The 72089-nt window shown below is 40.4% G+C and overlaps 3 protein-coding genes across 4 annotated transcripts; 2 read left to right on the forward strand and 1 right to left on the reverse strand.

Annotated features, from left to right (window-relative positions):
- Positions 1-27411: 27411 nt before the first annotated feature.
- On the forward strand, positions 27412-37812 carry LOC307126678 (uncharacterized protein). 2 transcript variants are annotated; one of them, XM_079817320.1, is made up of 3 exons: positions 27412-27486; positions 28156-28391; positions 35849-37812. In XM_079817320.1, exons 2-3 carry the CDS (start codon positions 28223-28225, stop codon positions 37612-37614), a joined length of 1935 nt encoding a protein of 644 aa, XP_079673446.1. In that variant the 5' UTR covers positions 27412-27486; positions 28156-28222; the 3' UTR covers positions 37615-37812. The 2 variants fall into 2 exon arrangements, with proteins under 2 accessions (XP_079673446.1, XP_079673447.1); XM_079817321.1 differs by lacking the exon at positions 35849-37812 and adding an exon at positions 31211-32827.
- A 10468-nt stretch (positions 37813-48280) lies between these two features.
- On the reverse strand, positions 48281-54237 carry LOC307126294 (uncharacterized protein; the record flags this gene model as incomplete). Its single annotated transcript, XM_079816759.1, has 7 exons — positions 48281-48965; positions 49082-50091; positions 50711-50826; positions 50974-51075; positions 51441-51575; positions 53506-53640; positions 53881-54237. The coding sequence occupies 7 exons, from the start codon at positions 54235-54237 to the stop codon at positions 48718-48720; spliced, it is 2103 nt and encodes a 700-aa protein (XP_079672885.1). The 3' UTR covers positions 48281-48717.
- A 13771-nt stretch (positions 54238-68008) lies between these two features.
- Positions 68009-71477, forward strand: LOC307126139 (uncharacterized protein). The gene is made up of 3 exons (XM_079816534.1): positions 68009-68807; positions 69086-69229; positions 70675-71477. The coding sequence occupies exons 1-3, from the start codon at positions 68193-68195 to the stop codon at positions 70738-70740; spliced, it is 825 nt and encodes a 274-aa protein (XP_079672660.1). The 5' UTR covers positions 68009-68192; the 3' UTR covers positions 70741-71477.
- The last annotated feature ends 612 nt before the right edge of the window (positions 71478-72089 follow it).

Raw genomic sequence — 72089 nt, forward strand, 5'->3', positions numbered from 1 at the left:
TGATAATGTTTGGGGTCAGACTCACTCTCCCAGTCTAGATCAGTGGTTCTCAAACCTGTCCTGGGGACCCCTCACCACTGCACATGTTGTATGTCTCCCTCATCAGACACACACAATTCAAGGGTGCGTTCCGTTCGACCGTAAGTGGACTGCGAAGTGGACTTCAGAGGGTATTCCGCCATCTTAAGTGAGATTCCAATCCAAAGGGAGCGAACATGTTCAGTCCGAAGGGTACTGCGAACGGCGCAGGGAAGAAGGGAACATCGATACATCACTTCACAGGAAGTGGAGAGTGAAAATCACCCAAATGTCTTTGCGCGTCGCATGCATCACCTGTCTGAACGGTCTGAACTATTTAATGATGGAGCAAAGCCGTTGGTTGGAATAGTTTTTAAACAGCTCTGCGATTAAGGAGTTTACATATGCATTTGAATATTCATAGTTATTATACAAAATATTATAGCAATAACTGTTACATTTGTATATTATATTTTATGAATATGTAAACAAATTAAAAGTGTTGAGAAGCACCCTGAGGGCTGTCATGTTTTATATTTTACTTTATTTACCTCAGGAATGTTTACTGTGCAGCTGCACTTGGGAAAGAAAGTGAATGAGATGAGACCGCTACAAAGACCCTTAAGAATAGCCTACAAACATAGTTAACCAAATCAAAGTATTTTCATATTGAATGACAGGTGCAGCTTCAAATCTGTTCATAGTCAATACAGGTTATAAGTAAACTAATAAAACTAATGGACAATGTTTTGATTATATGTTTTAGATAGCCTATAGCCTACGGTGTGTTTTGTAAATGTATATGCTTATTATATGGTTTTCAATTTGAAAGTAAAGTAAATTACAATATTAATTTATGTCATAATCTGCACTCGTCGTTGCCTTTCTTTGATGACGTTGCAGGGCGTTCCAAATGAGCGATTATTGTCAGCGAAGTCCACTTCTGCTGATATACCGTGCTCAGGGAGTAGGGAGCAGTGAACAGTGCGTAGGGACCCTGTCGAATGGAATGTACCCCAAGTCTTGCAGTCTCTACTAATAAGCTGATGATTTTAATCAGGTGTGTTAGATTAGGGAGACACACAACATGTGCAATGGCGAAGGGGTCCCCAGGACAGGTTTGAGAACCACTGCTCTAGATTAAAGACGCATCTCTTTAGCCAGGCATTCACATTAGATTAGATTAGATTTAACTTTATTGTCATTACACAAGTACAGGTACAAGGCAACAAAATGCAGTTTAGGTCTAACCAGAAGTGCAATAGCAACAAGTGCAGGATATACAAAGGTTGAATAAGTGCAGGACATTGATATGTACTGAATATATATAAATATATAGAGAGAGAGATGGTTATTACTATAAACAGAATTTACAGGTGAATATGTACAGTGAATAAATATACAGATGGCTATTACTATAAACAGAATTTACAGGTGAATATGTACTATGAATATAATATACAGATGGCTATTACTATAAACAGAATTTTACAGATAGAGGTATACAATGATATGTTAGGCTAAGATGGGGAATATAGCAGTGGATTAAGGTAGTGCAATGAAGTATGGACAGAAGCTATTAAAAAAAAAGTGTAAAAGTGATTGCATATTACAGTTAGAAGTACGGTGCAAAATGGAAATGTAAACAGTTGTTACTGTAATAAACAGTCGGTAGTGCAAATAACAAAGTGAAGGCAGATGTGAGGTAGGAGAGTTAGCAGTATATGAGGGAAGTGGATCAACGGGGGTTCGAGTTCAATAAAGAGACAAAACTGTTCTTTAGTCTGCTGGTCCGGAGACACCTGAAACGCCTGCCGGAGGGCAAGAGAGAAAACAGTCTGTGGGCTGGGTGAGAGGAGTCCTTAAGGATGCTGCGAGCTCGATGCAGACGGCGTTTCCTCTGGATGTGCTCGATGGCAGGTAGTGGAGTCCCTGTGATACACTGGGCAGTTTTCACCACCCGCTGCAGTGCCTTGCGCTCCGCAACAGAGCAGCTCCCATACCACACTGCCACACAGTTGGTCAGGATGCTTTCTATTGCACAGCGATAGAAGTTCACCAGGATAGCCGAGGAGAGCTGATTCTTCCTCAGTGTCCTCAGGAAGAAGAGGCGCTGGTGAGCCTTCTTGACCAGGCTGGAGGTGTTGGTCGTCCACGACATGTCCGCCGAGATGTGGATCCCCAGGAACTTGAAACTGGAGACATGTTCAACAGCCATTCCATTGATGTGGATGGTGTCGTGTGTGCCTCTTGACTCTTTCCTGAAGTCCACGATGAGCTCCTTCGTTTTGGTGGTGTTGAGGAGCAGGTTATTTTCAGTGCACCATGTGGCCAGGTGCTGGATCTAATAATGCATCTCATAACCTTGCAGGGTTGTCAACTCTCACGCATTTGGCGTGATACTCACGCTTTCAGGCTCTGTCTCACGCTCTCACGCTGCCCAACTTAATCTCACGCCAAATTGCCAAACCTGCTTTCAAGTCTGAAAAGCCCAAAGTCTAAGCGTTTACATTTTTTTAAGTTTTAATGCGAAATTCAAACAATAAATAGGGGAAGAATTGGGGAAGCAGAGGCTGGGGGCTCAGAGGAGGACTCGTCCATCACCCAAGCTGAAGTCACCGAGGTGGTCAAGAAACTCCTCGGTGGCAAGGCACCGGGGGTGGATGAGATCCGCCCTGAGTACCTCAAGTCTCTGGATGTTGTGGGGCTGTCTTGGCTGACACGCCTCTGCATTGGGGAAGCAGAGGCTGGGGGCTCAGAGGAGGACTCGTCCATCACCCAAGCTGAAGTCACCGAGGTGGTCAAGAAACTCCTCGGTGGCAAGGCACCGGGGGTGGATGAGATCCGCCCTGAGTACCTCAAGTCTCTGGATGTTGTGGGGCTGTCTTGGCTGACACGCCTCTGCAGCATCGCGTGGCGGTCAGGGACAGTGCCTCTGGGATGGCAGACCGGGGTGGTGGTCCCTCTTTTTAAGAAGGGGGACCGGAGGGTGTGTTCCAACTACAGGTACTGGAGAGGAGAATTCGGCCGATAGTGGAACCTCGGATTCAGGAGGAACAGTGTGGTTTTCGTCCTGGTCGTGGAACACTGGACCAGCTCTATACCCTCTACAGGGTGCTGGGGGTTCATGGGAGTTTGCCCAACCAGTCCACATTTGTTTTGTGGATTTGGAGAAGGCATTCGACTGTGTCCCTCGCGGCGTCCTGTGGAGGGTGCTGAGGGAATATGGGGTCCGGGGTCCTTTGCTGAGGGCTGTCCGGTCCCTGTATGACCGAAGCAGGAGTTTGGTCCGCATTGCCGGCAGTAAGTCAGACTTGTTCCCGGTGCATGTTGGACTCCGGCAGGGCTGCCCTTTGTCGCCGGTTCTGTTCATAATTTTTATGGACAGAATTTCTAGGCGCAGCCAAGGGCCGGAGGGTGTCAGGTTTGGGGACCACGCGGTTTCGTCTCTGCTCTTTGCGGATGACGTTGTCGTGTTGGCCCCTTCTAACCAGGACCTTCAGCATGCACTGGGACGGTTTGCAGCCGAGTGTGAAGCGGCTGGGATGGGGATCAGCACCTCCAAATCCGAGGCCATGGTCCTCAGTCGGAAAAGGGTGGCTTGCCCACTTCAGGTTGGTGGAGAGTTCCTGCCCCAAGTGGAGGAGTTCAAGTATCTAGGGGTCTTGTTCACGAGTGAGGGGAGGATGGAACGGGAGATTGACAGACGGATCGGTGCAGCTTCTGCAGTAATGCGGTCGATGTACCGGTCTGTCGTGGTGAAGAAAGAGCTAAGCCGCAAGGCGAAGCTCTCGATTTACCGGTCAATCTACGTTCCTACTCTCACCTATGGTCATGAGCTTTGGGTCATGACCGAAAGGACAAGATCCCGGATACAGGCGGCCGAAATGAGCTTTCTCCGCAGGGTGGCTGGGCGCTCCCTTAGAGATAGGGTGAGAAGCTCAGTCACTCGGGAGGAACTCGGAGTAGAGCCGCTGCTCCTCCACATCGAGAGGGGACAGCTGAGGTGGCTCGGGCATCTGTTCCGGATGCCTCCTGAACGCCTTCCCGGGAAGGTGTTTCGGGCATGTCCAACCGGGAGGAGGCCCCGGGGAAGACCGAGGACACGCTGGAGGGACTATGTCTCCCGGCTGGCCTTGGAACGCCTCGGTGTCCCCCCGGAAGAGCTAGAGGAAGTGTCTAGGGAGAGGGAAGTCTGGGCATCTCTGCTTAGACTGCTGCCCCCGCGACCCGGCCCCGGATAAGCGGAAGAAGATGGATGGATGGATGGATGGATAAATAGTGTTTTGGCGCTAATATGGCCAGAGTGTTGAAAAACGGAGTTGCGACATGCTCTCTCATCTCCCGGTGGTGCGCGCGGTCACGTGCTTCACGGAGCTCTCAATACTTCTAGCGCTGAGTCAATGCATTTGAATGGCTTGATGCACAACAGCTCCACTTTATAAATGTTTGCAGCAAGTTTTGGTAAACAGTACAGCATAGTGTGCATTGATTATTACGTCAACCATACAGGATCGTTTTATAATGGAGAGTGATGGAGATGCAACAATGTTAACAATGTTAATGTTATTTTTATTGTATTAAGCCCTCAGGTAGCCTATTCCTCACTAATTGGTCACACTCACACACATTGATGGTCAAATGTGACCATACACCTTAACTATTTTTCAATTGAATAAATGTTCTTTATTTTAGTTCAATAATATTTATTGAATATTTTGAGATATTTTGGTACTAAATATTATTTGTGCAATAATTATGGTCCATTAATGCCCACTTAAAATATTTTTCTTCTAAAATTTGTATTATTTATATTACAATTAGTATAGTAATTAAGGTTAAATTAGAGAATTACTTCTACTTCTACATTTTTAAGTAGTTTTAAAAATCTGTAATTTTACTTTTACTTAAGTATGTTTTGTTTGAAGTATTGTACTTTGCTACATTTTAAACCACATCCGTTACGGAGTAAAATAAATAAATAATACGAAAGTGGGGAAAAAAGCGATCCGGACTATTGAATTGAAGGGCGGGAGAACGCGCAAAAATCACAAAAAGATGGAGACGGACAAGACAGAAGTCAGTGATGCAGATCCAGCTGAAAGCGAACCACGGGATAGTATGGAAATACTTTGGATATTAAAAAAAATGGATTTGGTGTTTTCCTGGAGGATAGGCTATCAAAGTTGTAGAAAATGTTGATGCAAATGAGGAAACACATAGAACATGTTCGGGAACACCATCTCTCTGGGCAGATAAAGGTATGTTTATAACTTAAGGCCGAATGATTTCTGTGATGCAGAGGGAATCCCGGAATCCAGTCACGACAATTTAATTTACAGTATAACGCAGATATCACGTAAAACAAGCAAACTGATGGATGAATGAATACATAGACAGTAGAGCTGTACAATAAATCAAATCACGACATGGTATGTGAATATTAAAGCGCAAAACACTGCTATATAAATATATGATCTGCTTGTTCTGTCTCTGTGTGAATGAGCAGCGCCGTTTCGCCTTCACATACTCAAGTATGCGTGATGCTCGTGGTGTTTTAACGTCTCACAAACCATATTTGGACATGAACACATGAACATTTTAAAAACCAGTCAAATACACTCTGAAACAGCTCTTCACTAAAACCCATCAAAATAAACGTTTGGTTTAACTAGAAGAAATTGTGACAGAAAAATATTACTATTGTAGGCCTACAATTGAATTAACTTGTCAAAATAATAATAATAACAATAATAATAATACATAATAAAAAATAAATATATTTAAGCATATATTTTTAATCCATGGTTTAAATGAATAAATCTCTGTTTTGCAGCACTGCCAAAAAATAAAAGGATAAAAGTTTGTTATATTTTAATTGATTACCACCGTTCTGGTCATATATTTGTATAAAAATCATAAAAAGAAAAATTTCATAGGATTCTTAAACATTTTAATAAATTAATGATAAAAATAAGTTGTTAATCTAATTCATAACCATTTATTGAATTTAGTTCATTAGACATGTTTTATTGAAATTTTAATAAACAAAACAAACAAATATTTCAAGTTTGTTATACAGTTTTTTACGATTGTTTACACACTAAAATTAAAATTTCCACACAATTAGCAAAACTTTACTCCAACGAGCAAAACACCTCCACAGATTTGCAGAACATTACACACAATGTCTGCTTCACCCTTTTTGCAAAACATTACACACAATGTCTGCTTCACCCTTTTTGCAAAACATTACACACAGTGATTTGTAAAACTCTACACACATTTTCACACCTTAGACACAGATAAGGATTGTGAGGTTACTTCCTTGTAATTACAAAGCACCGGATTGACAATTACCACACTAATGAACGAATTGGATAAACACATCTACCAGGTGTGGAAGCACACATGTGCTAATTTGAAAACGCAGCACTCAGGTGTGCTATAAAAGGCAGCAGGTGAGTTCACCTGTCTTCAACAAAAATGGAAGGAGTTAGAAGAAGAAGAAGAGTGAGAATGAGAGGGGGAGCTCAAAGAGGAGATGAAGGAGGTAGAGGTAGAGTTAGAGGTAGAGGAAGAGGAAGAGGAAGAGGAGAAGGAGGTAGAGGAAGAGGCATATGTAGAGGAGAAGAAGGTAGAGGAAGAGGAGAAGGAGGTAGAGGAGGACACCTAGGTAGAGGAAGAGGTAGAGAAGGACTTGAAGAGGTGATAGAACCTGAACAAAGAAGACGAGGACCAAATTTGACTCGAGAAATCCGTGCAACACTTATTGACCACGTTATCAACCATGGACTGACACTGATGGAAGCTGGACAAAGAGTTCAACCAAATCTCAGCAGAAATACTGTTGCGTCAGTAATTCGGACATTTCATCGACAAAACAGGTAAGCTAACCACACAGTATACATTGAAACTGAAGCTTGTATAATCAATATTGTTTACTGTGACATTTGACAGTATATTTGTATATATATATATATATATATATATATATATATATATATATATATATATATATATATATATATATATATATATATATATATATATATATATATATATATATATCTTTTTTTTTTTTTTTTTACATAGGATTGAGGGTCGAGGACACCAAGGTGGAAGGGGCCCTATGTTTAGTCGTGCACAAGAGGCCGCCATTGTGAACATGGTTTTGGCCAATAATTGTATCAGGCTACGAGAAATCCAAGCCAATATCATCAATGATGACAATATTTTCAATAACATCCAACGAGTCTCTCTGTCAACATTAGGTCGAATCCTAAAGAAAAATCAAATAAACATGAAGCAACTGTATCGGGTACCATTTGACAGAAATTCAGAGAGAGTGAAACATCTGCGCAATGAGTATGTGGAGGTATGCATTGTTCATCTGACTATGGTGTGGTATCATGCACTGCTCATGATGTTCTGTCACAAAAAAAATACTGTGCTATAGATATTGAATAGCATCCTATTTTATTTAATGTGTTTCAGAGAGTCTTGCAAATGGATGCTGCTGAAATTCAACATGAATTTATATATGTGGATGAGGCTGGATTTAACCTTGCAAAAACAAGAAGAAGAGGGAGAAGTGTAATTGGGCACAGGGCAATCACCAATGTGCCAGGGCAGCGAGGGGGTAACATCACCCTTTGCGCTGCTATCACACAAAATGGGGTCCTCCACCACCATGCAAATCTGGGACCCTATAATGCAAATCTGATACTTGCATTTCTTGACCGATTGCATGAGATTGTCACAGCATTACACCAAGTGGACCAGATGTGGTACATTGTCGTTTGGGACAATGTCTCATTTCATCGGGCTGCTCTGGTCCAGAACTGGTTCCATGATCACCCTGATTTTGAAGTTTTATACCTTCCCCCATACTCCCCCTTCCTGAATCCTATAGAAGAATTTTTTTCAGCGTGGCTGTGGAAGGTATATGACCTGCGGCCTTATGACCGTTTGCCCCTCATTCAGGCCATGGAACAGGCATGTGATCTTATTGAAGCAGCTTCAGTGCAGGGGTGGATTCGTCACACAAGGCGATTCTTCCAACGGTGCCTTGCCAATGAAGACATAGCCTGTGATGTTGATGAAATCTTATGGCCTGATCCAGCCAGACGGAGAGATGGATAGTTGCAGTATTCTTGTTGCTTTGAGTTTTCTTTCATTTCTGTTTACTTTTACTTTACTTTTCTTCAGAGTCAAAGTGTATGTAATGTATGTAAAGTGTACTGTAATTCATGCAGTAATTTTTATTTGTCTATAGATTTTATTTGTTTACAGTAATTGATATCATTGTTGGTTGATTACTGTAACTTACAATACTGTAAGTATTGAAATAAATACTTGAAATATTCAGTCTGCAGCATCAAGTGTTGTGCAGTGCAGTAAGGTTATAGTAGGCCTACAGTATTTGTCTACATTCTCCTATCTCAAAACAAATCATGAATAATGTTGTGAGTTTCTCACTATTGTTTGTCACCTAAATTATCTCTTACATACAGTAAGAATGTCTGGCTAAAAATCTATTTTTTTTTTTACAAATGTGTTTTTTATTTATCACAGCAGTGTGAAACTGGCTGCAATAGTGTATGATCATTGACGACTGTGTTGGTTAAATGAAAACAAATAGCATTTTCACAAATATGTGTATATGTTTTGACTGCAGTGTGTATGTTTTGACTGAAACTGTGTCATTTTGCAAACAATCTAGGAATTTTGCTAATTGAGTGTGGTGTTTGGATAATTGTGATTATATTTTGACAAAAAGAACTCTGTTTTCAAAATTGCGTGTAAACAATTGAAAAAAACTGTAATAAAGCATTTGTTCAACCAAAAAAAATGTCATTCATTTAACGCCAATTTAACTGGTGATAATAATATTCATAATTTAAAATACAGTTTATTTATTAAAAAAATTTTTAATACCGTGATGCTGTGAAAAAAAAAATTCATATAGTGAAAATCTCACAGGAGAGTCCCTCAACCCCGCTGTTAAAAAAAGTAACTCAGTAACTTTTACTCTGAGTACATTTTAAATGAACTACTTTTTACTTTTACTTGAGTAAAGTTGAGTAGACCGGTACTTTTACTTGTACTTAAAGGATTAGTTCACTTTCAAATAAACTTTTGCTTATAATTTACTCACTCCCTTGTCATCCAAGATATCCATGTCTTTCTGTCTTCAGTCGAAAAGAAATTAAGATTTTTGATGAAAAGATTTCAGGATATTTTTCCATAAAATGGAAGTCAATAGACCCCATATGGTTCAAGGTCCAAATGAGAGGTTCAGTACAGCTTCAAAAGGGCTTTAAACCACATCAAACGGTACCAGACGATCAATAAGGGTCTTATCTAGCGAAACGATCAGTCATTTTTAGGGGCGGCAGTGGCTCAGTGGTTCATGTAGGTTGTCTACAAACCGGAAGGTTGGTGGTTCGATCCCCGGTTCCACCTGACCAAGTGCCGAGGTGTCCATGAGCAAGACACCTAACCCCAGCTGCTCCCGACGAGCTGGATGGCGCCTTGCATGGCTGACACCGCTGTCAGTGTGTGAATGGGTGAATGTGAGGCAAAATGTAAAGCGCTTTGGATGGCCGTAGGTCTGTTAAAAGCGCTATATAAATGCAGTCCATTTACCATTTACCATTTTTTTAAAATAAATAAAGTTTAAGTTTTATAAGCACAAATGCTCACCTTGCTCTGTTCAGAGATGCACGCTCGTGACATCACGTAAAACGCAAATACGTTGAAAAGCTCACGCTAGACGCAGGCGGAAGTACCGAGTCAGTGTTTACAAATGAGCGGAAGGAGGACCGTATCCACATATTCAAACGTCTTTGCGCCTGCATCTAGTGTGACCTTTTCAACGTAATTGCGTTTTACGTGACGTCACGAGCGCGCATCAATGAACAGAGCAAGGTGAGCATTTGTGCTTATAAAACTTAAACTTTATTTATTTTTAAAAAAAATGACCAATCGTTTAGCGTGACCTTTTCAACGTAATTGCGTTTTACGTGACGTCACAAGCGCGCATCAATGAACAGAGCAACAGAGCAGCATCAATGAACATAAACTTTATTTATTTTTTAAAAAATGACAGATCGTTTCGCTAGATAAGACCCTTATTGATCGTCTGGTACCGTTTGATATGGTTTAAAGCCCTTTTGAAGCTGTACTGAACCTCTCATTTGGACCTTGAACCGTATGGGGTCTATTGACTTCCATTTTATGGAGAAATATCCTGAAATCTTTTCATCAAAAATCTTCATTTCTTTTCGACTGAAGACAGAAAGACATGGATATCTTGGATGTCAAGGGGGTGAGTAAATTATAAGCAAAAGTTTATTTGAAAGTGAACTAATCCTTTAAGTAAAATTTGATTGAAGTAATAGTACTTTTACTTGAGTAGAATATTTTGTTACTCTTTCCACCTCTGTCCATCATGTATGCCTGGATTTCAACATCAGCTTTGCAAGATCTTTCTTTTTTTGAGCTTTGGCGACAGGAATTGGCAGTCTCCCTCCTATGATGGCTTCTTCATTGGCACTGCTCTCTGTACTTGTGTCACGGGGTGACCAGGGCCGGAACCTTTTTTGAACGGGAGTTGTTGCCATGGAGGAACACTTCCGGTGCAACACCAGGCCGGTTCCGGGCTCACGAACAGGGCGGAAGTGCAGCGAGAGCTGATCGAGCGAAATCACCGGCACGTGTGAGAGGAAAACCCCAACTGATTATCGGGGCGTGAGAAGCATTAAAGACGCTAACATTAGAGGGAAAAGGAGGACAGGAAGAGGAACAGCGAAGGAGGGTGGGGGGAAAGAGGAAGGAACAGCGGGAGCCGCAGTAAAGGCGCAAAGGAAGGACTGGGGACTGAGGAAGCAGGATTCTTCCAGCTAAGTAGCTAACTTGCTGTGGCATGAATGTTACATGAGGAAGATAAGTGACGTGGAGATAATGGTGCAATAGAGTCCTGTTTTATGCCAGCGTATGAAGATTTCATTTATCAAGGTGTCCATCTGAGCCCGAATACTGCCTTATTCATTGTGAAGTTTGGAGTGATTTGCAGTGCTGAGTTGATATTTTCACGTGTGGAGTTGAGTATGTTTACAGTGTACACACGAGTGTGGGACCTCCGCAGATTGTTCGGGCGACTGAGTGGATAAAAAGCCTTAAGCACATCAGAACTGCTGAATTGAGTTCATCTCCTGCTGAAACCCAGTCCTGTGAGTACGAAATACAGAGTTAATGTTGACATCCTCGTCTGTTCCCTGTCTGTGTTGAGGCACATCAGAGCTGCTGAATGGAGTTCATCTCCTGCTGAAACCCAGTCCTGTGAGTACGAAATACAGAGTTAATGTTGACATCCTCGTCTGTTCCCTGTCTGTGTTGAAGCACATCAGAGCTGCTGAATGGAGTTCATCTCCTGCTGAAACCCAGTCCTGTGAGTACGAAATACAGAGTTAATGCTGACATCCTCGTCTGTTCCCTGTCTGTGTTGAGGCACATCAGAACTGCTGAATTGAGTTCATCTCCTGCTGAAACCCAGTCCTGTGAGTACGAAATACAGAGTTAATGTTGACATCCTCGTCTGTTCCCTGTCTGTGTTGAAGCACATCAGAACTGCTGAATTGAGTCCCCCTCCTCATGAAATCCAGTCCTGTGGATGGGAAGAACAGAGCTGACGTGTGTTGGAGAGACACAGGAAGAGACTGCTTGATTTTAAAAGAGACATTCCTTTAATAAATAAGTTTCAATTGTGCATCCTGTTGTCCGACCTCTTCTGTCTTGCGGGGTAGCTCCTCAGGGTGGTGTGGTGGTTCGGGGGTGTCGGTGGTCTGGCTCTGCGCCATCAGCCCACCCCGGCCTGTGACAATTGGATCTTCAGACACTCCTGCATCAACAACGGTGTTTGTAACATCTACATCACAGGATATGTTGCTTGAATCTCCCACTGTTTATTGAAAAACACAATTTCTTTATGTTACTTATGTCATTTTAATGCAGATAAAAATATATTTTAATGCATATTGCAATGTAAACAATGCAGTGTGTGTGAAACAAAGAATGTCCCAAATATATATATATATATATATATATATATATATATATATATATATATATATATATATATATATATATATATATATATATATATATATATTAGGGGTGTAACAGTACACATATTCATACCGAACCGTTTCGGTACAGGGCTCTCGGTTCGGTGTGCGCGTGTACAGAATGCATTTCGGTTACAGGCTACATTAACATATTAAGTTCGGACCGGGAGTTTATCTGGGCTAAGCGTGCTGCGCGTGTAGTGCGTTCAAAGTGCGAGGCGGAGAGAGGGCGTGATTTGTTTTCCCCAAACCAGTTCAGCGGAAATCCCGCCCGTCACTGAAACCTTAACCAATGAAATTAGCTGTAGGGCGGGATTTCCGCTGAACTGGTTTGGGGAAAACAAATCACGCCCTCTCTCCGCCTCGCACTTTGAGCGCACTACACGCGCAGCCCGCTTAGCCCAGCCTCTGGCTAGTGAATGTAATCATGGCCAATGCTAATGAAAAGCCAGAGCTTGAAGACCCTCCCTTATCATTAAGGTCTCCTGTTTGGGAACACTTCGATTTCGCGGTGAATTACGACAACGGACAACGACATGTGGATAAGATGAAAGCAGTGTGCAGACATTGTTCAGTAGTGATTGGGTATGTTTCTGGAAACACGTCAAATTTGCTAACCCATCTGAAACGGCACCACACAAATGTGAATATCACTGCTACAAGGAAAAAAAGTAGTTCAGATCGGGCCAAAGCAATAACAAATGCCATTGGTGTTTTTATTGCAGCGGATCTACGACCTTATTCAGTAGTTGAAAATGCAGGCTTTAAACATATGCTGAAGGTGATAGAGCCCCGGTATGAAATTCCTTCTCGTCCGCATTTTAGTCAGAAAGTCATACCGGCCATGTATGAACAAGCAAAAGCTGCTGTTGTCCACGACTTGTCCAATGCATCTGCTGTAGCACTCACGACTGATGGGTGGACATCAAGAGCTACTGAGAGCTACTTAACAGTGACTGCCCATCACATCACCCCTGATTGGAACATGGTAAGCCATGTTCTGCAAACTCGCCCCATATACGAACAACATACAAGTACAAATCTGGCAGAGGGACTTAAGAAGGCAGTGTTGGAGTGGAAGTTAGAGAGGCCAGGAACTACAATTCCTGTCACAACAGACAATGCAAGAAATATTGTCAATTCAGTCAGTGAAGCTGGACTGGGGCCCCAAATCTCATGTTTTGCACACACTATTAATTTAGCATCACAGAAAGCAACAGGACTTAACCAGGTATCAAGAGTGCTAGGTAGAGTCAGAAGGGTTGTGTCTTTTTTTCACCGTAGCCCAACAGCGGCACACATATTGGAGAGCAAACAGGAGATGCTTAATATACCAAAACATTCCCTTATTCATGATGTTACCACCCGCTGGAACTCCAGTTATGATATGCTTGAGAGGTACATTGAACAACAAGCAGCTGTGTACTCAGCACTGACAGAAAAGGCCCTCAAGAAGAACAAAGACATAACCACATTGTCTGACCAGGATGTGAGAATGGCAGAGGAGGTAATTGAGGTCCTTAAACCACTAAAAATCCTCACAACACTGATGAGCACTGAATCCACACCTTCAGTATCAATGATCCTACCCCTCAAAACCACAGTGCTCAGTTCTATGGAACCCAAAGAAAAAGACAGTCCAACTGTGAGAGACATCAAGGCTGCCATCAGAGAAAACCTGGAGAACCGATACTCTGCTTGTCATGACTTCCTCCACAAATGCACAGTTCTTGACCCAAGGTTCAAGGCCCTTCCTCATGTGGATGATGCCTGTCGTGACACAATCTACAACAGCCTCATCACAGAGATTGTAACCATGGAAGAACAGGTATTAATTTTCTTCTTGTGCATAAAATGTCTTCATCGCTTAATTTGAAACACTTTCTGCAATAGTGTCAGTAGTAATAATTAATTATATATTAACGTTTTTGTCATTTTATTTTGCAGAGTGAGGAGGCCACTGGGACAACAGCAGCCAGTTCATCTCCAGGGAGAGAAAACCCAGAGGCGTCTGAATCATCTCCTCCTGTAAAGAAGACAGTCATGGCACAACTGTTTGGTGAGCTCTTCAAGACTCAGGTGGTAAAGAAGCCTACTTTGCAGCTGGTGAAGGAAGAGGTTAGCTCATACAAGACAGTGGACTGCATTTCACTTGATTCCAACCCACTTGCATGGTGGAGGACCAATGAGCCCACATATCCACATATTGCCAAGTTAGCAAAGTGCTACCTTGTTGTACCTGCTACGTCTGTACCAAGTGAGAGGGTATTTTCCACAGCTGGAGACATCGTATTATATATATATATATATATATATAACTGCTTCTGGTTAATGTGAAGTAACATAACTTGCATCTTATTAGGTATGGGAAAGTATATGCCTAAAGTTACACCATAACTTCTGAAATAAGTGCTTTGTATTGGTAAGTGCAAAAACGAAATAAACTCACCGTCAACATCGGTATCCGATGCGGTAGCTTGGTCAACTGTGCTAGCATCAGTTGCATCATTGGAAGCGATGTTGAACTTTCATGGGACTCAACAACATCCACCGGATCGACGTCCGGTTTTGTCCCAAGTATATTATCGAGGTCATCGTACCAGGGGAACTTGTTTTTCTCCTTACCCGAGCTGCCTGTTTTATTGTTATCTGCTTCCCGCACTTGGATGTACTGCTGGCGAAGCTTCTTTGCCTTAACCCGGCACTGTTCCACAGATCTATCAAACCCCCTTACCCTGAGTTGTTTGCTAAACAATGAGAAGATTGCACTGTTCTCGTGCGTTTTGGACAGTTGGGACCTAATATGGTCATCAGACCAAATTTCAATGAGGCTCTGCACCTCCTCACTGCTCCAAGTTTGTCCGCGAGCTGCCATGCTAAAGTGCACATTGTCAACAAACACTTCCCGCGCAGCTGACTACAGCAACTGGTTTAGTCCAAAAATGATCAGTACTTTTTGCAGTTGGGTCTGTTCGGGGTCGGATCACGTTCTCACCACAAACAAACTGCTGCAGAGTTCGTTTGAAAGCGTATAATGACCACCTTGTATGCTTGTTTGGTCCGCTCTTGGTGCGCACCCGAGTGCGATTGCTGCTTTAACACCTGACCAAACAAAGGGGAAAACGAACTCTAGTACGATTCAACCAAACTAACTGAGGCAGGTGTGAAAGCACCCTAACGATCAAAGACTTCAGATTTTAGCCTAGGATCAGAGGAATCTTTTAGGATTAGCAACATTTGTCTCAGACGGTCAAATTGTGGCCAAAATCGCACCGTGTGCACCCGGCTTTACTTGCACAATGTCTGTACTTAGTTGACTATGATTTAAGAGAGCAGAACGTGCGTGCAATTGAGTAGGAATGTTAACAATTAATTGACGATTCATGAACTGGAACGAGATTACGTAGTGTACACCAGGAGGTAAACAGCTTCCACTTGAAGGCATGAAGACGCCTCATGGAGGGGGCTCTCGACTTAAGAATGGTATCTGTAATCTCCGCCGAGAGACCAGAACATCTTAACCCACCCCGCTCAGGGGCCACACCCACTACTTCCATAAGTCCGGACGGGGAATCATACCCTGGGCTTGAGTCAACAGGTCTGGTCTGAAGGGAACTTCCCACGGAGGGCCGACTAACAGACTGACCAGATATGAAAACCAAATCTGAGTGGGCCATCGAGGGGCCACCAACAACAGGTGTTTCATTCGCACTCTGAGCAGCACCACTGAGAGCAAGCGAATCGGTCCTGGGCCATGTATGGGCCAGAGCATCTATCCCCAGAGGTGACGGTGGTGACAGGGAAAACCAGAGCGGGCAGTGCATAGTTGTGCTTGAAGCTAACAAATCTACCTCTGCTCAGCCAAACCTCTGCCATATTAGGCATACACGGAAGTCGAGAACAAGTTGGATAAAGGTGTTATTTTGATTTTTTTTTTGCGCACAAAAACTATTGTCGTCGCATCGTAAGATTATTGTAGAGCCACTGTGGTGAGATAGACTTTGTAACGACGTTTTAAGTGCCTTTCATGGATCTTGGAATTGTCAATGTACTGAATGCCAATGGAGGCCTGATTGAAGCCTTTCTCAGCCATCAGCTTTCAACTAAAATATCTCCATTTGTGTTCCGAATATGAACGGAGGACTTACGGGTGTCCAACGACATGAGGGTGAGTAATTAATGACAGAATTTTCATTTTTGGGTGAACTAACCCTTTAAATGTGAGGTGACAAAAGAAAGAACGATTTGGATCGGGAGGTGAGGTAAACTAACAGACTGCATACATAGCCTGAAGCAAGCTAAGCAATTAATTAATAATTTCTTTCTCAAAGTTTGGCCATGGCTGCATTAACTTATAGTTTATTTTTTATTCCATAAGTACTAAATGTGTTGGAAAATTTTACATGAAAATTAAATGAACAAAATGAACAAAATTACTTGAAAAAAGATTTGATTGCTGAACGAGATTCAAAGATCCGAGTTAGTAAAATGATTCGAACTTCCCACTACTATTCGCTATCCATGGGGAGGAAAGATTTTGGAGGACTTTATGTTCTGCAAGGAGATGGCTGGCAGGGCAACAGGTGAGGAGATATTTAGAATACTGGATGCTTTCATGACAGAAGCGGGACTAATCTATCCTGGAAGTATGCATATTTCTTTATGTAGATAACAGAGCTATGGAGAAAAAAGATACAAGACGGAGTTACAGACATGTTCCCCCAAATGACCGAGTTTCTCCACACAAACAATCTGTCTGTTGCAATAGTGAGAGAGGTAGTTACCTCTCACCTCACTGCACTGAGCAAGCACTTCAGCTCATACTTCCCAGATGTGAAAACAGATGCCTGGGACTGGGTGCAAGATCCTTTTGCCCCAGATGCAAGAAGTGACCTTACTGGTAAGGCAGAAGAGGAGCTGTTGGACTTATCCTGTGATAGGACACTGAAGGTCCGATTTCAGCAGATGCCTCATGCAGACTTTTGGCCCTCCCTCTCATATGAGTATCCTGAACTCACTGTCAAGGCCATGGGAATATTGTTGCCCTTTCTTACCACTCACTTATGCAAATCATCATTCTCAACTTTGGTAAGTATAGGGCTCGTTTGAATGTGGAAAATGACCTTAGAGTCTGCCTGTCATCCATCACTCCAAGAATAAACAACTCTGAGAGAGGCACACCCATCTCCTTAGTTCATGTTAGCTCATAAACTGTAAAAATGTGAGACTATAAGATGCAGCCTAATTACTAGGATGTGTTCTGCAACAGTGTTAATACTGTTATGATTTGTTGATTTTTCTGCCATTGATATAAGGTGCAATGAGTTCATTATTTTAAAGTTGATGCTCGTAAAGTAACATTAAATAATTTATCTTCTGCAAAAGAAGATATTTTGAAAAATATGGGTAACCAAACTTTATTTAAAAAATACTATGGAAGTCAATGACTCCATCAACTGTTTGGAAAATGTTCTCCACTGCAAGGTGTCCCTGGTCCCAAAAAGTTTGAGAACCTCTGCTTTAGATCGATGGTCACAAACCAATCTCTGGTTCGAACCTGAGACAGAATGGACTTCAATGTTAGCATTTTGAATTTGCTCACTCTGAGCGCAAGATTTAAGCGACGCAAGTCCAGAATCAGACATAATTCACCATCCTTTTTGGGCACCACAAAATAACGGCTGTAGAAGCCTGCCTCTGCCTGAGTGGGGCGTATCTCTTCTATAGCCCCTTTCTCTAAGAGAGACACAATTTCCTGTCTCAAAACTGGGGCTTGCCAAGGACGCACCGTCGTGGGATGAGCACCGCTGGAAAGAGGTGGGCCTTTGCGGAATTTGATGGTGTAGCCGTGGTGAACAGTACGTAACACCCATTGCAAGACCTCGGGCAGGCATTGCCACGCAGCCCAGTACTCAACTAGGGGCGTTAACCGCTCTGTTTTTGGCACCTGTTGAACTGTGGGCAACAATGCATCTCCTAACTGCTGAAAGCCTCTGGCGTCTGTGACAACAGGAGGCACATGAGGAGCTAAAGTGCTCTCTATCATAAGGTGGTCTTGTACCTGTATAGAGCTCCGAGGCACAAGAGTGGTGGATACCACTAATACAGAGGACTGTCCAACTGCCTGACCAATGCTGGGGGTTTGAACACCGTCATAAACGGGCAAGTGACCCTAAATAGTAATAGGCTGGTGTAGAAGTTGTCTACAACTTTTAGCCAGTTCCCAGCATCTTCTCATCCACCAGCACCATCACTGTTTCATAACTCAGCCCCTTACTTTGTCCATTTTGGCTTTCCTGCCAGACATAACAGTAGCAGGAAAGCAAAATTTGTACAGTCTGGACCCACTCCAGTAATTTTACAATTCTGGTACTTTTACCAGACTCATGTAGATCACTACTGAGAGATAGGAGTATAGATCCTTCAGGGACTAGTCCTGCCATGGCTTCCTGGTTGTGTCTTGATGCTCAGCTGCATAGGCATTTGAGTTCCGAATGATGGTCTGACACACCGTGGAAGAAAAGAACTGCTGAAACAGTTCCAGAGCACTGTATGACTCGGTAGTTAGAAGCTGAGGGCCAGGTGTTCGAGCTGGTCTAAATACAACTTCAGGTGGTGGGATGACGGGTTCCTCTGAGCTGTGCCATCTGCCCGTAGTGATACCTGAAGAAACAGCAGGTTGAGTATGTCTCTCTCTTCCTCTGTTTTGGGTTCTTCCTCTCCCTCTGCTTTGCCCTCTTCTTCTGCTTTGGCCTCCCCCTCTGCTTTGCCCTCTTCCTCTGCTTCTCCTTCTGCCTTCTTCACTAAACCCACTGGAAGTAGATGTAGAAGCTGATGCAGATGAGGTTAAAGGTTCAGGGATTTCATCAGATAAGTCCTCGCCATCATCATCTGAATACCTATTGCAAAAATATAGTACAAACTGAATATACAGTAGTATACAACTTACATAGTATGTGCCACCATATGGTACAAACGTCTCCGGTTACGTATGTAACCTAGGTTCCCTGAGAACAGGGAACGAGACGCTGCGTCAGCTGACGCTATGGGGAACGCCTCCAGCGTGACAGGTGCCTGAAATCACAATCAAAAAACGTCAATCCTATTGACCGGTGACAGCCTATGATGTCATCAAGGTGCGACCAGGAAGTATATAAGGGCGCCTTGTCAACATGACAGCATCTAATCGTCTGAAGGGTCTGAAGGGACATACGTAACCGGAGACGTTCCCTTTCGAAAGGGAACTCGTGCTGCGTCAGCTGACGCTACGGGGAACGATATACCCACGCCGCCATGTCGAAGGGAGTGCATGCCAACTGGGCAGTGACAACTGTCAGGACAAACAAATTCAACTGAAATGCCTGAACCACTCCCCCTCTGGTCACATTAGGCTCTCAGTGACAGCGCTCCCTACGGTCAAAGCCAAAGCTATAAACCTGAGAAGGAACCTTCGCATACCATATGAAGTCCTATTCTGGCCGCTCAAAGGCCTGTAACCAGCCCATTCAACAGAAGGGGTTCCTTTAAAGATCCCATGGCATGATTTTTTTTGATTTTCATGAATTTAATTTTAAGAGGTTTTTTAACATTAATATGAGTTCCCCTAGCCTGTACATGGTCCCCAAGTGGCTAGAAATTTTGATGGGTGTAAACCGAGTTCTGGCTGTCTTTCTCTGCCTTTGAGAACATGAGAGCTCAGACGAGCTGATCTGGACTTTTCCTGTTATGACGTCATAACAGGAAAGGTTACCTCCCCCTTCCTCTGCTTTGCCCGCCCAGAGCACTCGGAGAAAATGGATTCAGTTTATGTCAGCACAGGTTTTATAAACAGACTTTACGATATGGATTCGACAGCACCGCGACAAACAGTGAGTAACACTGTTCATTAATGCCTGATCTGTGATCAGTGATTTCTGATGTGTAGCTAATCATTCAAGTTCACACAGACTTTCTTTCTAGATCGTTTAATAATCGCCGTCTTGATGCACTAAGCGTAATGCATCAGTGAATCAAGCCAGTGACTGAAACGATGGTTTCTGTTAGTAGCATGAAACAAATCAGTTTTTTAAGTGATTAAACTACAGAGAGCGATCAAATAAGACTCTTTATAATGTCCGGAGCTGTCAATCACATATCGCGAGTGTATCTGCACACTTGCCCAAACTGTCGTTATAATGAATGACGCTGTTATGCTGCACAGCGAAGCTCTTACTGTATTCATGTCGACGTTGTGTTTGCTGTTAGTTGTGGTGAAGGCATTTTGTGAGAGAAAACGCGCTGCAATGACAGAGTCGACGTGACTGGGACTGTTTATTCCGAGCTCTCAGCTACAAATAAGCTTGCGCTAACAGCAACAACTCAGTACAATAAATGTAGCGGACCCCGTCCGAATGATGCCTAGACTTTACCAATGTTTCAGGAGTTTATTGAAACCGTTTATCTCCAAAAATCACCGTAAGAGCTGAACAAAAAACAAAGAAGTGCACATAAACACCTCTTAAACAAACTCTCTCTCCATAGCATTATCAATAACAATACAGTGAAATACACAAACATACTCATTACAAATGACAGTAAACAAGCACACACACACCTACTGTCTTTTTGGGGGGTGCTAAACAAACTGTAAACTTTAAATCTGCTTAAACCCACTGATGTTGCCTACCACCTGCCCTGGAGTCTGCTGCCCAGACTGCCCAAACTGGCTACTCACAACCAGCTGGCCTTCATACGCCCACACCTGGGGCTGGCTCCATCCCAGAAGCTAGCCGTGACGGCGCAGTCTCACGGGCAGTTGCCTACAGACATGAACCTAAACACATTGCCAATAGCAGTGCACTCAGCGAACAAATGCTTAAAAATCCTCTAAAGCGAGGGGAGTACAACTTACGTCACCTGCTTCAGGGCGGCCGCCTTACTTTTTCATACAGCGGCCTGCTGATCATGCAAGGGCGTCAGCCATTGGCAATGCTCGGGCCTCAGGGGAGCATCCGACCAAAACCGCCACGCAGAAGGTTGCGATGTTCAGCTCAACCCGAGCCCTAAAGAAGGTGGAGCAGAAGACATAGAGCAAAGGGTGAGAAACATACAAATATGCAGCCCACCGGCCGTGCCATCCTCCAGGATGAGGCCGGGGGCCGCCAGAAGGTGGCGGCCACACAAGCTCTGACAGGCGGGTTACAGCAAAATAAGTCTAATCGCACACAAGCGAAAGACGCTTAACCCCGCCCCACGACCGCTGGCAAAGTCGCTATCTCTGCTGCAACACCTAGACTGCATTACTAAAAAACCCCAGAACGCAGAGAAGTGGGCGGGCCTTGGCCGGACGACTCTGTAATAAGAGGAGACTGAATCAAGGATGCAGAAAACAAAGCACTGTTCTTTTACTTAAAAGACAGGCCCGGGGCGACAATACCTGCCTTTAAAGGAAATGCCCCCCATCCTTAGCGAAGCCTAGGCCAAGTGGTGCGGCGCTAAGCCTGCACTCGATCTACTCAGGGCTCGGGAAAGAAATATTATCACCCATTCCGTAAAAACAACGACTGGCCCCGCACGCCACAAGCCCGCGAGCAAGAGCGGCAAATACAACTACTCACATAGATGAGAGAGATAACACGGAGAGGCGGTAAATCGCTACTAGCTAAAGTATAGCATTATGCATAAACATATAATGTTGCAAAAGAAGATCGTTCTTAGCTACTCACGGGGATCTGCAGGCCCTGCAGTGTCCGATGAAGTTCCATAATCCCCAAACCCTCTCAGGAGAGCGAAATAGGGTCCTGGAAAACATATTAAAATAATGTTTCACCCTACTCGAGGGGGACTCACCGCTCGCTGCTCTGGTGCTTCAAACCTTGAGAAACCAGCCTTTATCAAGCCAGTGTTCAACCACCATCCTGAGGGGGGCGCTTTCACCCAACGAGCCAGGCGGGCCGTCAGATTCTTACATTTCTGCTCATCATAGGCCCACCGGCCTGATGTAAAGCGCCCGGGGAAAGAGGCAAGAGGAAGGGAAAAACAGCGCTCATCTGTGCGCCCTAGGGGCCGGAGTCCTATCGCGCTGCCTCTGTTGGTTCCGGTTCCCAGCACCGGCTTCCTTCCTCTTCTTGTTGCGGGTGTCCCACCTCCTCTGCGCACAGTCCTCCGCGGAGGGGACACTGAGAGGCGACGCTGGTTCGCTGGTCCCGCCTCCAGCCCTCAGACCGTGACGGGCCAGGGACACCCGATTGCCTGGGCGCGGTCCCGGACCTCAGCGGAATCCATGTTCTAAATGCTGCCGAGCGCGTCTTCGCCTCTCTGAACTTTCCCACCACCGCCTCGACGGAGGTGGCGAAAATCGATCGCCACCTACACTAATGAATGCAGAATAATTCTTGCATTTTGGTGATTCCATAGTTATTTTTTTTATGATGTTTTAATCAAGATACTTGTCCGGTCGGGCAAGTAAAATTATCTTTCACTTGCCTCCTCAAAAAATCCACTTGTAAGCACGGCCGTAGCCAGCTATGAGGACACCGAGGTCCGGACCTTGGGAATTTTTTTCATATTAAAAAAAAACAAAGTCAAGCTCTCTAAATGACTAATAAGCAGTGTGAACCACCTCCTATAGGCTCATATCATAGAGGGTTCATATATTACTGTTTGCGATTCATGTGAACGGGAAAGAAGAGTTAACGGGACTCTTTTTGTAAATGAGGGCGCGGGTGCCGTGTTGCCAGATCCAGTTATTATAAGCGGTTTTGGACTCGTTTTTTCCACTTAACGTGACACTTTAGGAAGTTAATAAAGTGGTAAGTTGCATGTTAGGGTTAGTGATATATTTATTTTATTCCCAAAACAAAAGCTTTTTTAAACTTATTTCGGATTTATATTGTTTGTTTTTTGTTTTTGCTTGTCTTTCGTAGTAATATCTGGCAACACTGCGCCATATTAGCCGTTATATTCATTATATTCTACTTTTATTATTACTTTAATTTTTACTAATTATTACTAATCTACTTTAATTATTCTACATGATTATTTCATGTATGTTTAAATAAACCTGTCATGAAAATGACAGACACAAATGATTATATTTCAACAACGAATTGGATAAAAAAATATTTTATAATTAGATTTAGAAGTTATTGCAAATACTGCCTTATGTGAAGTTTACATGTTTGCACACAATGTGTTATTTGAGTGTTGATTATTAGACCTAAAAATAAATAGCAACTGAATTTAGGCTAATAGTTTGGGCTCTGTTGTTAACCTTACATATTAATGTGCAAGTAAGGGCTCCCTATTACAGCAATATCTTCAATAAACTTTTAGTTATAATATAATTTATTTAAGGACAGATACTTTTTTTTCAGTAAACCAATACAAATAAATAAAAAGCCATTTTGTAAAACTGCTGTACCGAACCGTCAGTTTTGTGTACCGCTACACCCCTGAAGGCCTACAGAGAAAGTAGTTGTATCTTTAAGCAGTTGCACTTGTTCTGAAAGCACTTTCTTGTAGTCCTACAGAGAAAATTTTTAAATGCACTAGACCTAAATGCACTTTGTTTTTATGAGAGAACATTTAATTTTAAAACCTTTCTGTAGGCCTGTACATTATTATTTAATGTACACATGAGTGGGGTCAAGTTAAACATTTTAGTTTGAATTTTATTTTATACTGTGCATTGTTGCAATGTGATAAATAAATATTGGCATAATTTGTAATTGATTTATTCTTTGGAACTTTAATATTAATTTATGCAATTGCAATGCCTTGATTTTAGTAAAGTTAGTACACAGTCATAGCCATAAATGCAATGGTACTAATAATTGGCATAATTTCTTTCGGTGTTTCGGTTTTCGGCCTTTGTTTCCTCTTTTTCGGTTTCGGCCAATAATTTATTTCGGTGCATCCCTACTGTAATTGCTGACAGGAAGATGCCGCATTCCGTAAGACAAACGCAATGATCATTATTATTATCTGTAAGAAAGGTATCAACACAATCAAAACCAGTAGCATAATACAGATCTGTTTAACAAGTAGGTTACAGAATTTCCTTGTCCTCTCACAGTCAATATTTTGCTCGTAGCGCGCACTCTTCAATTGCACGCGCAAACGCGGTGGATCTCACTTGATTATAAATAAAGCGCAAAATAAACTACGAGCATGCAACAATGCATGTTAATTAGTAAGTCATGAAATTACCAAAAGTGCCAGTATATTAAACTTAGTATGTTAGCTGCGATTGATTTACATGCAGGTTTATGATGTTGTTCATTCATCCTCAGGATCAGTATTCATATGTTTCATTAACAGTTCATCTTAATATTGTGTACTATTTACCATGGTAACTGTTGTTTCCGTAACCCCAAAATGCCATTTTATTTTTTACTTTGGTCTCTCATACCAACTTACAACTAACATTATAGGACTGCTACCTTATACTGTTTATTCATCATCAGTGGCATATTCTTAATTTTTTTGTGTAGGCTATCTTAGAGGTTTCTTCAATTGCTAACAAGTAGTTCAATACTGAAACCACATTTTCAAAACTCTTCATACAATCTGCATTTCCAAGATTAATTTTGGCCAAACAGTTAATCTAACCCCCAAAACTCACTCAGACCAACAAAACACTTCATACATGTCTCAAAATAAGCTCATTCCACCAATCACTGGCAACAAATACTCCTTCAGAAAACATGCATGTCACTCATAACACACTGTCCTAAAAAAACACTAACAACAGGGAGCTAGATTTTCTATATTTCAAAATAATTTCTGCAGAAATGCTTGAAATTTGCCATCATTCTGATTTGAATGCTTTTATCAGTTTTGAAAGCAGTGTGTTAGCATATGAAAAATATCCTGCAAATATATTGTTTTTTGCAGTTTGTTGCCTCTGGCTTGGCGTGCTCAGTTGGGGACACTACATTTTCATCTAAATATCCAAATAAATCTAATTATTAAACTAAATTAACCATATAAACTAAATGATTGACCTAATGCTCACATTGTCACTGTATGTTAATTGAACTGAGCTGATGACATCACCGTTTTCTCCAGAACGCCTATGCGGACGAATCAAATTCTGTTGCATTATTTTCCTGTTTAACACTGTGAAGCTGCTCTGAAACAATCTGCATTGTTAAAAGCGTTATATAAATAAAGTTGACTTGACTTGACTTTGTGGAGGATGAATGACAAAAGTGTCTGTGGATTTTGAAAAATGGGGTGATTGAATGCATTTTGTCTGAAAGCAATGAAAAATTATTCGCAGTTTGGTCCGTATACACTTGTGTGTCGCTTAGGGTTGCCACCCGTCCCGTAAAATACGGAATCGTCCCGTATTTACAAGCAAAATGACGCGTTCCGTATCAAACCAATACGGGACGCGATTTGTCCCGTATTTTACACAGGTCCACACATAGTTCAATAAACACATACGGATTTTGCAGTGTGGAGAATACTGATAGCAAATATAAAGAATCAATTTCACAATAAGTAGTACAGGAGCTCATTTGTGCGTGATTGCGGGCTTTGTTGCCATAGCGGCGGACTCTCGAGAACATGCGCTGTGCCAGAGTGTGCCTGCTGTAAACTTGCGCGGTTTTTTGAAAACATGTCGAGCTCGCGTCGCGTCCACCGTTTGAAGAACGCAAGAGGATCTCCAGATATAGAGCTGAATAGAAAAAAAGGTATCAATGGGTCTGTCCAGTAACTCATGATGAACCTCAGGCCAACTGCACACTTTATGAGAAGCATTTCAGTGTCTCAGACTGTCTGACTGTGGTGACAGACCGGTCTGTGACAGACACATCCGTGCTTCTAAAGGTAGGCCTATACATTTTTTTTAATGGATAATATATTAATATAATATTCCAATACATTATCAGAGCTTGGCAGACAGAATTATTATTTTTTAGACAGGTTAATTTAATTTAATTAATAGATTATAGCCTAATAAATGTTATTATTAATTTATCATTTAGTTAGGCTATATCATACATAATAAATAATCCTGTCATATAAAGTTTATGACATTTAAAAAATATTTAGATAAAAATGGGACAAATAATTACACGATAATATAGTCATAATTTCAAAATAAGTAAATTATTCAAAGAAAATTCAAAAAAGTGATTAGACCTGGTTCAGAATGACTTCTTAAAGGGACAGTTCACCCAAAAATGAAAATTCTGTCATAATTTATTCACCCTCAAGTTGTTCCAAACATGTATACATTTCTTTATGTTGAACACATAGGAAGATTACTGTGGAAGTCAATGGTGCCCCAAAGCAGCCTGGTACAAACTTTCTTCAAAATATCTTCTTTTGTGTAGGCCTACAGCAGAACAAAGAAACTCATACTGGTTTGGAACATCATGAGGCGTCATAAGTGCACCAAATAAGCTAAGAGTTCTTTAGAATTAAATAAAATAATCAAATGTAAAATAATATAGCATGTGTTCTCTTGCAAGTTCACGTCCTTGATCTCATGTTTTCTTATGGTTTATTATTGAGCTGTCAAGTTGTTAATGTTGAAATAATAATTTCATGATGTATTCTTTATATCTGTCCTTTATGCAATTGTTTTTTAAGGGAATTTTTTTGAGGGGGGGGGGGGGGTCGTGAATGGGTGTCCCTTATTTTGCCACACTGAAGGTGGCAACCCTAGTGTCGCTGAATGTGTGAAAAGTTTTGAAAATATGGTTTCAGTATTGAACAATGCTTGTTAGCAATTGAAAAAAAACTGTAAAGGGATGGCCCACCGAAGATGCACAATTATTATAGCACAATACTTAACTTAACATTTTTCTCAGCCATTGAACTCTGCACTTTAAAAATACATTTTACTTCACTAATATTTTTTCATTTGTTTACCTACTGTCACCTTATGATATTCATCCTGAAGCAGAAATTAATTAAAACTTTGGAAAGGTTGATGTTGCTCAGGTGGAAACACAATGAACTGCACAATTAATAACACGTTTTAATGTTACCTACTGAATGTTGCATATTTGTTAGTTTTGATGACAAATTTTTCATTGTATAATAGTAAAATATTAGTTTTTGATATGGCTCTTTTGGGAGAAATACATAAAAACTGCCCTAATTGATGGCAGACAACATGTATTTAAAATCACAAAGAATTCAACTCTGAATATCACTGACATATATATTTTACTATTGGTAAATATGTTTTTTTATGTCCAAATATAAATGTCGATGTACTTTTGTGATTTCTGACACAACGTGCGATCGGGACTTTTATTTTGGTGTGGCGAGTGGCGACATGACGTCACACGTCTGCGCCGCGCTCCTGCATCTGTTGTGACTCGGCTGAAGAAAGGTTTGTGTTTTAGGCATTTAAAGTGTTTATCGATGCAGACTGTTTAGCCATAATTATCGTTTATACAAGCGATGTAAAAGTAATTATTAATCTAACATATATTAACGTTATTTCTGTGAAAACAGCTCATAATACATGAGTAAGTTATTAGACAATGTGCCTATCATTTCGCATCGTATATCGTGAGTAATTTTAGCATAAACACGAATTCTGTCACTGTTAATTAGTGATGGAGAAACGGAGCTTTAAAACTCTAGGAGTCAACTGGATCAAATGCGTCTCAAAATGATTCAGTGATTCACACTAAGGAGAAATGCTGGTCTAAACAGTGCAAATGCAACAAGAACACAAACATCTGACAACCTTTACAAAACAACTGCTAATATTATCATGTAAATGCATAATCTGCAAATCAATAAATAATGCCAAGTGGAAAGAATAAATGTAAATATGAACTTTCTATATAATTTGTGTTCATTTGCAGTGCTTTTGAGGAGTTGTTGTTGTTCTTTTTCTTGTTGTTAATCGGGTGATTTAAGTCCATTAACTCTCACTCTGACTGAATCTCTTACCAGTGACTAATACTGAACTAGAGCTGATTGAGACACACAGAGATTTAGTTTGGATTTATTTTCTTTCTGTTAATTATTCTAATTTTAAACCTGACAGATTGTCCAAACACACAGAAAAACTCATTGGGAAGCAGCTGAGATCCACGTGCCACGCTATTATAAAGATGGCGTTTATTAAAGACGCTGAAGAAATGAAGATTGAAGAAACATTCAGAGTGAAACAAGAAGAAACTGAGGAACAATTAAAGATGGCATTTATTAAAGAGGAGAGTGAAGACCTGAGAATTGATGAAGTATTCAGTCTGAAACATGAAGATACTGAGGAACAAACAGGTTGGTTTCATTCTCAAAGCTGAACTCAGTCATTTGATCTTTATTAAAATGTCCATCTCTACAGAAATGAGTGATATTTTTTCAGAATGTCATATGATTGTCATAAATAATGTGGTTTTAGACAGTGGTTCGCTTCAAATACTAATGCTGCCATCAAGAGCACCTGAGAAGATCCTACTTAGGGTGACCAAACATCCTGTTTTCCCAGGACATGTCCTGTTTTCAAGTCCTGTCCCTAATGTAATAATTGTCCACCCATACAGAGGGGGCATACTTTAAATGTATTGAAATTAATAAGGAATCTTTGAGTAAACTTCGAGTATCATTTGAGTATCTCCTTGCCGGGCCGAGTGTCCTGGTTTTTGGTAATCAAAATATGGTCACCCTAATCTTACTTCAATTTTGAACATTCATCAATACGAGATGTCATGCATTAAACAAATAATACAGAAGTAGCTTAAACAAACCAATTCTTATTTTGAGTAAATTAAACCCTAAATCAATTTCTGAATTAAAAACAAAGAAAACCATTCATTTCACAGTAATTTTAATGAAAATAATCTAAATTCTGTTTAATGGCTGGTAGTTCACTCACTGTTTGCAGGTGTGTTTGTACCATGTCTGCCCTCCTGCAGCTTTCTGTAGTTTAAAGCCTGATTTCATCTTCATTTAAAGGCCAGACACTAAGGCCGGCTACACCGGCTACACACTGTGAGTGTCTCAGCTGTGTGGCGTGTCCGTTTTTATTCCGGCTCCCATGTTAACAGGTTAGACTGAGCATGCACACTGTCTGCGTGAGACGAGCGGAAAACGCATGCATGCTAGAAATAGAACCGCCACCTATCTTTCACGCGACACGCAAGCGTGTTGGAAGCGTTTCCAGGCAGAATAGAATAGGAAAATATTTTTATATGTCATTTTGACACGAATGCATATTAATAAATGACATTTTGACGTTTGAAAGTCTCTAGGTTGACATAAATGCAGATATAATTGTAATTCTTAAAAAATTATACACCTGTCAATACAGAACAAAATATTTTGTAGCCTATTTGGCCGTCAATACAGCCGAGTGCCAACGTTGTCTTTGCTGTATCAGTAGGCTATATATTTATATAAATATATATTTATATATTTTATGTTTAACATGAAGTATAGGCCTTCCACTACGTCACCTAGCAGCAGCAGCGCCGTGTCAGACACGCTTCTGGTGTGCAAAGACACAGAAAACGCCACAAAGCCGCCACCTGGCTGACACGCAACAGAAACGCCATGCTCACGCCACTCTTGCAGTGTGTCGCCCACCTAAGTGGCCAATCACAGGTGTTTTTTTTCGGCACTACTGACTGACCTTTTGTTTTCTTTAGCTGAATTTCTAACATGAGAGGAGTCAAGAAGAAGATTAGGGGAAACTTTAGTGAAATTGTATTGCTACCAGTAGCATGTTATCTTATAGAAATATCACTGCTTTTCTTAGTATTTTTGTCTTGTTTCCAGTCTAAATATCTACATTCTTAAATCAAGATGCTTTTACAAAATGAAGTAAGTTTCTGCTAAATACAAGCAAAATTATCTGCCAATGGAGTAAGAAAAATAATCTTGTTTCTGTTTGGGACAGAAATAGGATTTCAAACAGAAGCAAGAATATTGTTCTGCATTGTTCAACAGATTTATTAAGCCTCATTTACGAAACGAACGTACAACAGATGGTTGTTTTCACATACAACTTGACAGTATCAGTATGGACATGAGCGGTGTCCACGATCAAATCTCACATCAAGGGCCTCATGTATAAAACTTTACATTGATTCAATCCTAAAAGCATGCATACGAACAAAAGCTAGATTTCGAACGAGGCCAATGGACCATTCGATCACCGGGCAAGTCCTTTGGTGTCTGTCATTATACATCTATGTTGCTAAGACATCCGTTTAGACCGTTTGGTGGTATACGGATACGTGGTGTTGCCATAGACAATAAATGTATTAATTTGGTAAATAAATATAAACAACATTTATTTATACATCACACAACTATTGGATTTTGTTGCTTTTAAGAAAAATAAAACTAATTTTTGCCTGTTTAGGTTCGTCACCTTCTCCATTGCATTTTTGCCACTAAAGTTACTACACGCAAATCTGTGTTTTGTTTTTGTTTTTTTGGGGAATGTATTTCAGGGCTCAATGCTAAGGATCTTTTACAGGGTTTCAAATTTTTACTTGCCCTGCCAGAATTTTCACTGGCCCCACCACAAAAAAACTGATAAATAAAATAAAATAGGCCTAGTATTGTTTTTGAGCCATGTAAGCTTAATAAATAAGGTTATGACTCTAAATACTAATATCCTAACTCATTTAATTTTTTTATATTGTTAAAGACAGTCAGTAATAAAATAAGAACAAATAATCAAATTACGAGCAAAAGCACAAATAAATAGAGCAGAATGAAATAAACAGTTATTTGTCCAAATTGTCAGGTACTAAAATGGTAATCAAATGTAAAACATCACTGCATAGTCTGCATCAAATTATATGTCACTGCATATAAATATAGATTAACCCTTATTAAAAGTTATTCAGTTAAGAGCAGTGAGTGTTTTTTTTTTTTTTTTGTCTTTTGTTATCTCAGCTTTTGATATTGTGGCTCTACTTCCTGCAGTCTACTGCGCAGACTCTGTCCCAAATCTGCGCAAGATGTCAGCGCCATATTTATGTCCGATCTCTTTCAGACATAACAGACTGTCGGACATTTTATGGATGCCCCAGATCTACATCTACAGCACTATTGCACTTTTTACCTGCTGATCCATGTGATTCTAGATCTCAGTGATCCAGACGATGAAAATTATGAAGATCATGTCCCTCCACCCAGCAAAGAACTGGCTTTTTGAGGGTCTCTTCAGACCTCTATCAAACTCCTTACCCTCCTACAAAGTCCAGAAAGACCACATGGGTCAAGAAGGACATTCCACCTTTCATTCTGCCTGAGTCTTCCTGCTTCCAGAGTCAATCCAGACCCCATTTATGTATTGGAAGAGGCTCTTCACTGACCAGATGATTGAGAACATAACAGCATACCAACCAGTACTCAGTTCAACAGACCGAATGTTCCAAATGCGGAGATGGGAAGTTATTCCTTTTTTGAACGACAAAAGCAGTGTTTGTTGCATATCACAATGCCACCTGACCATTACACCAACAGGGACTTTAAGGGCCCACTGTAGTGCCTAGAAACATGCAGAATTATTCAATATGTTGACGTAATTTCCTGTGAAACAGGAAGACAGGGTGCGACAATAGAACCCAATAGCGCCTAATTTATATCACTCGGTAAAGCCGCAGTTTCCTCCTAATCTCTAACCGTTTCTTATCATCTCCTCCATATCGCTTTGAAATGCAGCATTCTGTGCAGAATTCAAATGGGTCCAATATGTTTTGTTGTCCGCGCTGACTCGCGCATATTATCTGCTCTGAGCTCTCGTGTCTCTGGACCGGAGCACACTGTGTGTGTGCGCTGCAGCGGTGAGCGTGAAACTAGACTTCATTCGCCTCAACTGAAACATATTTACACTGTCTGAATCGTTTCCTATCCTCTGTATAGTCAACTAAGCGCCATTTATCATGTAGAAAATGGTAAATGTGTGAACAAGTGACCGATTTCAGCCGCAGCTTCAGCGTCTATTTAGGGGGCAGGACGCTTCAGATTCTAGAGAGCATTTGATTGGACAGAAGATGTGATGAGAAGGTGAAGTCCGCATAAATCCGTGATCTATTTTAGTGGAAGTGAGAGACCAAGTTTTGAATGCTTATATCTCCTAAATGCGAATTTTGTCATTGTTTTGGAACACACCAGCTTTGTTCTATTATATTTCTATTATATTACATTGACTGTCTTTTTTCATACATTTTGTACAGATTTATTATTTGTAATATAATTTAATCATTATTTGTTTATTGTTTTTATTATCAATTATTTAGTATTGTTGTATGTTTATTTACTTTAAGTTTTATTAGATTTCTAGGTAACACTTTACAATAAGGATGTATGAATTAAGATTAGTTAATGCTTTAGGTAACATGAACCAACCATGAACAACACCTGTTCAGCATTAGTTAATCTTTGTTAACGTTAGTTCATATCAATCCAGCTGTTCATGGTTTGTTCATGTTTGTTCACAGTGCATTAACTAATGTTAGCAAGATTTGAATAATGCATTAGTAAATGTTGAAATTAACATAAACAAAGATAAATAAATGCTTTATAAGTGCAGTTCATTATTAGTTCATGTTAACTAATGTTGTTAACTAATGAACCTTATTGTAAAGTGTTAACGATTTCTATTATGTTGACTGTTGCACTTTTTACATTTGTTGTGTTGTAATAAAAAACATGTTGTTTTTAAAAAATAAAATAAAATTCATGGATATTGTTAACATATTCTACTGTCTGTCATGTTTTTATGGAGAAAAAAAAATTCAACTTCAGTTGCACAAATGAAAAATTCCATTAATGCCTAATAATCAGTGGTGGGCTGGCATGGCCATCAGGGCCTTCTCTGCTGGCCCAGTCCAAATATATATATTTTTTCATAATTAAATTAATGTGTGTCTGAACAAATCTAAATTCAATTACTGACTATTTCAGTATGTTAAAATTATATTTACAGAAAGAATGTGGTTATTTTTTGTTAGGCTGAGCTGTATTTTCATCATCTAAATGCATCAGAGCTCCGTGGACTAGCCGGGACCAGCACTAATACTATAGCTAGCCTTCAGTTGAAGCTGCCATTTTCGATTGGATCATAACTTTGACTGACGTGGGTCAATAGCCAATCAAATTTTGATGTGTAGTGATAGAACGCCCCAAAGGCCCAGTGATGTGTCGGCGCTATAAATCAATTAGTTAAATCAATAAATAGTTAAATTGCCTTTTATTCTCCCGTGTCCTTTTAAGTTGTTTACGACCTTCCCAACGAGCACTTTGAAAGCGGGGATCGTAACAGTAGTGGATACAGTGCATGCTTGTATTTTGTATGTATTGGTGTGTGTGGGGTTGTTATGGCAATGGCGTGGGGTGTGTTGATGGTTAGTGAAGGCCCTGACTAAAACCCCACGGTACGCTACTGCTAATACTTGTTAGTTCATGCCGAGAATGACCCTAACTGGGCAAATCAACCGGCTAGTTGAATTGTGTACTCGGTCAGTGAATGAGTCATCTGAGAGAGAAAAAAAACTGGTGCCAGGAACACAGTTTTACCAATAAATAATTGCCAATTATCATTCATATGTTATATGATTTGAAAGCATAACTACATTTTGCACAAGCTCTGCACTTAGACAGTTCAGTCAAGTCATGTAATGTTAATTTATATAGCACTATACTATAGATTTCTTCAAAGCAAGTAGCTTTATAGTATTATATGTGGGGGAAAAAACAGTGATGGTGTCGTTTTCAATTAGAATTACAACTTCATTATAAACAATGTGTTCATTTGTACTCGTGAAATGAATATCACTTACAGGTAGATTGTAAATTCTATGTGGAATTTGAGACTCTTGTTTTCTCAGCATTTGTGTGAGAGAAAAACAGATCACTCTAAGCCAAGTGGTGGAAAAACAGAGGACCTAATACTGAGCCCAGTGGCACATCATACTTGTGTTGGATGAGATTTGCATTTTTTGATGAGGGGTAGCATTTAGATAGGACTTAAATCGTGGTAATTTTTGTCCACAAATGCCAACATAATTCTCAAGCTACTCAAGATAATGCCATGGTCTACGTTGCTGAAAGATTTTAAGCACTCAAAGAGAGCTGTAACATTAATAAGTGCAGTTTCTGTATTATGATGGGTCAAGGGTCAAGCCAAACATCACTTGTCTCTTCATCAGACACATATCCTTCAAGAATGATTTTATGTTCAATATTAAAATAAGAATTAATGATAATCAAGTTATAACCATTTCCTACATTTGATTAATCAGTTCTCTATTTTCAAGGAGTGATTTTGGATATTGTAGTGATTTAGTTGCTGTGTGCTTTTGAATCCACATTCTTTAGGTGCTGTTCTGAGTCTGTGTCAAGACGTGCTGACAGGCAAATGTCTTTGGTGTTTTAATAACACTCCAGGGAGTGAAGAGAGCTCAGCATGTGTTAACTGTATGTCTTACTGAAGTGACCCCTGGGGTCATCTATGTAACAGCTATGGGACTCTTGTGGGGACTCTTTTATGTACCTCTTTTATATGCTTTTCTTACTAAATAGAATAAATTCACTTCTGTACTAAATGTAGTATCAGCATGTTTTGGAGAAGTGCTTTGTTGATAGTTAGTTAAGATGTTCCAAACCTTGAGGGAAACTGCTATTCTGTGGAGCATTGTGTGTGCGTCTCATGATTCTGTGCAGATCCAGTATTGGAGATGGTCCTTTCGGCAGACGATTCTAGACTTGGAGGCGTCTTTTCTATGACCTCCTAGGTCACTAGGGACTAATCTGGGCCTGGGCGACATCAAGTCTACGCATTTTTAGTGATATATGCTCCTATCTGTCTACGTGTGGAAAGTTGCTTACGTTGCATGTTGTTAGAACCAATCAGAATCATTCCACATGGCAGTAATGACGTGTCTAGACCTTGAAAACAGTATAACTGTTCAGAAAATTGTATGTACGTTAGACGGAGGCGGGGAGACTGTTAGAGGGAACGCGGCCTACAAACTCCTCTTGAGCTGGCTTCTGCTGATGAAACTGCAAACTATTCTTCAGTAAAATTTTCTTTAATTAATCTGACTCCTGACTCCTGGTCTTCATTTTTCACTACTGGTTCTGGGTCCAAAACTGTTACCCCAACATGGGGCATAAATCTTTAGAGTGACCATAGAGTGGAGCAGTGACATCACTTTGGCCAAAATCCAGAAACAAGTTAGTATTTTAGTTAATTGTTTTTTTTTAATGGGATTTTTGGTTAAATGGCTGAAATAAAGTCTGTGGTGAACACAAACTCAGGACACTTTCATGTTTTATTCTACGACATAAAGTACATCAATACCCCACATGATTAAAAAAAAAAAAAAAACCTGTGACATGTCTTTAAAAAGGCAGTTGCTAACAAGTGGCTAAATGGGACTACAGAGGCTGTCTGGGAAATTAAACGTAATCATGCCAAGCAGGTGTAAACAGTCTCTGATTTTACAGCCTCATTATATTTGTAGTCCGTTTATAGCGTACCTTTAGCTTTTTAATTCTGTCAGCTGCATTTCGGCCTCAAAACGTGTAAGTATCATAAACTTTTGTTTATCGCAGAGCTTGTTTTTTTGCGACAATCCAAAAGCCTATGGGAAAATCCTATTGGGGTTTTGTTGAAGTAACCAATGTGATGCTAACTGCCAGTTGGCCTAAAAAGTGATTTCACAACACACCACTTTATTAAACTGGTTAACTTGTATTTGTCTCTTTCACTTTAGACCTGATGCCATTGAAAGAAGAGATCGAAGTACTGAATGATGTGGAAGAGAAATATCATGACTTCATAACTGGAGAACAATTGTTTAGTTGCTCACAGACGGAAAAGACTTCCTCACAAAAAAGAGAAGAAAAGACAGGACCTAGTATTGATTTCACCTGCTTTCAGTGTGGAAAGTTTTTCAGTCAACGTGGAGGCCTTACAGTCCACATGAGAATTCACACTGGAGAGAAGCCTTTCTCTTGCCAACAGTGTGGAAAGAGTTTCACTCAAAAAGGAAGCCTTAAAGTCCACATGAAAGTTCACACTGAAGAAAGCTCTTTAACCTGTCAACAGTGTGGGAAAAGTTTTAACAATAAAGGAAACCTTAAAGTCCATATGAGAGTTCACACTGACAATAGCTCTTTTACCCGCCATCAGACAGGAACTAGAAATGATTTCACCTGCCCTCAGTGTGGACGGTGTTTCAATCAACATGGAAACCTTAAAGTGCACATGAGAATTCACACTGGAGAGAAGCCTTTCTCTTGCCAACAATGTGGAAAGACTTTCACACAAAAAGGACACCTTAAAGTCCACATGAGAGTTCACACTGAAGAAAGCTCTTTCACCTGCCAACAGTGTGGAAAACATTTCAACAAAAAAGCAAACCTTAAAGTCCACATGAGAGTTCACACTGAAAAGAGCTCTTTTACCTGCCATCAATGTGGGAAAATATTCAACAATAAAGGACTTCTAACTTCTCACATGAGAGTTCACACTGGAGAGAAGCCGTTCACATGCCCTCAATGTGGAATAAGCTTCACTCAAAAAGGAAACCTTAACAAGCACATGAGAATTCACACTGGAGAGAAGCCTTATACCTGCAAACTGTGTGGAAAATGTTTCCTTCTTAAAGGAAGCTTTGAAAGTCACATGAGAGTTCACTCTGGAGAGAAGCCTTACACATGCCCTCAATGTGGAAAGAGCTTTACACATAAACCAACTCTTAATTACCACATGAGAACTCACACTGGAGAGAAGCCTCACATCTGCAAACTGTGTGGAAAGAGTTTCACTGACAAAGGAGGCCTTAAAGTCCACATGAGAATTCACACTGGAGAGAGTCCTTACATCTGCCAACAGTGTGGACAGAGTTTCACTCAAAAAGGAAATCTTAAAAAACACATGAGAATTCACACTCGAGAGAAGCTACACAAATGTGAACAGTGTGGAAAGAGTTTAAGGTTAAGCCTTAATTCCCACGTTAAGATTCATTGCGGAATGAGTTCTCAAGACATGAAACACGTTAACAGGCACAAAATAATTCACTCCAGAGACAAGCCTTTTAAATGCCACCAGTGTGGAGAGAGTTTTCTATTCAATAAAAGTCTTGAGATTCACATGAGGCTTCACACTGGAGAGAAGCCTTTCATGTTGCTTCAGCACGAAAATAGTTTCCCACATCAGAGAGACATGAAACATCATTTACAAACTCATTCTTCACAGAAACGGCAGTGTTCTGAGGGTGGTAAGAAGTTGAGAAAAAGGAGCAATTTCAAAACTCACTTGCACATTCACTCTGGTGAAAGGCCATTTAATTGTGTTCAGTGTAATAAAACATTTATTTTGCCATCACACTTACAGATACACCTGAAGAGTCATGCAAATGTGAGACCCTATTCTTGTTCTTTGTGTGGAAAGAGTTTCAAATGGCTAAGCCATTTAAAATGGCACCAGAAAATACGTATATGTGTGAAACTAAGGCTACGTTCACACCACAGCTGAATGTGGGCCAAATTTGAACATTGGTCACAGCCTGTTTTAAGTTCTTTCATTAACTTGCACCACTGTGAACCACTGCTCTAGATTAAACAGTATTGAAGTCACAAAAGCTATACATTCAGAGCAGTGAGTGATTTCATTATCTATTGTTGTTTGATTAACATTAAAAACACAGACAGCAGGAATAAAGCTGCGGTGACTAGGCATGTGTCGGTATCAAATTTTCATGCTGCGATTAATTGCTGAAGCTTTTTATAACGGTATACGATATTATCACAATATTGAAATAAGTTGCAAAAAAATAGTTGTCATACTATAAACAGGTTTAATAACTTTCTTGTAACAAAAGAACCAAACATTTGAATACAATAAAGCAATACACAAAATGCATAAAGTAAACAAATATTTAAAACAGATTAAAGTGCAAAATAATTATAAAGAACAATAGGTATGCTGCAATGTACATTTACCTAAGATTAATACAAGCTTTAGAAGTATTTTTCAATGTCAGTTTGTTAATGAATGAACTAATGTTAAATACTGGAGCCTTGTAAAGTGTGTGATTGAACAACAGTCAGAACATATTCAAACAATATCTAGGGCATGTAATTTAGTCCAGATTAAAATATAAAATGCTCAAGTTTGAAAATGAATAGCCTTAAGTCTTATTATTAAGTATTAGGTTATGTGATGAGCGGGGAAACGGCTGCGTTTCTGCTGTTCCGTCAGCGCCCTCTGCTGTCAAAGAATGAATGTGCACTTCAGCGCCTGTTCCGCCATGTGCTCGGCTCATGCACGGTCTATTTACATCATTGCGCGTTCCTCTTTGACGTGTTGTTCATTTTAAACGGTTGATGGGTAAAGTGTTCTTAAAATTCATTCGAAAAAATCGGAATAATTCGTAATAAATAATTATTCACGGTATTTTGAAGTGCCCACTATAACAATATTGAGCATGTTCATTATTGGGTATATTTTATTACCGTTTACCAGCACATGTCTAGCGGTGACTTTAAGACAATAGCTAAAAGAGTAAAATTCCTATTATTAATTCCAAATTATGATCATGATTAATCATGCAGCACTAGTGTGCATATTGTTATATAAAATAATATATAGTAGTATATAGTATTACACATATTAAATGTTTAACTTATGCATAGGAGTGCAACAATAAAACACTTACCACAGAGGTCTTCAACCCTGCTCCTGGGGACCCACTGTTCTGCAGAGTTTAGCTCCAAACTTAATAAAAGATAGGTGAAGCTAATCAAGCTCTTCAGGATGACTTGTTGAAAATACACAGGCAGGTGTGCTGAAAGCAGGTTGGAAATAAACTTTGCTGGACAGTGGGTCCCCAAGAGCAGGGTTGAAGACCTCTGATACCTATTAAGTTCCGTAACAATTATTAAGTATTACTACTGACCTATAAGCCCATAAAAGATTTAGCTCCTGTTTATTTAACTGAACGTCTATTGACCTATAATCCATCTCGCTCTTTAAATCACAAAAATCTGGGCTTCCGGTAGCACCTAGGATATCTAAGTCCACTAAAGAAGGGTGAGAGCGTTTTCACATTTGTCACCTAAAATGTGCAATAGCCTTCCTGATAATGTTTGGGGTCAGACTCACTCTCCCAGTCTAGGCATTCACATAATGCATCTCATAACCTTGTACTCCAGTTACATCAGTGCACATGATTGTCTTTGCTTAATGCTTTGAACAGAAGCTACGCTAATTATTTTCCTGTTCTGTTTTATCTCGGGACGCCCATCCCGAGGTAACTAGAGAGTCTGTCAGCTCCAGTCTGGATCCAGCCTCTCGTGAGGAATTCAGATGACGACTCCAACGCTACCACCAACAAACCTTTTCTATATACCCTAATCACTATTAACAACATGTATTCTTTACTTCAATGAGCCCAATTTCTTCTACCTTAAATGATTACATTGTTTATTAATACATTGTTAGCTAACTGTGGGATTGTATATTTTCTGAAATCCATAACTTGGACATAGTCTCCTCTGATAACAAATCACTCTAATGTAGACGCATGCATTTTCTGTAAAGCTGCTTTGAGACGATACTGTATGTATTGTGAAAAGCGCAATACAAATAAATGTGAATTGAATTGAATTGATACCATAAATGACCTCAAAAAGGCGCAGATCTCGAAATCGCTTCTTGCCATGACGGCCAAACAGACTTTACTGGATTGCCACTTCATTTGAAATCAGGAATCTCATCATCCTTCTTGTGGCATCATCCAGTAAAGAACCACCAACATCTGCAACCATTGCAACCTAAGTACACACAGAGACAGAATGATTTGTAGATGACATTCACCTGCAGAACGATCAAAATAAAAAAACAACAAGCAACATGAACACTGATCATGAACCTACAACACTAGACATGAATCTTGGGTTATGCAACTTTTCATTCAAAGCTTCCACATCTTCTGTTGTTGTTAGAGGGACAGCTTCTTCAGGAACATCTGGCAATGACTCATGGTTATGCTGCTTGAGCAAAGCATTCAACATGTTGCTATGTACTCTCTGAGTCTCTTTCACCTCTTCCAGGAGAGTCAAAAGCTTGACGAACATGGCATAATCGGTGGTGGTGGTGATTCTCTGACTGGCAGGTCCTGTAGCAGTGAATCCCTGTGCGGCAGGTCCGGTGTTGGCTGGTCCTGTAGCTAGGGGGGTTTGTTATGGCAAAATATTGAATTATTTAACAAGATATCACATTTTACTTCAGTATCACACAGCCCTGATTGCGAATAACTGCAGTGTCTCATGATTGTAACTTTACTGCTGCGCTAACATTTAACAACACGCAACTTAACATAATACAATATTTTTTAAAAGCAGATCATGGAGACATTTGAATCATCTGCAAATTATCATATTATCACTAGGATAACAGTTAAAAAAAAAAAAAAATATATATATATATATATATATATATATATATATATATATATATATATATATATATATATTTCAAACCGTACTGTTCTCCGCCCACGGTTGGGGATGCACTTAGGTCATCTCAAATCTGACGATGCATCTATAATATGATTTGTTGAAAATATTGCGTAAAACAGACAGTTCTGCTAATGTATGATTATGTTGATGGATACACATGCTGGCTCTTCAATACATTGCAACAGCGATAATAAAAAAAAACGTCTTAAATTAGATCAATTACAAATATGGGCCAGGACGACCAAAGCAGATGTTTTGGTTATTTCTGAGGCCTAGTCCACATGTACACGGGTATTTTTATAACCAGAGTTTTTCCTCCTCCGTTTTAAAAAACAATCGCGTCCACACAAGCACAGTTTTAAAAAAATCTCCGTCCACATGAAAACGCAAAACCGCGCTATGATTGGCTGCTTGATTTCCACCGATGCACTGAGGGATGCCATGGGCTCAGTGAAACCCTTCTACAAGTTTACTTTGGAATCAGTGACACTGACAGGTAACTAGGGGCAGGGCTCAAGTGGACTGAAGCTTCACACACTTGCCTTACTATGTTGTATTTTTGTATTCTGGCGCCTCTGTTCTGCAATACAATGAGATAACTGCGCATGTATCTGTATGTAATAAGCGCTGTTAGCAGAGTTATTAAAAGTTACGTCCGCCATTGCATAGACTCCACTCATGTATAAACAAAAGCGATAACGGCGCACATTTCGACTTAACAAGCCGAAATCTCCGGTTTCACCGTCTACACAACAACGCTGTAACCGGAGTTTCTAAAAAACTTCACCCTGGCCGGAGTTTTCAAAAAAGTCCGGTTTCATTAACTGGATACTGCGTTTGCCTGTGGACGAACAGCCAAACCGCGTAGAAAAAGCTGCGGTTTTGAAAATACCCGTGTTCGTGTGGACAGGGCCTGAGACGTGGCTTAAAAAATCAATCTCAAACCACGATATTGCATTAGAGGGGTGTAATGTGTTTCGAGCTGATCGTAAAAGTAAAGGGGGTGGGGTTGCAATGTATATCAAATCAAACTATCACGCTACTGTTCTTAAATCAGTTTCTCTCCCAAAACAGTTTGAGTTTTTGGCTATTGACCTGGAATATGGAAAGGATTGTCATTTATGTATAATTGGTTGCTATAGACCACCAGCAGCTACCAGTGATGCTCTCACCTCACTGTCAGCTGCTTTAACCGACCTGCTTCCTAAAGATCTTGTATTATTGTGTGATTTGAATTGGAATTGGTAAACATCAAACTCAGAACAGTTTAAAGCATATTGATTCTTTGAATTTTACTCAACTTATTGAATCACCTACACCACTAAATCATAAGAACCTAAGTAAGTCCACATTAATAGATATTATATTAACAAATAAACACCATAAATATACCTATACAGGGTTTTTTTCCGGTGATGTCAGTGATCATTGTCCTGTTGTCGTTATAAGGGATTGTAAAATTCCCAAAGTGAAACCTAGATTTATTACAAAAAGGAGCTTTAAACTGTTTGATACACAAGGGTTTTTGCATGAGTTGTTTTCATCTGACTGGGATAGATTGTTTTTAGTACCTGATGTGTGCATTGCATGGCAGTATTTTCACACATTATTCTTGAAGATTGTGAATAGGCATGCACCAGTTAGGACATTCAGAGTAAAAGGCCGTGATAACCCATGGTTCTCAAACAAATTATCTGAACTCCTTTGTGAAAGAAATTTGGCTTGGGCCACAGCAAGGAAATTGGATACAGAAAAAGATTGGGTTGCATTTAGAACATTGAGAAACAAATGTACAGCTCTTACACGTAGATCAAAATCTGAATATTATTTAAATGAAACCTCACAAAATCTAAATAATCCTATTACATTTTGGAAAACCATCAAATCACTTTCTCCCTCCACGTTATATAATGATTTTCCCTATCAAATTTTAGTAAAAGATAGCCTTATTTCTTATAGGACGGACATGGTAAATGTTTTTAATAAGCATTTTATTTCTTCAGGTTCAATTTTTAACGGAATTTCTCTGAGTGATATACCAAATCCATCTCCTCTTCTGAGAGAAGATAGCCCTAATTTTAAATTTTCTCCTATTTCAAGAAGTGATGTTTTAAAGGCATTAAAAAACCTGGACATTAAGAAGTCTGCAGGGCCTGATGAAGTTGCGCCATATTTTTTGAAAGTAGCTGCCGAGATCATTGCTGGCCCATTAGCTTATATTTTCAATTTATCATTAGAGCATAGAGTCTGGAAATCTGCTTTGGTTGTACCCCTGCTGAAAACAATACAACCAATTTAAATAATTATAGACCGATTTCCAAGCTATCGGTGATTGTCAAAATTTTAGAATCTAGTGTCAGTGAACAGCTAAAGGAATTTGTGTCTCGAAACAGCATTTTGTTCAGGTATCAGTTCAAGAATCATAGTACGGTAGCTGCCACAATGAAAGTTCTAAATGACATTACCTGTGCTCTAGATAATGGATGATCATGTGCTGCAATGTTTATTGATTTGGCTAAAGCTTTTGACGTTTCCTTTTTTTTCCTTTTATCGTGTTTACATAGCATCGGCCTTTCTGAAGCCGCATTAGGCTGGATTAGGAACTACTTAAAGAACAGGTGTCAAAGGGCGCAAATTAAAGGGGTGGTAAACCACGATTTCACTATTCTAACTTTAGCTAGTGTGTAATGTTGCTGCTTTAGCATAAACAACATCTGCAAAGTTACAACGTTCAAAGTTTAAAGCAAAGGGAGATATTTGCTTTTAAAGAAATCAATTTCTAAGAACTACAGCAAACGGCCAGCAGGCGACTACACACATTCCTCCAGGGTTGGTGACATCACCAGGCTCAATATTTACATAAACCCCTCCTCCGAGAATATTAAATAGGAGGGGAGGGGGGGGGGGGGCATTTTGTATCGCGGCACTGTTGTGGTATAGTTAGGCTGGAGTGTTGTTGCCGCGATGCCGAGGAAACGCTGTTATTTTCATCCGGATTGCAGGTCTGGGGTACTTGCTTTGTTCAGCCTTCATAGGGACAGGGGTGCGTTGCAGAGCGTTTAACATACAGCATGTTATATGCACGTGTGTATGAGACAGAAGGGAACAGGCGTGTGCGGGGCTCCCGCAGCACATCTCACGGAGGGAAACTTTCACAATGTTCGCGAGTTCAACACCGGATTTGAACAACGTCAGCTGCGTGAGACAAACGCGGCCAGTGTGTGAATGCACGACGCACGCGGGGCTCCCTCCCGCAGCACATTTCACGGAGGGAAACTTTCACAATGTTCGCGAGTTCAATACAGGATATGCGCAACGGCTTGACCTGAAAGCTGGATTTACAAACAGAAGCTGTTTACGGGCCACAACCTGTAAGTCTGATTTATATTTCATCGATGTGTTTTCCTGTAATAGGTTGTAGCAAGGAAGTAAACAGATGACAACGCTTTTCTGCAAACCAGTCTGTTAAATGCTTATTCATACTTAACGTTATCCGACGAACACCTAACGTTACAAACACTAACGTTAAAATCTCAACAGCGAACTTGGCATTAGTGTAAATGATTCTTTGATTAGAGCTTTTATGTATTATTTATCTACAGGCATGCTAAACATGGTTCTGTGTGTGATTTGGCTAACTTACTAGTAAAGCCAGTGTTTAGTGTTTTGGGTTAATAGTTCTTGCGACAGATATTTAGCTATAATCATTCTAAAAATACAAAAGTAACAGTGCCATTCAGTAGCGATCACTATAGATCCGCAGTCTTTACTCTTGAGGACTGAACAGGTTCTGCTCGATCATCTTCACTAAAATGTTCTGGGTCTGATTGGTGTGGTTTTATTGACGCCATCGTTTCTAATACTGACCAAAGCACAGTCTACCGGTGAAGGGAAGGGGTGTGACGTTTCCGACAAACGTACACTGCGGTTAGCGAATCACAACACACTGGGCCAGCTAACCAATCAGAGCCCATTGCGTATTTTTGAGGGACTGGCTTCATACAACCCGGAAAGCATCAGACCGTTTTACAAGGAGGGACAGAGCAGTGTAGAATGAAGGTCAAATATATGAAAAATAATGTTTTTTTTTTTTTTTTTAAACGAAGCATGAACACGTTACAGTGCACCCCACAAACACAATCAAGCCTTCAAAACAATGTGTTTTACCACCCCTTTAAGGGGTTTCTTTCTGATAAGCTCTGTATTGAATCTGGTGTGCCACAGGGGTCCATTTTGGGTCCCCTGTTATTTACATTATATATAAACAATCTTGGTGATAATTTATCAGATGCAGGTATTCATTTATATGCTGACGACACTATAATTTACTGTTTTGCATCCTCAATTGATAGCTGCATCTTAAAGCTGCAGGAAGCATTTGTAATACTTCAGCGTAACCTCATCTTTTTAAAACTAGTTCTGAATGATAAGAAAACAAAATATATGGTCTTCTCCAGGAAACGTAAGTGTGAATCTTCTTTACCATCTCTTTACACTTTGCAGGGTAATTCTATAGAACTAGTCTCCTCCTATAAATATCAAGGCTTTGTGTTGGAAGAGGACTTATCATTTAAGTTACATATTAAACAATTGTTGTCTAAGTTAAGGTTAAAGCTGGGGTTTTACTTTCAGAATAGTGCTTGTTTTTCACAGTCTGCCAAGAGAAATCTGGTGGAAGCTACATTCTTACCTGTCTTAGATTATGGAGACGTTTTTTTTTACAGAAATACCACTAAGGCCCTTTTACAATCATTGGATTCTGTTTATCACTCTGCTTTAAGATTTATAACTCTCATTACATCATCACTGTGCACTGTATGAAATGGTGGGTTGGCCTTCACTTCACTTAAGAAGGTACAAGCACTGGCTTATATTTGTGTATAAGGCCATAGTTGGCCAGCTTCCTCTGTATATGAATAGTTTCAAGTAGATACATTCTTTTAAATGTTCCGTTAATGAAAACAGAGTTTGGAAAAACTGCATTTACTTATAGTGCATCAACTGCTTGGAATGAGATTCAAAGATCATTGAAACTTTTCTTTAAAAGTTTATTTATTTCAATCAATGAGTTTAGGCTGTATCTCAATCGAACATTCAAAACTGTCTGCACTTGTTCTTAGTTTTATAGTACAACTGAAAGAACACTAGATGAAATTCTACATGTCAAGGGTCCCTTGACCCACAGTGAAACAACCTTATGGACAATTCCTAAGCACACTAAATGCATATAATCAAGAACAAAAGATGTAACTAATCCCACTCCCAACTCCCGGAGAGGTGATACATCACAATGGTGTTCGTCATCTATCATTTCATCAAACTGGGCATCTGTTCTGAGAGCTGCTTCCACATCTGGGTGTACTATTTTTCCATTTAAATGAACAACAGACTGCACAGTGAGAGTACATCTTTTGCATTGGTCAGCTCTGCACAATTGCGTTACAAAGGCCAAAATAATAATAACTCCCAGTTACCTTTTTTTTTTTTTTTTACTTCACAGTCTTTTCAAGTTGACATGAGTGTTCTTGGATCTTTAGGTAAATTAAGATCTTCCTTTATAAGTATCTGAAGTAATTCTGACAAAGCAGACAGAGATATTCCGAATATCTGCCTATTCAGGCAATTTTGTCTTCATGTCAAGCTGATGCTCTATTTCCTCTTCGTCAGTATATTGAAATGAGTCGTTTGTTTAATCTCTATCCAATGTCAAATAGACGGCAAGCTGTAGTCTCGTGCTGAATTTCCGTGGGAACTCAGTTGTAGCCGTTAAAAATGTAAATAGTCCAGGGGGGAGGAGCGTTACGAACCATTTCTTCTTCACTTGTGAGCCGATCATCACTCTTCACACACACGACATGAGACTGCAGCTTGCCGTCTAAAACACTATTTCGGTGAGTTTAAACAATGGCTAAGTTGCTAAACGCATCTCGTTGTCATGTAAGGGCCCTGTTCATGTTGGACAGACATTTTAATTGCATTTTGTGTCTGTTAAGAGGCACAAAGACACTCTTTATGTATGTGCCCCCATAGCTGCCGTGTTAGCTGAGTGGGAGCTCTGGGTATTAAATGTAACAGCTCCGTGTTGCAAGCACCAATCCGTTTTTTTTTCTTCTATAGACAGTACTCACAAAGGTATAACGATCAAGATTAACTTAAAAATTCACCAGAGTTCTCCTTTCAGTCGTTTAGCTGTTTTGGGGGAAAACGACTTGGCTACATGCTTCCTACCAACTGGCTTGGGCTGAACTGACGGTGTTGGAGATGTTGGAAGAGAATCCGCTGGTGTAACTGAGGGGCCGCCTAGGGTGTTAGAAGCCAGTAGGAGAAGATCTTCTCTCATCAGAGTGCTGTTGAGAGGAATGCCTTGGGCCTCTAGGGTGGAACATTTTTTGAACCCACAGAAAGTCAGGACTCTGGATACGGGCGCCACTAGATCATCTACAGAATTGGTAATATCAAAATCAACAATTGATTTCTGTGTCATATTGGTTTGCGAGTTGCAAGTGTTTGAACGCCGGCATCAGTATCTGCGAACATAGTAATGGGTGAGAACAGAACTTATATACTACAGAAGACAAATAATGATTGGATAGCTAGATAATTAGTGAATGACGTAACATTTGAGTCTTCCAGGTAGAACTACACTAGAGCTCCTATTTCTCAGGTAACCACCCTGATGCCTAGTTCCTAGGGCTGTAACGATTTGACCAAAAATAAAAACCTTGATTAATTGAACATTTTACCTCGATTACGATTAATGAATGATTATTTTTCTTTCTTTTTTTTTGCCCTCATAAGGTTTTTGAGTAAGTTCCTGATAAGGTTTTTACTGTAAATATTTTCTACTATTAAAGGTGGAATGTTTTTTTCTAATGAAAAAGTGCATTTCTTTGTGATTTTAAAATACTTGAAGGAAACGGTTCACTTTCAGCAGTCATTGTCTATGGGGCAGATTTCTGTTTGTTGAACATCAGATAAATTGACACAGTAGGCCTACATTATATTAAGAATGGATTAATGAGAGAGTGATTGTGTGTGTGAATTACTCATACCGTCTCTGTTCATTATGAAGCTGTGGTTTGTACTTAATTCAAAGGTATTAAAAATATATGCCTATAACGGTTGAGTTTCTAAGCTACTTTAATGACTTTACTTTAGTAACAGGACAGCGTTGACACTGCGTATCTGCACTGCTCTCTGCGCGCGATCTTCACGTGATGTGCAAGCTTCTGTCTGAGTGCTCGTTTGTCAAAATATATCAGGCATTAGTTCAACATAAGACACATCTGATGGTCTAAAATCGCTTTAATGTTCAAACTGGCAGGTCTTAAAACACAAAAGCTTTGTGAGGACGCAGGTGAAAGAGGTCTGCCTTCAGGGCGCGCGCGCGTTGTCAGAGACGCGACTCGGCTCTCTGTGTCACAGAAAAAAACTCGAGAATTGACATTTGATAAGATTTTTTAGTATCAATCTTAAAAATAAAAAGTTAGAGTAATTTACATTTCTGGAATGTGGAAGAACAGTATATGTCCAGTTAATGTGGAATAACAGTATAAGTCCAATTCATCCTATCATTTTAAGCCACTGGAGATTTGATTGCTTTATCTTAGTTTTAATACAGTAACAGAACCTTAAAGAAAATATTAAGCATTTCTTTCTTTCAATTTCTTTTATTTTTTGCCAATGTAAATCACAGAACAAAAACACGGACAATACGGTACGAACAATGAACAATACATAGGCCTACTTATAGTACAAAAAATAAACATCAGTACAAACAATAAACCGTACATACAATAAACAATACATACAAACAATAAACAACAGTAATAACAGTAAACAATACATATTTACAATACATACATCATCATCATTCCATGCTATAGTTCCATATGCTAGTTTACATATACATCTTCCTTTTTTGTTCCTTTAACTTTTATAATACATTTCATAAATAATCACCCCATTCATTCATTTACTAAATAAATAAATACCTATATATTCCTATTATACAACATAAGATAAGGCATACAAGATAAGCTACAACTACTTTTATGATTACTTTTACACAATATACACAATATACCCCACCTTACCCTGCACATGACCTACCAGGCTACTCTTCACATTCTAATGTCCCATAAAATGCTTGGGCCTCCGCTGGCATGTAGGCTAGCATTTTCATAAGGTCACGGTGCTTCTCCTTCTTGACGGGCAGAGGGTCCTCGTAAGCACGAGCATACGTGGTGGAGAACAAGGGAGCTGGAGGTGGTTGATTCTTCCTCTGTTTGGTGATCAGCCAGGTCTTCCATCCCTCGTAAAGGCTGTGGCTCCCTTTTGTGTGGACACACCATGGATCAGCAGCTGAAATCATGATTCAACAAGAAATTCAATAAAGATTCTTCCTTCACGCACATATCCCTAACACTGTTAATCTCAGAAAACCAGTTTAGTTTTAGTTTAGTTCTTCGGTTTTTTACCTGTCACTTTCAACCACATCATGGATGTGATTAGGAGGCCAGGTGGACGCTTTAATGTTGCATCAGGAAGCTGCCTGAAGTCCGCACATTTAATCTCAGTTACTTTAAATGGATGCTGCTGCCTGGCTCCACGGATCATCTCGGCAACATCGCTGGGGGTGTGGAGTGTGGACACCTTACGCCTCTTGTCCAGCGTGGCAAATGAACGGTCACAGGGAAGGAAGGAGTGACCAGACACCATGAACTTCTGCTCTATCTGACTGAAGTACCTTCTAGATACGAGCAGGGCCATGAGGTTTAGGACTCGCCAGTTGTTGTTCTGCCCACAGCATCGGTCACTATAGATGATGAGCTTCCGTTCCTTTGCCTGGACTAGGGGAGCGAAAGATGTTTCTGCCCACTTCAAAAGACAGCTTGCCACCTCGATGGAACCTCTGTGAGCGATGCCCTCATGCCAGAGGCACATTGTAGGAGGATCGTCAGTGCCCATCTCCTGGATACAGAGGTTGTAGTTGGCCAGCTGCCGTTGATAGTACACGTTGGATTGTGTCAGGTTTGGCGTGAACACTACCCCCTGCATGTCGATACAAATGACATGGCAGTCATCATTGGCTTTGGCCCAATCTGTGTCAGCCTGCAACTGGGTGTACGCTTTTTCAGCATTCCGGTGGTGAAGCTCACTCTCGGCTGCGATCTTCAACCTTTCTCCATCTGTTGTAGCAGCTGTTAATTTTGAGAACAGGGCGTCACATTTCGCACAAGTGTCACTTCTTGGCTGCCCAAAACTGAGGTTCTGCTGCTTGAAGATGTCCCTATAGAGCCAGAACTTTGCAGTGGATGCTGGATTGTTTTCCTTGTACAGGCGGAACATGCGGAGCAGGTTTAAATCAGGGCTCAGGTACTCCCTCTCCACATCTCCCTTCAACCGTGAGTAGTGGTTCGGTTGGCGTGGGAAGCTCAGGATATGCTCTCTTATCCCCTCTCTCACTGCAGGATGAATGCTATGAGGGCTAAAAAATAAACAACACAACTCATGAACACGCGAAATATAATAAACTATGCTGGTCTGTTTTGCAAAATTGCATTGTTTCTTTGACATTAAATTATAGGATTTTGTTTTTCACTTACAGTCATTAAAGGGATACTTCAGGATTTAGCATTAAGCTTTGTATCAGTAGAAAACCTGTAGTATTTTCGAATTACCGTGCTTTCCTCCCTCATGTCCCCCTGAGACGAGAGATTTATGTATTTTTTGTCTGGAAAAAATCCTGCGATGACGCAAAAATCGTCATTGTTTACATGCACATCTTTTGTTTAAATCTAACTGAATTTATTACGATTTGTGAATCTGAATGTAGTGTTTACATGAACGCTAACCAAGTGATCAGTTGATGTGCATTCTCCTCCGTGAGAGATAGCCTACGAGACCAGTGCGTCTCTGTGTCCCAGTGCATTCTGGGAGTTGTTGTCTTTCATCCCCATAAATCAAAAAATAATTTTCTGACTTTTCTCAGTCTAGAAGGCTCCAAATTAAAAAATTATTTTACATTTCTACTACATAAATGACCCATTTTAAATACACATTAATCTTTCCTGAGGTGAAGTTTTTTTTGTTGTTTTTTTGCTTACCTGTTCTTATGTTTTCCTCTGAAGTCCTCTAATGGAGACCTGACTTTAGCTACCTGCTCTGTTCCCTCAGACTGACTGCCTAACTTTTCTTGAATAACCTTTTCAAAGATATGTAACTTTAAATAAATATGTTATGGACAATGTATCTAATTAAAATCATGCATGTAATGAAAAGTTAAACGGAAAACGCTAGGCTATAGAAAAGTTGCCTGTAGGCGACTGTTGGTCAGTTGAAAGACGGACATAAATGTAAGCTTACAAACAGCAAGTCTTTGGCCTCCTTGTTGCACATTGTACTTGAAGGTGTACTTCCTCTTAGTATTCTCAGTGTCAGGCCCACGTGGTCGTCTGCGACTCACCTTGTGCTAGAAGTAAAAAGAAAAAAAAATACATTTACCATAGCATAGCAGGCTAGCCGTCGTATGCTGTCAAGTTAAGGTCATTAAGTATGTGAGTAGGCTTTGGTTAGGAGAATGAATAAGCCATGTATGTGCCTTTTAGGGCATCAAAGCGCTGTGGTCTTTAATGCACTTGGTGGCCTACTTGATGCTGGTCATCCTTCATCCATCCTCACAAAATTTAACATTTACAGTGATCAAGCACATGTGCAGTCTTAGTGAATTGAAGGCATACAGTAGTATTCAATTCACTGGTTATTTCATGGGCCTACATTGTAATGCATTGCATACTGTTGACATGATATGGTCATGAATTGCTTAATTTAGCCTACCTGCTCCAAACCAGAGAGAATGATAGCCTGCTGCCTCTCATAAGAGACAGCATAAAACTCTGTGAAGAGCTGGAGTTTTCTTTCATCTGTTAGGCTTGAACACTGCCTGGGACACGTCTCCTTGCACACCTTGCCCTTAACAGAAACAAAGTCACATTAGCGTTTTTTTTTTTTTTTTTAGCTATAAAAACTAGAGCTATTAGCAGCTATTAAGGTTACTTGCTAGAATATCAGCTTACACAATCAATGCATTTTTTTTTTTATTATTACCTTTTTTTAATTTATTTTTATTATTTATTAAATAACAAGTAACAAACATAACATAGCATACAATATTACAAAACAACGTGTTGCATTAAATGGTAACGGGATACAAAAATTATATCAAAATATTTTAAACACGTCAATGACTTTTTATTTTATTTTTTTTACCAATTTCAGTGAAGACATAAAGCAATCAAATTCTACTCTAAACATCTTAAAGATTGGGGATGGATTTACATAATAATATTTACATATTATGTTTGTTTATGTATACAATTCTGCCAGCAGTAACGTTACGTATAACACAATCTATGAATGACGCAGCTGAGCTGGTGTTAGAGACGCACCTAAAGCGTTTCGATTCATTTCTCCGTGGTTATAAGGAGTACAGACATGTTTAAAACGTCCCCTGAATCCTAATTTTCTCAGCTTTCATTTCGACCCATTCATGAAATGATCCTTTAAACAGAGTGAGCTATATGAACTGTAGTAGACAGAGCCTACACGCCCCTCTGACTGTAACCGCTAACTTTAGGTAGATACTTTGTATACGGATTTTCACTCACCTCTTTTGGTGGACTTTTTCCTTGTTTTTGCTCTCCTCTCCGGTTCACATAGGGTTTCCCAGCGTTCCTCAAATACTTCCTTGCTCTGTCCTTCCATTCATTCACGTTCGCTCTCCTTTTTTTGCCGAGGTTTTGCCTATTAATGTCCGCAGCGGACATGAAAGCAACCGACGTCTCCATTTTTCGTTAGTGGACATAAACGGTTTTTCCGCGTGAGACTATTTTAAATTTTAAAATACAGAGTTTTGGTCGCGCGAACACCCCCCAGAGTGATTCTGTATACAAAGTGGCACACATACATTCAAGTCACATGGTTATCTCAATTTTTGTTTTTTTGGACTTATACGGTTGTTCGTCGCATGAACACAATTAATGCTACAGAAAAAGCTATAAAAGTTTCAGGAAGCGTGTTTTCAGCATGTTTTTTATTTTTATATAAAATATGGCATGCAGTTGCTTCAAACAATGGTATAATGTTATTCAAAACATCATTCAATGTAAAGTGTGATAATCATATTTAATAATTGCAATTACCCTGAGCTTGAAAATCAAAATCTGAGTGGGCCAGCGAGGGAGTACCAACAACAGGTGTCTCACCTTGTCCATTCACACTCTGAGCAGCACCGCTGAGAGCAAGCGAATCGGTGGAAAGGCAAAGAGACTAGTCCTGGGCCATGTATGGGCCAGAGAATCTATCCCCAGAGGCGACGGCGGTGACAGGGAAAATCAGAGCGGGCAGTGCGTAGTTGTGCTCGAAGCTTGAACCTCTGTCATATGAGGCCTACCGCCTGAGGATGCAACCTCCAAGCTCCGGGATCCAAGCCCTGCCTCGAGAGTAGGTCCGCCCCTAAGTTCAAATGGCCCGGGATGTGAACTGCTCTGACTGACAGAAAACTGGTCTGCGCCCAGAGAAGCACGTGCTTCGCCAGCCTGAGCGTAGCCCTCCTTGACAATTCGGGTGTTATATTACAGTCATATTGTCCGTGCTGACCAATACATGACACCCCTTCAGATGGGGTAAGAACCATTTGAGTGCCAGAAACACTGCTAGCAACTCCAAACAATTTGTGCCAACCACGATGCCCTTCACTCCATACGCCAAAGGTCGGGTGTCCAGCTAATATCAGCCAATCATCCAGGTAGTTCAAAATCCGGATGCCCTGGAGCCGCAATGGGGCCAGAGCAGCGTCCATTTATTTCACCATACACCTCGTCGGAGGAGCCAAGGCTAGTACGAATGGAATGACACAGTATTGGTAAGCTTTGCCCTCGAAAGCAAACCTGAGGAAGTTCCTGTGTCTCTTGACAATCTGAATGTGGAAATACGCATCCTTTAGATCGATGGTCATAAACCAATCTCTAGTTCGAACCTGAGACAGAATGACTTCAATGAGACTTCAATGTTAGCATTTTGAATTTGCTCACTCTGAGTGTAAGATTTAAGTGACGCAAGTCCAGAATTGGACGTAATCCACCATCTTTTTGGGCACTACAAAATAACGTCTGTAGAAGCCTGCCTCTGCCTGAGTGAGGGGTATCTTTTATATTGCCCCTTTCTCTAAGAGAGACACAATTTCCTGTCTCAAAGCCGGGGCTTGCCAAGGACGCACCGTCATGGGAAGAGCACCGCTGACCGCTAGGGGCGTTAACCGCTCTGTTTTTGGCACCTGTTGAACTGTGGGCACCAATGCATCTCCTAACTGCAGAAAGCCTCTGGCGTTTGCAGAAACAGGAGGCACATGAGGAGCTGAAGCACTCTCTATCATAAGATAGTCTACCTTTATAGAGCCCCGAGGTACAAGAGTGGTGGAGACCTCTAATACAGGGGACTGTCCAACTGCCTGATCGGGCTGGCCCTCCATGCCGGCATTGAGGGGTTCGAACACCGTCATAAATGGGCTGGTGTAGAAGTTGTCTACATTCAACTTTTGGCCAGTTCCCAGCATCTTCTCATCCACCAGCGCCATCACTGTTTCTTAACTCAGCTAAAACGAAAAGCTTGTATCCCCACTTTGTTGGCTTCTCTTTTTGGTACTGCTGTAGCCCAATCCTCGCTTTGGATGCCACCATCCTCTCATCTACTGCAATATTTTGATGAGGGTGAAAAAAGGTCTTGCAGGCATCTCTTATCTCCTGGTAGACTGGCTTCAATTTACCCAGGCGATCATAGACCGGAGTCCCCTTCTTTTTCACATTCTCAGCATCTTAGGATCGCTGAGATACAGTGCTGCTGAAATGGCCTGAAATTTCCTGACAGACATAACAGGAAAGCAAAATTTGTACAATCTGGACCCACTGGTCACCATATAGTACAAACTTAATATAGTATAAAACTAATATGGTACTTGCAACAATATAGTACAATTTGAATAAAGCATAAAACTAACATAGTACATGCAATGCATAATTCCATTATATGTGGCAGGGTGAAGAATCACACAACACAGAATTCAGTGAAAAGCCCCCGGAGGGTGGGTTTACTGTGAAAAGGTGAACAAACGTTGAGACGGTGAAGTGTTGGTGCGCTGTGCTTCCTTTCTTCCTCTGGTGCAGGGTGACTCGCGGTGACGTCAGTGAGATGGTGTGGCCGGAGTGTTAAAGGCTGCTGTCTGGGTGAGAGAGAGAGAGAAGGGTTAGCGCGTTGCTTCATGGAGTGTTGTGCTCAAACTGGAGTCCCGTGGTGCTGTGCTTTATGCTGTGTGTTTTGATCTGTGTGACGGTCCGGCCCGTGCTGAGTGCTTGCAGGTGTTGGGGAAAAATTTAATCACAGAAGATTTAATCTTCCAGACCTGTTTTCTCTATTGTGTTTTAAATAAGTCAGATCAAAGAGGCCCCACCTGTGGAAGCCATACATTGTCCCTTTTATCTTTCATGGCTCCTGGAATTGGAATTCCTGACTAGCATCTATGCGTTTGAATAGATATGCTGATTAAGAGTAGGTGATACTCTGTCTGTTGTTACAGATGAAGGACCATTGTGTTTCTTGCTTTTAATTGCTCAAGGCGACACCTTCAGTGGGTTTCGCCAGATGTATGGGAAATTACTGAGGGGGTTATTTAGACATTGGGGGTATAAGAAGCTTGTGGCTTCTTTGTGTCTCCAGTTCACACTCAAGGTAGCCTCGAGCGGCTGCGTTTGACCGTGGCTCTTCCTTGCAAGGAAAATAAATCTTTATAAAGACAATTGGATTATGGTTTGTCTCTTATTAGTGATGTCGACAAATTAATTTTTGCCATTACAGTTGGTGTCAGAAGTGGGATTCCTTGGATGTGCCTTCTGGACCCTGAGAGCAGGTTGGCGACTGATCATCCTGGACGTTAGAGTCACAGCCTTACCCCGAAGGATTGAGGGAGAAGGGCCTGACTGCTCTGGGGTGTCCAGAGGGTCCAGCCACTGGAATCAGAGAAAACGAATCCGATGGCAACGGGGCGCTTCTGGTAAGAGACAAACTTTAAAAAAAAAAAAAAAAATTCAGGGGGAATTTTATTTTATTTTTTAGAATTTGGTTAAATTGAAAATTGAATTGATAGGGATAAACCATAGGGGGAGTCTGACTCTGTGACGAATGCAACGTGGTTGATATGTTTATGGGATAGAAACTGAAATCACGTGGGCGAATTGGAGGACTGAGTTGTGTGCGGTCCGGGGACTGAGTTGTGTGCGGTCCGGGGACTGAGTTGTGTGCAGTCCGGGGACTGAGTTGTGTGCGGTCCGGGGACTGAGTTGTGTGCAGTCCCGAAAAGGGCACTATTGCGAGTGTCCGCCCGGCTGGTCTTGGGTGAAGAGATCAGATCTGTACGGAGACGTCCAACAGATTAATAGCGCGCGCGCGAAAAAGCCACAGAATCAGACTGCCAATATGGGGAAATCCAAAGCAAGCTAGCTAAATATGAGACACCGGTATTTTATCAAATGAGAAAATTATATGGCCAGAAATGCATGCAACGTATACGAAGTTCATTAAATGTCATGATTTGAGTGTCACCGCTGAGTGACCAGACTGGGACTGTGAAAGAGTCAGTTGAAGGAAAAGGATAAATCGATGGGCTGTTGTGAGAACGCGTGTGAGAACTGTGAGCAGACACCGAAATGCTGGGTGTGAGAGGCATTGACTGTGGAGAAATGAAACGGAGAAATTAAAATGCCACAGCTGTTTAAAGATCGCTGGTGAGTATGAACTTTGACTAAATTTTAGCTAACAATTTGAGTGATATGATCAGTAATTTGATTAGTCGGTATAAAGATTGTAAGATGAACAAGAGCAAATGCTGTAAGCAGCTCCGCTCTGAAAACCTGACTTCAAAGAAATTTGCTGGACTGATGAAGATAATGGGCAGAAATGTTTTTATTGTAATTGGAAGTTAACTAGCTACAAACAAAGAGAGAACAAGAGAATTCAAATTTGTAGATGTTTGTGCGTATTCATTAATTTATAAAATGGGGGAGGTGCCATACCCGAAGGGAGATATACAATTTGAGTAACTAAAAATAATGTTGGTGAAAAAGCAGATAAACTTTGATAAAGCACCATAAATTGCAAGCCATTGTCTGTTTTATTGGACCTCGAGCGAGCTCTGTTCTCAGACAGACTGCCACTTTTGGAGCACACAGGTTGCTGAACGTTGCTCCATAAGCTAAAGATGAGAGCGTTTTAATTGTGCTCAGCTGGGCCATTGATTTTGCGCGTAACTGTGTCTGAACACCCATAAGGTGTAAAAAGTGTGGCAAATCAGGCCACCAGACTAAATTCTGTAAATGAAATCAGTAAAAAAAAAAAAAGAATAAAACAGATTTACACTAAGAAAATGAGAAAATAATAAGCTTGATAAATTCTTTAGTGATTATTTTTGAAGGAAGGATTTGAGATAATTTTAATATGAGGTTAAAATTAAAGTTAAAGATGATAAAACATGTTGTAAAAGATATATAAAATATATAAATCCTGATTAACCGAGTTAAATGAAAAAGATATAATAAATATGTTCTTGCTCTTCTCACCTTTGCAAAACGCTGATAATGATGATTTGACTGAATATTGGGTTGTTGAAATAACTATAGGTGTTAAAATGTTGAAAACCCTAGAAATTGATGTTTTGGTTTCAAAAGATAAGCCTGTGCTGAGCTGAAATAAACAATTTGTAATCTCAATCCGGCCACCACGTGGCCTAATTTGAGTAACAGAGACTCAATCTGAGTGAAAATTATAGCTTCTGAATTTATTTTGGGGGCAAAAGACAAATATAAAGTTATGATCACTTGAAAATGTGATTTCTGTCTAAGGATAGAGTTAAAAGGAAAATGTCTTATATTTATTTGAAAACAAAGCCAGATCTTACACTGAGCTAGTGTGAGGAGTGAAAGGTTTATGAAAATGCAGTGTAGCAACCCTGAAGGCCTCAGAGTCTCTCTCTCATCCCAGACCAGCTCAAAGCTGATATATGAGCCTGTGCCACAGATGATAGAAGATATTGATGAGTAAAAGCACAGGGCATTATGTGAACACAATAGACAGTTATTTGTTAAGATATAAAAAAGGTGCCATAAAGAGGGCAATAAGACGGAAATTGAAATGAAATTTTGATTAATGTATGATATGACCAGTAACGTCTGTCTACTCTTAGCCTTCACCATGTACAGAACTGATGGCCTTAGTCACAGATGTAGCAGAACATTAAATGGAATGGAGAGTTGTTTTGGCTAAATTCACTGAGTGTAATCCACGCACTGTTAGGTTGCGTCTTTGAAGAAGTATGATGGATTTTAGTGATTAAGTTGTGTTATAATTAACCTGTCTCCATGTTTTTGCTAATTTAAAAGCAGACCAGATGGCTCTGATGACTCTTGAATGCACTTTCCGAAAGGCTCTAGAAAATATCGGATCCTGTTTAGGGTCAAAGATCTCAAAGCGATGACGAGGTTGAGCAAGATGTGGTTGTTCCCGATGACGGGTAAGACTTCCTACGGCCTGACAGGATAGCAACCCAAGCCAGGGGAATCACGATAAGTCGCCTTGGACCCCCTACCAAAAAACAAACAAACAAAAAAAAAAAAAAAAGGAGGAGGGGGTTTTATGTGAGGTGTGTATGAGAGGTGAGGCAGATGTCTGTGAGGCCAGCAGCATCTCTGTTGGGGGGGGAAGCTGTGTTTCGTAAGGGCCAAGGTCAAGACTGGACACAGCAGCCCCTGCCCTAATATTGGCCCCTCTATACCGCTCACCAAATACCGCATAAATTGAGAGCCAGGAAACACCCTGAAGGAAAAGAGCTATGAATGAGATCGGCATTCAAGAGCCAGCTGAAACCATGCTGTGATTGTGATTGATAACTTTGTGGAGCAGAACAAAATTTATTTGGATTAGTAAAACTGTATGATATTGAACTAATATGTCTCTATCATAGTCTTAATCCTGCAGGTCATTAGGATGGCAGAGGATAATTTGGAGACATGGTGATGGCTTTAAGATGAGGATGGCTTTTGAAGTTTAAAGAGAAGGTCTGAATAACAAAGAATTCTAAACTAAAGATAACTTGAAACAATAAGTTACACTATGAAATTTCTAAACTTTGTGAAGGATTAATGATTTAAGGGTTAATGAATTTAACATTATAGTTAAAGTCTTAGAAGACTGTTGAAAAGATTATCTGGATGAGAGAGAGAGAGAGGCTGGAAACAGGGATTGTACTATATCTGTTATTGCTCAGTTAAAGCTGAGACTACACAAAAACAATGATATCAGAACAAAACAACCCAGCTGACTTTTCTAAAAATAAACAACTAATGAACGAACATATTTGAAACTGGTTAAGAGACCATGTAAAAAGCACATCTTGAGAATGAGCAGTTCATATTTATGTGTCATGATTGAGTGTAGTGTGTCAATAACCTCTGGAATTAGTGTCTTTATCATTACAGATGAGTTAAGTTAAACAAAACAAAAAAACTTTAGAGGAAGTTGATTATTCTGAGTGAATCTGATGAAAAGATGATCAGAACATGGGACAAGCTTTAAGTGGATTGGACATCCAGCTCTGTCTGTCACTAGTAATTATGACCAAATTTGTCATGGATGAAGACTATTTTAATTTATCTTTGGATTAATTAAGAGACAAAGTGACAATTTAACCGAAGTCACTATCCAAATGATCTAGAGACTCCCTCATATTTATGAAAGGCCGGAGGGCGAACCAAAAAGATAACTTCTAAAAGAATATCTAGATAACTTCTAGACATATTTTGATTCATACAGGAAACAAAAAAAATAAATAGAAAATAAAAATAAAAAATTAGGATTTCTGACAGGGATTGTGAACAATCAAAGTCAAATTAGGCTAAAATGGACATTGAAATATGAATGCTTTTTAAAATAGAGACTGGTTTTAACCAGCGTTAAAGAAATTGATGTGGCAAGTTTGATGATAAGAATCACTGCCAAATTACATGATATAAGAGGAGTTTTAATGGACAGGGCATGGAGAAAAGGGTACTTTAAAAGAAATCCTAATTGATTAATTAATTAATTTTGTTTATTGATAACAGGAGCTGAAAAGATTTTGATAAAGAATTGGGTATTGAGTATGATTAAGTATGATGTCACGAGATAAAGATGAGTGAACGAGCTGATTGAACGTAATACGAATTGATAATTTTGTCATTTTGATGAAGTATATTTAACATTAACAAATTTAGATTTATATTTGTTAATGGTTAAATATGAGGTGGGCTATGATGAGTGAAAATGGTTCTGTTGGAAATAGTAAGTAGGGTAGTTTGTGAAGAATTGTGTTGAAATGACTGACTGAAGGAAGGTTGATAAGAATGTGATGCACAGTGAGAAACTGTGGGCAAAGCACAAAATGTAAACTGAAGGATGTTTTATGTAGAGATTTAAGGCGCTAAGATGGATTATTATCTATCTTACTTATTTGTATTGTTTAGTTTGAGTTTGAGTAAATGCCAAAAAGGTCTGTTATGATTTTGATTAATCAAAAGAACCACTGATTGTTTGTTTTCATATATGTTTTCTAAAGTGTTTAGTCTCTGAGGAGTGACTGTGGGTCTGGCCTAGGGATGTGTGTGTCGTCACACGGTTGATAGCAGAAAGTTGGCATGTTTGGATTTTGGAGGTATCACACACCCCTAACATGATGGGAGAGCAGTGACAGTGATTACTGACTTAGCCTGGCTTACAGAGATGAAATACGGATTTGTCTTTCATTTTATTGGATATTTTCAGTATGTTTATGGGAAACTTTCAAGTTAAGACTTAAATGCGCAGCGTAACTAACAACAAAGAGTTTATTTCAACAGGAAACCGTGAGAGCAGATGCGGCTGCGAAGGCCGCGGCAGCACAGCAGTCAAAGGAACCAGAATGTATTTTATTATCTGAAACTAACACAAATGCTTTGATTTCCTTACAGAGTATGCAGGCATTTGCCACAGCAGCGGAGAAGCACCTGTGGAGACGTGGCTGGAAACTTATGAATGATGTGTGAATGTACAAAATGGCGTCTAGACAAGAAGTGATGGCAAGCCTTGTTTACCCCAACAATATTTTCAATGATTATGATAAATGGCTGCATGGGCGAGCCTGCAGCCAAAGGGGGAATGGTAATGGTAATGGTACTCAAATGAATGAAGTTTATAAGGGGGTTACAATATTTGCTGAAAATTTCGCATTTTGATGCATATTGAAATACATGAAAACGAGAAAAGGCCTTGAGTAAATCTGAGCCCGTTTGAGAAATTTTTTGGAAGACCACCATTCATGGGAATGGAAGGGGGTAAACAATAGCTTGCATCAATAGAATTGTGAATTATTGCAAAGAAATGTCTTCTCTGTTGTCTGGTGTATGTGTGCAGGCGAAAACTGCTACAGGGGAAACCGGCTGAGACTCCCTTGCACAACATCAAGCCAGGAGATCACGTGGTAAAACAGGACCTGAGTACGAAGAGCTGGAAGGCGGAAAGGTGGCTAGGGCCTTTTGTCAGGCTTCTGACGACACTGCCGTCAAAGAAGCGGAGAGAGCGACGTGGGTGCATGCGAGCCATTGCAGAAAGGTCCCAACAGTGATCGGGGAGGAGGAGCCAAGAGGAGAGAGAAGCAGGAGGCAAACGTCTGTGCGAGCAGATATATAAACATCATTTGCCGTTATCATCTCAGGAGCAGAGACACTGGCACAAAGTGGTGCTGAGCCAACCAGTTTTCAAGTTAAACCCTATTTCAAGCCTACAGAATCCAGTAGGTGGTGCTTAGAGCTGCAGCGGACATCGAGCAAGGGAAGATTCCAACAAAACATCCAACGTCTGCTCGAAAGAGAACGCAGCGGTACAACCACACAAACATGTTGATTACAAAATTGAGAGTGATGCATGTTCAAGGAGATGTGTGCGTGTGCTCACGAGACTGAAGCTGAACGTGAAAGCAGGGTGTTCTGACTGCAGAGTCAGAATTGACATCAAGAATTCGACCACAGGGAACTGCACAGCGGTGATAGGCAGTATCACAACAGGTTTTACCTGTACGTTTAGAAAACCAAGTGACACTTCGCATGCTGTAATTTGGGTTTGTGGTGACAGAAACCATTTCATGCCACAGAAAGACTCGACAGGTTGCTGTTATCCAGCTGTAATGAATGTGATGAGTGACTATTATTACTACTTCTATTTTTATTATATACACATTTAAAATTTTTCTTTTTTGCAAGTTATCAAAGAATGATAAAAGGGGGAAATTGTTGGGGAAAAATTTAATCACAGAAGATTTAATCTTCCAGACCTGTTTTCTCTATTGTGTTTTAAATAAGTCAGATCAAAGAGGCCCCACCTGTGGAAGCCATACATTGTCCCTTTTATCTTTCATGGCTCCTGGAATTGGAATTCCTGACTAGCATCTATGCGTTTGAATAGATATGCTGATTAAGAGTAGGTGATACTCTGTCTGTTGTTACAGATGAAGGACCATTGTGTTTCTTGCTTTTAATTGCTCAAGGCGAAACCTTCAGTGGGTTTCGCCAGATGTATGGGAAATTACTGAGGGGGTTATTTAGACATTGGGGGTATAAGAAGATTGTGGCTTCTTTGTGTCTCCAGTTCACACTCAAGGTAGCCTCGAGCGGCTGCGTTTGACCGTGGCTCTTCCTTGCAAGGAAAATAAATCTTTATAAAGACAATTGGATTATGGTTTGTCTCTTATTAGTGATGTCGACGAATTAATTTTTGCCATTACACAGGTGATCCTTGTTTGTTTCCAGGGCGACGCTGACGAGAGCTCGGGAGACTTGTCACATATATATACACATCTAAATGTATACTCATCATACAATTATATGTTTATGTCATATTTACACATAACCCAGTAAAATTAGGAACAAAAAAATATCACACACCATTCTAGGGTTGAATCGGACATTTCCTCTGGCAGAAGCACATCTGGTTCATCATCACTTGAATGAAGATTTGGCTCATAAATGTTAGAAAAATGATTTTGCTCATCATCACTCGACTTACAAAGTTCTTCAACAACTTCTAGCAGTGTAAACGCTTTTTAGGCCTTGGTGGAACCATCTTGTGAGTGTGGCAGTGGTGAATGAAAGTGCAGTTTGTGTGCCCCTGCATTCTGCTCTGCACGTTTATAGACGTTCAGCAGCATTTCCAAACAGGATGTTGATTGTGATTGGCACGTGTTTGCAACTAGACCTAAACAAAGTTTCTATTGGATAACGTTTGTGCTTTCAAAGAGGTGATTATCCAACTGATATGCTGAAAGCAAAAGAGCCTTAAGGCTGCAACATACTCCACAAGAACAGAGAAAAAAGTTCTCGCTCCCAGGGCTACGAGAACAAAATTACGTCATTTTGTTCTCGGAGCCCTGGTTTGGGAGTTCTCGCAGCTCGTTCTCGACACATCGTCTGAGCAGAAATTTTTTCTTGTGGGTATCCGAGAACTATTGTGTGATTGATCAGAATTTTAAAGTGGGTGGGGTTAATGCAGAGAAACGGAGATGTTCGGCACCTGCTTTTCTCGTGAAGTATGGAATGTCCTGGCCATAACGAACTTTGTTCTTGTTCTTGCCACCTCGAGAAAACGAACAAATTTCTTTGTATGTTCCAAGCTTTAGTAACAGATCTGACAGCTCTGGGGTGCATTTCCCGTACAACGACGTAGCTCACTGCTGAACTACCATAGTGCGATGCATCGTTGAATAAATCAACTAGCTAGTCACGACTGTTTCCCAAAACTGCATTGTCGCAGATCTTTCGTTCAACCACGTTGGTTAATGATGTCACATAGGTGATGGAGTAATAACTGCTTTTAATTAATTAGTTTGCGATCGAATTCATGCTAGATTTTTTTGCTATAAATTATGGATATGGCACCTGAGGACTTATTATTATTTTTCTCAGTTATTTTGCTTTATTTCCAGATTCTCGTTCTTACATACTAGAGCACGTCCGCATATGCGCACTCTTCAAAAAAGGTGCTTTAAATCTCTTGACAAACTAAAAGACGTAAATGACATTTGTATGTATTCGAAATAAAAGATATAGATTGTACTAAATGTCAGCTGTATTTTGCTCAAGATAAGGATTTATTAAGTCCACATGCCATGCAAACAAGAAACTATGCTTCTAACCACAGGTCGAGAGCTGTTGTTCCAACCACACAAGTTTGCGATGCTGTCTTAGGTTGGCCACAATAAAAGGCCACTCTAAAATGTGCAGGTTTATCACACAGCACAATGCCACAGATGTCACAAGTTTTGAGGGAGCGTGCAATTGGCATGCTGACTGCAGGAATGTCTACTAGAGCTGTTGCCTGTGAATTGAATGTTCATTTCTTTACCATAAGCTGTCTCCAAAGGCGTTTCAGAGAATTTGGCAGTACATTCAACCGGCCTCACAACCACATACCAGGTGTAACCACACCCAGCATCTTCACCTCCAAGATCGTCTGAGACCAGCCACCCGGAAGGCTGCAGTAACAATCGGTTTGCATAACCAAAGAATTTCTGCACAAACTGTCAGAAACCGTCTCAGGTAAGCTCATCTGCATGTTCGTAGTCCTCATCAGGGTCTCGACCTGACTGCAGTTCATCGTTGTGACTGACTTGAGTGCGCAAATGCTCACGTTTGATGGGGTCTGGCACTTTGGAGAGGTGTTCTCTTCACAGATGAATCCCGTATTTCACTGTACAGGGCAGATGCCGTGTATGGTGTGGTGTGGGTGAGCGGTTTGCTGATGTCAACGTTGTGGATTGAGTGGCCCATGGTGGCGGTGGGGTTATGGTATGGGCAGGCGTATGTTATGGACAACGAACACAGGTGCATTTTATTGATGGCATTTTGAATGCACAGAGATTTCGTGATGAGATCCTAAGGCCCATTGTTGTGCCATTCATCTACGACCATCACCTCATGTTGCAGCATGATAATGCATGGCCCCAAGTTGCAAGGATCTGTACACAATTCCTGGAAGCTGAAAACATTGTTCTTGCATGGCCAGCATAATCACAGGACATGTCACCCGTTGAGCATGTTTGGGATGCTCTGGATTGGCGTATACAACAGCGTATTCCTGCCAATATCCAGCAACTTCGCACAGCCATTGAAGAAGAGTGGACCAACATTCTACAGGCCACTATCAACAACCTGATCAACTCCTATGCAAAGGAGATGTGTGTGCATGAGGCAAATGGTGGTCACACCAGATACTGATTGGTTTTCAGAGCCCACTGCAGACACAGAGCCTGCCTCAAAGCAAGTGACAGAACTGAAGCCTGAGACAAATTTTGCCCTGCCCAAGCTCCACAGTGAGTCTGATTAGGTGCGTAAGCCAGCTACATCGTCTGTCCCTGTGTGGTTGTTTGTGTACAAGGCCATGGAAGGATGGGACCTGCCCATACTCCTGCAGCTAAGGGTGAGATGCACCTGGCCTCTGGTAATTATTTTAAGGTATTTGATGAGGTGGAAAAGGCTCCCATCGCCGATGGTCCCACCCAGCTATAAGTCTCCTGCGCCTCCACTTATCCCGCCCCACTCCGAGTATCCTGCGTCTCCACTGGTCTTGCCAAGCTCCAAGTCTCCTTCATAAATTATGGTTAAACCCAGCCTCCCAATCCTGCCTCCTCTACCTAAGGACCCACCCACATTTTTTTGCTTCTGACGCCCATGCAATATAGTATAAATAGTAGCCTACTATATAGTATAAAGTATATACTATACTATATATATTTTATCCTATAAAATTTGTAAATAAAATATTAAGCCGTTATTTTTAAATGAAATGCTTATGAGTTACTTTATTATTCATTACCCTTTCCCAGTAAGTTCAGTGCCATACAAGTAAAGAGCTATGGGTTAACTTTAAGCTTGTTGGCTCGTTTTTGGAGTAGGCTAGTGGAGTAATGGAGAATGAGGGTACATAGGGCAAATCAGACAGCGGTAAGTTAATTCATTCTGAGCGCGACTCTCAGTGCGTTGAGAGTATGATTCAAAAGCATAAGGAGTCGTTTCTCGTTTGCTCTCGAAACGCTCTCGCGGGGCTTTGCTGTAATACGCCGATCGGTCTGCGCAGCGCTGGTGCATCAAACAAGCATATTCTCCAGCGCGTACATCAACTGTACACTCGTTATTGCGGTGCATTGTGGGATTGAATGAGTGCACTCAAAAACGTCCACTATTGTTTCGGACACCACTACAAATGGATGTTCACTCACACAGGGCCCTATTTAAGGGTATAGGGGGCGATTTCGAACACAGCCTCAGGGTTCCCGCGGGGTCTTAAAAAGTCTTAAAAAGTCTAAAATTCAGAAAGTTAAATTTAAGGCCTTAAAAAGTCTTAAAAACGCCCAGATTTTCATCCTAGGTCTTAAATTTAATTTACCAAAGTCTTAAAACTTCTACTTCCGTTCAGAAACAAAACCTTTTAGTTTTCTTTACCCGACTGCTTCATGCATTTTTACTCCTTACACTTTTCCTTCAGCTTTTCAGAAATTACCGTAATAAACCATATTTTGGCAAAAAGCGCTATTTGTCTTTTAGGATTTTTTTAAGCGTGCAAAAGGTTGAGGATTTACGGTCAAATAGCGCTTTATGTTGGCGCCAACACTCGCATTCTAATAGGGTTAAGCGTAATGTATTCTGATGTATTTGATCTGACTGGGTGGGCAGCTGTCAATCTCAGGCCCAACCGTAGATCCGCCCCTATCATAGGTTGGTTGTTTTGTCTGTCTGCACTTGTGTCTACGCGCGTTTTCAAAGAACATGGGTAAGTGTTTGTTCCAAGAGACTTGGCTCGACAACGACGATTTTTGCAGCTGGTTACAAGATGTCCCCTGCAATAAATATGAAGCTCGCTGCACAGTATGCAAGAAAATAATAAAGTTAGGGACATTGGGTGTGAAGGCGCTTGAGTCTCATGCCAAAGCGGACAAACACCTGCTTGCCATGAAAAGCCTTCGGCGGAGTCAAACCATAACACAGTTTTGTTCCCCATCCCAGCCGTCTACATCATCGTCGATGCCTGGTGCCTCCGGACTCCAGGGCAATCACGTTACAGCTTCATCGAGTAACGTTAGACCTAATGATCTTAGGACTACTTTCGGGTCCACCGAGACCTCAAAATCTGAGGTACTTTGGATTCTCCACACAGTGACAAAACATATGTCATACAACAGTAGCGACAGTATTAGTGACCTTTTCAAGGCAATGTTCCCCGACTCGCACATTGCGAAAACGTTTACGTATGGACCGAACAAGATCGCTTATATAGCAAGATTTGGCATAGCGGACTTCATTAAGAGAGAACTAATTAACGCCATAAGCGGACAATATGTCTTAATGTTCGACGAAAGCTTCAACTCGTCCACCAAATCCAAACAGCTGGACCTCCACGTTCGTTTCTGGAGCAATGGAGAGGTGCGGTCGCGATACATGGGATCTCAGTTCATGGGACACGGGACAGCGAAGGACCTTCTGAAGCATATCGAAGTAAGTGATAGCCTATTTTACTTATGGGCCTCTGACTTTTTATAATGCCGGAATTATGCTATTACAATATTTAGTGTGCTATATTGTGTAAAATGTGCATGTCGTATGATCTGTGATAACATTGTAGCCTATAGAATTTAAAGCCTAAATATTTTTTCAGTCGACATATAGTCTACACATGGTGTGAAAACGAGTAGTGCATGCCAGTTTCACATTTAAGTTATATTCAGCCTGCCAGTTTTATATTTATAGTCTGCATTCAGCTTTAAACATGTTTGAATTGGGATATATGATAGGCTACATAATGTAGAGTTCAAATACTTACTTAAGATCTTTTAATAGTTTTGTTTGTTAACTCTTTACCTGCCTTAACTGATTAGTTATTTTCCCTGTCAATGACGAGTTTTTACGGCATTCAAAATTTCCTTCCATTATCCACTAAGCGCCCTTATCTAATTTATAAAACACTGGCAACCACTGGTTGTATATTTTTTGATAACAAAAGTCTTTACAAAATACAAAGCCTTTACAAAAATGCAATTATCTTTTTCTCAAAATTTGAATTTTTTAGAAACCTACCCATATTTGAGTTTTTTGTTTAAAAGCAGAGGGTCTGTTCTTTAATTTGATATAGTGTATGTTTATATATTTAAAGAAGAACATTTTCTGGAAGGCATTAAACTTTTGTGAAAATAATAAAAAATGCTGGGGCTGGCAACTTTGTCCAAAAAAATGCTGTCAGGGAGAGTTAAGGACACCTGTGGAGAGAAACTCCTTCTTGGCCTCTCTATAATTTCTGTTAATTTTGATTTAATTAATTAAAATTGATTTAATTTCTTTCAGTAATGTAGCTATTGTTGAATGTCTGTTATCAGCTCCAACCTCGAAGAAAGAATGCAGTTTAACATGTTGCTGAAGTTATACAGTTAAATGTATGTGTTTGATCATTCATTTGATCTTTTTATTTATTCTTATTTTCCAAAAGGAGGCATTGCATCAACTGGACCGCAGCAGGCTTATTTCAGTCTCTATGGATGGGCCCAATGTCAACTGGAAGCTTTTGGACCTACTTCAACAGGACCATGCACAACTGGTGTCCGTAGGCAGCTGTGGACTCCACACACTTCATAATGCCTTCAAGGCTGGATTTTCAATGTGGAATGTGGATAAAATTTTAAAGGCCATGCACACTCTTTTTCACAACGTTCCTGCAAGGAGGGAGGACTACGAACAAGTCACGAAGTCTTCACTGTTTCCCAAGCCATTTTGTGGCCACAGGTGGCTTGAAAATCTTCCAGTAATTGAACGGGCTCTGGCAGTCTGGCCATCTCTCATGCTGTACATGGATGCTGTGCACAAAAAACAGCTCCCAAACCCCAAGACTGCATCTTTTGATACCATCGAAGGAGCCATTAAGGATCCCCTTACAAAAGCGAAGATGCACTTTTTCATGACTGTGGCCAGGACCTTCCAACTGTTCATGAAGAAGTACCAGACCGATGAACCTGTGATGCCTTTTCTTGGTAAAGACTTGGCTGAGTTGATTAAGGTAACTATTTACTGTATATGGTGAGTATGATTTGTTGGCATGAGCATCTCATTTGTTTATTCATTTATCTGTGATGCTTTAATCCAAAATAACTAAATATTTGTCAAATTTTGTGGATTATATGTAAAATGTTGTAGGGCCAGTCTCCTATTGTAAGTCCAGGTTAATTGCCTTCTTAAATTAATGAAATCCTAATTAATTAGTTTAGAATTATGCAGTCATTGTGTGAAAGATAAATGAAAATTAAATTTGCTAATGGCACTTTTGCCTACTGACAGAGTTTACTGAGACGCTTTGTGAAAAGAGAGGTCCTGCAGGACATCACTCCCCTTCAGCTTACCAAACTTGATTTGTCTGACAAGGCCTTGCTCCTTCTACCCCAGAAGATCGATATCGGCTTGGGTGCTGAGGCAGCAGTCAAGGTATCATGTTTGGTAGTTTTGGATATTAAATTATGAACAGTATTTGCTGCGAGTATAATTGTGCTAAGCTTACTAAACATATTTGTTAACTGTATGAGGTTGTATTTAAAAATACTGGACTGGCTACAAAGTGTACTGATTTTTGCTATTCTGTGCATTTTCAAGGTTGTGTGTGTACAGACCAATATGGAATCTGTATTTTTGTCTGCTTTCTCCTTTAAAGCCATGCATTTTGGATGGTGATTCCACACAATGAAGTGTAGGTTTACATAGATCATGTGAAGCAAGTATGATTCTGCTGAGGCATCCAAAACACAGCAAATAAGAAATTGTATGACCTCATTGCATGAAGTCACTTAATTGGCCAACGTTATGACTTCATGTCATGTGGTACTTAAAGGGATAGTTCACCCCCCAAAAAAATTCTGTCATGATTTACTCACTCTTACGTTGTTACAAACCTGTATAAATTTCTTTGTTCTGATGAACACAAAGGACGATATTTTGAGGAGTGTTTGAAACCAAATCGTTTGTGAGCCCCATTCACTTCCATAGTAGGAAAAAATAGTACCATGGAAGTGAATGGGGCTCACGAAGGGTTTGATTACAAACGTTCATCAAAATATCTTCCTTTGTGTTCATCAGAACAAAGAAATTTATACAGGTTTGTAACAACGTGAAAGTAAGTAAATGATGACAGAATTTTCATTTTTGGGTGAGCTATCCCTTTAAACTCCATTTTGATATTACTGACATTTATTTTTTATTGTCCAGGACAGTAAAAGTGCAGAGCTAAGGGTCCTTGAATTTAGGAGGGATTGTATACAGGGCCTCTCAAACATCATAAGCAAAGCACAGGAGAAGAGCCCCTTAAAATATCCAACGGTTAGGCAGATGGAGTGTCTGGACCCGTCTCTCATGTTCAGGGACCCAGACAGGTGTAAAAACCAAATGAAGGCTCTTGTCCAGACATTCCTGAAGAACAAGCAGCTGACAGGAGGTGTACCTGCTGGTAGGAATAGTTTTCAAGGGGTTATGAACCAAAGTTTGAATACCATGCTCAACTATACTTTTTTTATTGGACTTAATTCAGAGCACTAGTTGCAAACCATTTGCTCTGGCATTTGACAATTTCCAATGTCCTACAGGGTATTAGTTTAGCATGGATGTTTCACTTTTGTCATTCCCTCTTCTGATGGTCCTGTACCTGTTCTGTGTGCAGCGGCTCAAATGTATTGAATAAGTTCCATCATTTTATACAGGTTTTTGTTGTTATTGCAGACATTTAGATAGTTTTTACCTAACACAGGGATTTACAGCCATGGCAAAAAATATTGGCACCCCTACACTTTTTACATTTACAATTGTATTGTTCCAACACACATATTTTCAGTCATGACTGTGCATATTTGACTGACTTCTTATTTTCTTGCACTTTGTTGTAGGAGATACCATTGTCCAACAATTTGAATCTTTTCTGTCTGTTGAGGCAAGAAATGAAGAATTTCTAGCCTACCAGCCATTTGTGACACGCCTAGACACCTTTTTGAATGAGAGATTAAGCCGTCCCTACCCTGCTGCTTGGGATTTTTGCCAGAACTTACTGCTGCTCTCACATGGCCAGGCCACTGTTGAAAGGGGATTCTCTATCAACAAGGAGGTAGAGACTGAAAACATGCAAGAGGACACAATTGTTGCACATAGGCTCATATGTGACTTTGTTGCAATGCATGGGGGTGTTACTCAGGTGCCCCTCACCAAGGAACTTATCGCATCTGTGGGTGCAGCCCGGTCAAAGTATCGACTCTTTCTCGATCAGGAGCGCATCAGAAAAGAAAAGGAATCCCAAAGCCAGAAAAGAAAGCTGGCTGAGCAGTCTCTGCAGGACCTTAAGAAAAGGAAGACAACCTTAGAAGATGTGTCTGCCTGTCTTTCCAGGGAGGCAGATACACTTGCAGAAGAAGCTGAGGGCAAGGCTGGCTCCAAGATGGCTCAGCTTCTCGCCAAGTCCAATGCCTTGAGAAGGGCACAGAAAGAAAAACTTGCTGAACTAAAAGCCCTTGAAACTGAGATCAGTGCTAAAGGGGATGAACTCAGACATATGAAGGGTTAGGTTGTCTGTACTAGTTTTGTGTTGGGAATATGGATGCCAAGTTCTGTCATCTATCATCCATAAGTATTTTGATATCAGTTTCTGAGTTTATTTAATGTTTCTATAACTGAATCAATAAAAATAGAATGTTTGAGAGTTTCTGGGATCATTTATAATGCTTTTAGTAATGCGTCGTGTTGGTCTTAAATTTCACTCATAATGGTCTTAAAAGGTCTTAAAAAGGTCTTAAATTTAACTTACTGAAACCTGCAAGAACCCTGCAGCCTATGTTCTGTTTAGTTGTTCCTGTGTTCTTGTTTTCCCTCTGTCTCCTTGGTTACTGATTATGCCCTAGTTTGTTTCTATAGTTACTGATCCTGCATTTCATTTAACTCCCTTTGCTTCCTCATTGTATTTATTCCCTGTGTTTGTTACTCCAGCTCGGTTCCCATTTATGTACAGTGTGATTTGGTTCCTGTTATTGTTCTATAGTGTACCTGTTCTAGAGTTTGTACTAGGGGTGTAACGATTCATCTACTACATCGATGTATCGATTTATTTTCCTACGATCTAACTACATCGATCTGTGCTCGGCAAGTTGGCCTTCCAGACGACATATATCGATCTAACATCGTTTTAAAAGGTAATCAATCGATTGTATCGATCATAGGAAATAACGCATTGGATTTAAGCACGTCAGACTTTAAATGGATGTTTTTTCTTAGCACTTTTAATGATAAAGGCGTTAAACGTTACTCGATTCAGTCT

This window comes from Gobio gobio (assembly GCF_949357685.1).
Source record: "Gobio gobio genome assembly, chromosome: 5".
NCBI lineage: Eukaryota > Metazoa > Chordata > Actinopteri > Cypriniformes > Gobionidae > Gobio > Gobio gobio.

Excerpts from the sequence above, each read along its gene's own strand:
- LOC307126139 (XM_079816534.1), top strand. The coding sequence starts at position 68,193 with ATGTGTTTGATCATTCATTTGATCTTTTTATTTATTCTTATTTTCCAA. Across the intron at positions 68,808-69,085 it reads ACTTGGCTGAGTTGATTAAG|AGTTTACTGAGACGCTTTGT; the intron begins GTAACTATTTAC and ends GCCTACTGACAG. Across the intron at positions 69,230-70,674 it reads GTGCTGAGGCAGCAGTCAAG|GAGATACCATTGTCCAACAA; the intron begins GTATCATGTTTG and ends ACTTTGTTGTAG.
- LOC307126678 (XM_079817320.1), top strand. The coding sequence starts at position 28,223 with ATGGCGTTTATTAAAGACGCTGAAGAAATGAAGATTGAAGAAACATTC. Across the intron at positions 28,392-35,848 it reads AGATACTGAGGAACAAACAG|ACCTGATGCCATTGAAAGAA; the intron begins GTTGGTTTCATT and ends CTTTCACTTTAG.